A 71,525-nucleotide genomic window follows, 5' to 3' on the forward strand; every position below is an offset into this window, starting at 1 on the left:
GGCGTCGGTGGCCGCGTGGAGCTGTGCAGAGAGAGGCCACAGGCCTGGCTTCAGTCCCTTCTGAGTTGTTGTGGCATGAGGCCGACGGGAGGGCTTTGTGTTTAGTGGTATGACGTATTTAGCATATTGAACCACACAAGTGCTTAATCCATTGTTCTGTAATGTTTGTACATATAAGCAGTATTTTTCTGTGAAACTTCATTTGCTGAAGACATACACTAAGAATTGATGTAGATAATGTACTTTTATGAGATGTAAAAGTGTCTTATCTGTACAGATGTAAATGTTGATTAAAATGCAACTGGGGTAAATATTTTAAGAATTCTTTAGTATATTCTTGGGTGTGGTTATATTACAAAATGGGATGCTGGCAATGAAACACATTTAACACTATTGTATTTTTATTATATGTAATTTAGTAATATGGATATAAATCTTGTAACTTTTAAAATGGTAACGAGCTGTAATCATTTTATAATCTTGTTTTCAATTTTAATGCAAGTGTACTGGTGTTTCCTTGCACAGAGTATTGCTATGTGATGGACGAGTCACAAAGAAAGCTGTGACGCCGGGAATATGCATTTGGTTCTACAACGTCTTTTTTACGTGGATTTGGATTGTTTTCTATGTGAAACAAACCGATTAACCCCCTGTTGTAGTAACTGATCTTTTTCTATTGAAGCAGAATCGTGTAAGATTGCTTGTCTGTGCTTAGGTACACCTTTGAAAAAGACTTAAATCACAGAATGGCGGTACCGTGATAGAACACTGAAGTCGTCTGGGTTAGTGTGCACGAAGACAAAACAGCACTCTTCAAGAGTCCACACTAGACATTTCACAGAATCACACTGAAAAACTGTAACATTCCCGAGTGAAGTGATCAAATTTCTCATGGAATTTTTACTTTTTTGGCCTTATTTTATTATCATTTTCTTATTTCTTTTGATTTAGAGTATTAATACATGGCCAAAATAATTTAGTTACTACCTCATATAAACATTATAATGGTTACTACACATCACAGGAACTTAGTTTGGTGAAAATCATTTTTGATTGGTTTTTTCCAATGAAATGTATCTGTCTTATCGAGATAGGTATCGAGTTGTAGCAGATGCACACTTCTGGCTCTTTTGGTATATGTTCTTTATATTTTGATGTGAGTATGTATACACTAAGAACAAACTAAATTGTGATTTATGCTCTTCATTTATTCTAAGTGATAATGGTTTTAAACATGTTCCTGATTGTACATACTGTAAAATAAACATGTTTTTTAACATGCTGTTGAGTAGTTGATTGTCTTCTGGCTTAACAGCATTAAAGGGAAATGCTTTGTTTTGACTTAAATCTTAAATATCCAATTCTCCCCCCAATAGTCATCATTATTTGATCTGTATTTTTAATGTAATATCCCGCATTTGAAAAAAGGACATCTTTTGTAGATTCTTGTATTCTTGTCAGGAAAATCAAATTCATAATGTTTTAGTTAGAGCAAGAGTTGGCAATTAATATCTTAGCCAAATCTAGCCCACCCCATTTTTGTCAATAAAGTTTTATGAGAACAAGGCACCCCCTATGTATTGACCTGTTGTCTAAAGTTCATATTCAGTATCGGACTTGAGCGGTTTCAGAGGAACATTCTGGCCTGCAGAGCTAAGTGTCTATTGTCAGGCCTTTTACAGAACATAGTTTGGCATGGCCTGAGATAAGACAGCCAAGGAGTGTTGGGGAACGCAGTTCTGGAGGTCAGGAATGGAAAGATGAAGTGGGAAGAACTTGGTTGGGTGACCAAGAGTTGCTGTTTCTATTGATTTTTCCCCAACCTGTTACGGCAACCTTGGATCATTCATTTGAGAGCCATTTCTGTGTCTAGAATCAGAGCAATTGCGGATATTATTTCCCTAATACATTATAAATAACCAACATTAATTTTTTAAAAGATTTATTTATTTATTATGTATACAGTGTTCTGTTTGCATGTATCTCTGCAGGCCAGAAGAGAGCACCAGATCTCAGTACAGATGGTTGTGAGCCACCATGTGGTTGCTGGGAATTGAACTCAGGACCTCTGGAAGAACAGCCAGTGTTCTTAACCTCTGAGCCACCTCTCCAGCCCCCAACATTATTTTTTTAATCCACTTTTATGAGAATAACCACTAACTAGCTGAAAAGCAGACTTGAGGGCAAGCTTTTGAGAAACCAGAGTCTGCTCTTCATGTTGGTGACCAGGGCGGGTGATGTCCTAAACCTCAGCTGGTGTTTACTCCACTTTCCAATACCTATAGGCTTTGTCTTGGGAGTGTTCACCACATTAAACTGCCAAGCACTTAGAAATACTGCCCCTTCCCTAAACATGTATCTAACTGGTTGTTTATTAACCATAAGCTTTCACAAAATATCCTTGGAATCAAACTCTTTAGGAGTAAGGTCCAATAACCTTTGCTTTTATGATATATAAATTATTCTGATGTGCCCCACGGAGTGAGAACTGCTGGTATAGATGAAATTTAAGTCAACATTTCTGAATGTGGCCCAAGGATCACTGGTTTCAGAGAATCATTTAGGTGACAGATCCAAGACTGCAGAAGAGATCCACTCACACAATCTTGTCTTCATCAACATTCAGGATATCTTTCTTCTTAACTGTGTCCTGGTTTTGAAAAAGGCAGTTGTTTGTGGGTGTTTTGACATGTCTGAGTTGTGTTTTAGTAGAGACCACAAAAATGAAGGTTTAGTTGGTTCCATCATGACTAGCACAGAAGGAAAGGGTGGGGTATGGGGGTGGGTAGCCTGTAACCACTGAAAGGAAGGACTTCTAATATCTATTTCAATCTCCAGCTTTGGAGAAAAGACAGAAATCCATCCAGGGAGTGCGTTTGGGTAAAATGAAGATAAATAGCAGAAGTAAAAAGTGGTCAAGCATGCCTGTAACTCCAAAGGAAGGTCACAAGTTCAAGGCCAGACTGTGTAGAGAAGGTGCTCTCATGCATTTCCTCTCTCCCTCTCCCTCCATATATATGTACACACACTCACATAAGAACATACATATACTTTATATGTATGTATGTATATATATATATCATACATACACAAACATATTAACAAAAGACACTTCGATGGTACTTTAGGGAAAGAGAAACTTTTATATAGACAGCTGTAGACCGTGTTGGCAGAGGAAAAGAAACGTTTGATATAGGGTAGTGGAGATGTTAGAGTTTAGACACGCAGAAATGCAGCATGCTCAAGGAACAGTGACGTTGAACGCAGTGGGTTCTATGGACAAAGGACCAGGCACCGCGCTGGAGAACAAGGGTGGGCCAGTGAAGAGTCTCTGTATCAAGAAGTAGCTTGGAGAAACCCGGAGTATGCACATGTCACCCCAATCCTTAGTATTGGGACGTGTAAAGCCGGGGCACTCAGTTCAAGTGTCTTCCTTGGCTGCATAGCAAGTTCCAGGCCAGCCTGGGAAATGTGAGATCTCATCTCACAAAAGGTGGAGAGGAGCCCAGTCATGGTGGCAAAGGCAGGCAAATCCTGAGGCCAGCCTTTTGTACTTTGCAAGTTTGAGGACAACCAGGACTGAATCGAGAGACCCTGTCTCAGAAAAATAAAAATAAAATAGGTGGCAGGCTGGAGATATGGCTCAGTGGATAAAGCGTTTTCTGTGCAAGTGTAAAGACCTGGGTTTGAATCCCTAGAACTCACGTAACACCGGGCCCAACAGAAGTCATTTGTAACCCTAATGCTCTTAGGGCAAGATGGAGAGGCAGGACAATCTCCCTAAATTCACAGGCCAGCCACTCTGTCATACACAAAAGCAAAGACCCTGTCTCAAGGTGAAAAGCAAGGAAGACACCCAAGGCCACACACACACACACACACACACACACACACACACACACACACACACTCACTCACAGGAATCCAGTAAAAATGGAAACAGGCCAACAGGTTTGGCCATAAAGTGACTTGGTACACCTGATGAGAAATGTTTTCCAGCAGAAAGGCAGAAACCATATAAAAGCATGTAGGCGTGAGTTTAGATAACTTAGCGGAATCGTGTGGTTTTGAAAGAGGAGCGAGATGCATGTGGTCCCTGGTTTAATTCTGTTTAAAATGTGATGTTTGAGCATACTTGTGAGAAGATCGGTGGTGAGGTAGAGGAGGAGACACCTGAAGGGAAGTTCTGACGATACGAAGAGAAGCAAAGCACATAGTAGGTGTTTTGTGTGCGTGCCTTGACGTTCGGTTTATAATGTGGGTAAGGACTCAAATTCTCCTTCCAGAGGTTACCACGTTTGCTTCCTTCTACACTGGGGTGACCAACCTTGTCCCTACTCTGAATCCGCCCGGGACTCCAGAGCATCGTTGCTGAGTTAACGAAAAAAGGTGTTCATGAGCCAGCCACGCCTGATGCCTCAGAACCTGACTTCCGAACAGCACAAGGTAAAAGGAGCTAAGAGTGATGGATGACTAACTGAAGGCTGCCCTAGCAGGGAACGAACCGAGCGAGCACTAGGTGGAAACCTTTGTCGGAAGCTGCGCAACCCTGCGCGTCCCGGTTGCCCCGGCGACGCTGCTGTGGCTGAGTCTCTCGGGAGTTCCTGTAGCTGCAGCAGACTGATGGACAGACGGCGCGGGCTGGGGTTGCTCACGCCTATACTCTGCGCCACCCTCGCCACACCGAGTCTGTGCCGTAAGTGCGGGTTCCTTGGCCGGGGATGGTGGAGAGAGCGGGGTCTGCGGGGCTCCGGAGGACGGGAGCGGGCGCACTCCCCCGGGAGAGCCGGCCCCTCGTGGGCCGTGGGGATGCCCGGGAGGGTCACGGGCGGGCACGCCTGTGCATCTCGAGACCGCGTGTGGCCTGGACGCGGGGAAAAGTCAGTGACTGGCTCAGAGGCTTGGAAACGAAACGAGTGCCTCCCGAACTTCCAGGTCTCTTGTGCGCACACCTGAAGCGTGGGGCATAAACAAAACGTTGTGCAGATTCTGTAAACGACGCGGCGAGCTGGTTTCGAGAGTTCTAACGAGATCGACTGTGTTGACCCGAACCCCTCCCTACGCAGGTGTGTGCGTTTTAAATTGTAACTCGGTGAGGCAGATCGCAATGCTCCGTCTGTGGAGTCCATTTTCCCCGTCGAGTTTATTAAACATAAATGCGTCTTTGGTTTCACTGGAAACCGGTGACAGTTAGCAGTGGGCGGCATCCCTGAGTGATCTTCCCTGTCCTTTCTTTCCCTTCAACATTCCTAGAGCCAGGCTTTGGTTTGGTTGATTGGTTTGTTTTTAAGTTTCCTGTTAGATCTTAGATTAGGAAAGTCGGTTTTTCTACCTTGTTTTTTTCCTGCTCATCACTTCCTCCCTGTCTTGATTTGTTTGCCTGTGTATTCCTTGTGCTTCCTTAAGCCCTCGGGACTATAAAGTGAAACAGTCGTGAAAATGATCCTCTAAGTGTTCTTTCCTCCTGTGAACTTTATTCTGTAAATCTTTAACAGTAAGGAAATTCCATGGAAGCTTTCCAATGAATTTAAAATTTTCAGTCAAGTATCACTTACTCCTCTTCCTGTCTGTCTATGCGTCTTTTTGCAGTCGTGGGTGGCCCCCAGCCTGCTCCTGCTCCTGTTTTTGTAGACAGAACTCCATTAACTCAAGAGTCAAATACTTTATGAATTCTGGAGTTAGCATGGAAGGTATACCCCTTCAAGCTGAAGGTGACTGATAACTATGCAAAAACATTTTCCATCAATGGCTGTATCTATCCATTTAATCTTGCCCAAATATTGTGCTAATAATAATCAACATGTACGATGGCTTTTGCTTTTTAAAAGAGAAAAAGGAAGATTAGAAAGTGAAACTCTAATAAGACTTAAAAGCCTTCTGTATGCCAGAGAATAGGGAAGGTATCGATGGAAATCCAGTATGATGAGTAATGTAAGGGGATGTAAGCATCATGTGTGTCCAGAAAAGAGCCCTGCCTTTGGGGACTGGGGCATTTGAGTTGAACTGTGAAAAATGAAGAGATTGGAAATACGATCCTGAAGGGTCAGACATTCCAGGCTGAGAAATAAGAGAGGAGGCTGAAGGTGTTTGGGAAGAATATGAGAGACAAAACAGGAAAGCTAAATCAGGGTGAGGTAGGAAGAATTGTAAATATCATGCTATCGTTTGAAGTTTACTCTGTGGCCTTTAGAGGCCATAATGTACTTTAAAGAAAAAAAAAATGTACTGGGGGATTGAGATCACTCAGTGCCTAGGAATGCTTGCTGTCCCTGCAGAGACCTGAGTCTGGTTCCCAGTTCCCCGGCTGGGCAACTCACAACCACCTTAACCGTTCCAGGGCGGTGGCTCTCAGCCTTCCTAATGCTTCAGCCCTTCAATACAGTTCCTCATGTTGTGGGGACCCCAACTATAAACTTACTTTTGTTGCTACTTCATAGCTGTAATTTTGCTACTGTTATGGACAGTGATGTAAATGTCTGTGTTTTCCAATGGTCCTGGGAGACCCCTGTGAAAAGGGTCGTTCGATGTCCCAAGAGGGATCATGACACACAGGTTGAGAACCACAGTTCTAGGGGACACCCTGCTCTGACCTCTATGGACACCCACACACATGGCGCATGCACACACACACAAATACACAAATCACACATTCACACACACACAAATAAAAACAAATCTTCTTAAAACTTTATTATTGATGTGTGAGCATGCCACAGTGTGTGTGTGCAGAGGTCACAGGATGGCTTTGTGGAGTTAATTCTTCCACCTCTATAGGAACTCAGGGGATTGAACCCACATCCCAAGGCTTGCCTGGCTAGTGCTGTAGGAAGCTGTTGAGGCCTCTTCCTCCTCCTCCTCCTCCTCCTCTTCCTCTTTTTATTTTAACATCACCACAGTACAGATGACCAAAATCAAGAAATTTAAAGTCAATCCACATACGGTGTTTAGATTTTTCCAGTTGCCCTGGTATTGCTCTTTGCAAACCCTTTCCCCCCACTGCAGAAGGGAATTGGGATCTCACACTGCATTTCCTTTCCAGTCTCTGTGAATCTGGAGCAGTGTTTTGACCTTTGTCCTTCCTGACCTTGGCGTTCTCAGGAAGGGTACAGGCTGTTCCATTATGACGATGCCTGCCAAACACCACAACGGAGATGCTGTGTCTCCTAGGTGTCTTGTATTTTCTAGAAACTTTATGTCTCTAGAAGTGGACCATATGTGTGGGTGGGTGTGTCTCTGACTACTCTGACCTAGCTTTACTTTCTTAGATTTGGGATTTTGTTTATTTTGTCTTGTTTCTTCTGTTTTTAATGTGTTTTGTTTGTTGTATTGGGGGGGGGGGTGGAAGGGTCAGTGTTTTGAAATAGGGTCTTGCAACGTAACCCAGGCTAGGCTCCGGTTCTCAATCCTCCTTCCTCGGCCTCCCATGTAAAAGTGGAACCTCGCTATGCCCTATGAGGTCACTGTCTCAGGAGGCCCATTTATTATTCCTTTCATATGGCTATTCAGTTGTCCTGACATCATTTGCTGAAGAGTCTTCTGTCCCCACTGAAGCACCATTATCGAAAGACAATTAGCAAGAGCTATGGCGACTTGAAATTGCCGGGACACTCCCAAACGTACGTTGAAATGTAATTACCGTTGGCCATGTCGGGAGATGGGACCTTCAAGAGGTAATTAGGCCCTGAGGCCTCATGGGTGGGATGCATGCAGTTATTAATCAATGCATGAGTTCAACCCTCCTTTGCTCTTAGCTTCCACCTCCCAGCATTTGACAGAGCAAGAAAATGCCGGTGTCTTCATACTGGACTTCCCAGACTCCAGAACTTTAAGTCAGTACATGTCTATTCATTATGAATTATCCAGTCTCAGGTGTGGTATTAGAGCATCACAAGATAAACTAAAGCAAACATAAAAGGCTACTTCTTGACTCAGTGCTATGTTCCATGGATATATATGTCTTTTTCTTTTTGTTTTGTTTTTCTAGACAGGGTTTCTCTGTGTAACAATCCTGGCTGTCCAGGAACTCATTCTGTAGACCAGGCAGACCTCCAACTCACAGAGATCCTCCTGACTCTGCCTCCCTAATGCTGGGATTAAAGGCGTGCGCCACCACTGCTGTGTTGATAATATGTATTTGTGCCTCACTTGATTTATTATACCTTTATTAAAATAAATTGTAGCATTAGTAAAATTTGAGTGCAGGTGATATAAATCTCCCAGGTTTGTATTTATTGTGGCTATTCAGAATCCTGAGCATTGTCATATAAATTTCAAATTCATCTGATCAACTTCTATTTTTAAAAAAGCCTATTGACAGCCAGGAATGGTAGTTCATGCTTGTAATCATTAGCTGGGCAGCGGAGGCAGGAGGATTGCCACAGTTTGAGGTGGCAGTGGTGGCGGCGGCAGCAGCAGCAGCAGCAGTGGCACACACACACCTTTAATCCCAGCACTAGTCAGGTAGAAGGTAGGCAGGTGGATCTCTGTGAGTTCCAGGGATACGTAATGAGACTTTGACTTAAAAAGAAGGAAAGGAAGAAAAGGAGGGAGGAAGGGAGGGAGGGAGGAAGGAAGGAAGGAAGGAAGGAAGGAAGGAAGGAAGGAAGGAAGGAAGGAAGGAAGAAACAAAGAAAAGAAAAAAGAAAGGAAGAAACAAAGGATGAACCAGTGTGTATTCTGAGTCCTGAGAGAAAGCATCCAGTGTTTCATCATTAAGAATGGCATTGACTGTGTAGGTTTTACACATGTACCTTTGAAATTCCATCCCTTCTATTCTTAATTTGTTGAGATATTTTTCATAAATAGCTATTGAGTTTGTCAAATGTCTTTTCCATATCTACTGAGATAAGCCTGTGAATTTTGTCTTTTCTATTTGTATGATCTTTTTTTTTTTTTACCTTATTGACTTTCAGATATTAAACCAACTTTGCATTTCTGAGGTAAACCCCATGTCATAAAATCCTTTTCATGTGTGTCTGTAGTTGTTTGGGTAGACATGTTGTCGAGTGGTTTCATATGTACAGTGGTTTCTTTGTCTGGTTTCTTACCATGATGATACTGGCCCTGGGGAACAAATTGAGAAAGATTTCTTTCTCTTTAGGAATAGTTAGGAAGAGCTATGAAATATTTGTCTTGTATTCTTTGAATATTTGGGCAAATCCATCCATGAGCCATCTCATCCTGGACTTTTGTTTATAGGTAGATTTGTTTACTCATTCACTTTCTATGTAGTCAGATTTTCTATTTCTTCTTGAGTATTTTTGTCTTTCTAGGCACTTGTCCAACCAGCTTGACCACTTTGGTTCCATAAACTTATTTGTTATGGTCTCTTTAATTTTTAAAGATGCCTGGAGGAGAAACTCGTTTGTTTCTTGGTCCCTCAGGGTGCGTCCGTCTCGCTGATCTTTCGTAGGGCCAGCCTGTGTGGGGGCAGTTTCTGGTGCGGCATCAGCCCTCAGCCAGCTGGCTCTCTTGTGTTGGGTTCTTGATGGTCTGTGGTTTGCAGCAGTGTGCCTGTGATGAAGGGATGGATCTCATTTTACACTACCTGCATCTTTTTCTTCTTGTAATGTATTGAGCTTTTTGAAAGTGTAGACCAATGTTCTTCATTAAATTTAGAAAGACTTAGCCATGATTTTGTCCAAAAAAAAAAAAAATCCTTTTTTGCCTCTGTCTCACTGTTTTTTTAGTTATCTTATTCTTTACGTGCTGATGCTGCTGATTTTGTCCCAGGCATTTCTGAAACTCCCGTCATTTGAAAGTCTGGGGCACTGAAATGGCTCAGCAGATAGAGGAGCTTGCTGCACAAGCCTGGAGACCTGAGTTCAATCCCCGGAACCCACGATGGAAAGACAGAACTGACTCCACAGACCTTGACCGCTGTCCTCTGACCTTCGCCGGCATGCCATAGGGTGAACACACGCATGCGCGCACACACACACACACACACACACACACACACACACACACACACACACAGAGTAATAATTAACTGATTACATTACCAAAGAGCAAACATTGTGGGAGGAGGCTAGATGCCTTAGATGAGGTTAGTCTTGAGAGGAAGATGTGTGACAGTGTCGTTGTCTTTCAAGGATCTCCTGTGTCTTGTAAAATGCCACCTGTGCCTCCACTTATCCCTTTTTCCTTCCCTCTTCAGCCTCCAGTGGATGCCTCTCCTGTCTCTCTTATCTTCTGACCGTATCAATGCGCATGGACTTGATTTTGAGTCTCTCCTGGACCTTTTTGTCCTCTTCGCTCTTCCTTACAGACCACACCCCACTCTCGCCTTTGCTCAGTGCTAACTCTTAGAAAGGGGCTTCAAGAGAGGACTCTCCCAGAGCTGGGCTTTGTGATTCCTTTGTGGAGGGCACGCCTCTCGTCGTGCACGGGATGCTCGCGGTTTGTGTGTGCTTAGTGCGTTATTTACAAAGAGATCACATCGTGCAGCGTCCTTCTCCTTGGTCGCCTCTGCGCTTCCCTCCGCCGCGTGTCTTGGAGAGTCACTGCCGTGTAATGTGGAGTGTGCTTGGGAGCCTCAGATAGGAGCAGGGGTCAGAGAGCAGACTAGGTATCACTTTTAGCATACCCGTGTCAGGATGACCCTGCGTCGTCGTGCAGATGCTCATGGTGCATTGGAGAGTTGGCCGGGAACCCAGGTAAGAGATCGGGAATTACTGCTTCTAGAAACTGATAGACTTAAGGAAACAGGAATTAGATCCATACAGTCCTCTGTGCAATGCCTTCCTCCTCTAAGTAATTCCTGCTGAAATACATTCCAGATTCTTGCATAAGGAAAGGTCATACTGAGAAATTATGTTCAGAAGCTTTTTTTGGGGGGGGGATGGGAGAGATATAGATCTCACTTTGTAGTCCTGACTGGCCTGGACTTGCTCTGTAGACCAGGCTGGCCTGAAACTCCCAGAGATCCACCTGCTTCTACCTCCTGAGTGCTGGGATTAAAGGTGTGCACCACCACCACCACCACCACCACCACCACCACCACCACCACTGCCCGGCTGGAGCTTTATTTGATGGCAGTCAGAAGTTTGGTTGATGTGACAGAGATCTGATCAGCTCGAGCAATGAACCACAAACCCTCTGAACAAAAGAAGGGGATGTAAATAATTCAATCACTAAACAGAATAATGTATCTAGAAGGAAATAAGAAGATAATGCCTAGACTGAAGCCGCACAATTAAAAAACCGGCGCCATGGTGCATACCAGTCATCCCAGCATTTAAGAGGGTGAACCAGAACTAGAAGTTCAGTGTCATCCTCAGCTACGTACTGAGTTTGAGGCCAGCCGAAGATACTGAATATGCAAGGTTCTCCAAAAACAACAACAAAATGCCCAGTTTCATTATTAAACTTAGCATCACCAGGCGGTGGTGGCGCACGTCTTTAATCCCAACACTCGGGAGGCAGAGCCAGGCAGATCTCTGTGAGTTCCAGGCCAGCCTGGTCTACAGAGCGAGATCCAGGAAAGGAGCAAAGCTACACAGAGAAACCCTGTCTCTCGAAAAACCAAATAAATAAATAAATAACAATAAACTTAGCGTCATGTTCACAGAGTTCCCCAGTAGCTGTAGTGCTTATAAATTAGGTGAAATAATCTATGAAATTCTATACTAATAACCTTCCAAGGGTGTTTTATATTCTCTTCTCTTTCCAGACAAAGATATGCATGCTACTTTATTGTAGTTAATGATACTTCTGTAAAGCAATATAGTATAATCAATAAAGTTTCCATGGCCTAATCTGCTTGTGGATTTTCCCTGCTGTTTTTTTTTTTTAAATGGGGTTGATATTTTCCTCCTTTAATGGGGATTTGAATCCACTATTTAAAAAACTAACAAAAATGTTTTCTAAAAACACTATACGAGTAATAATCATTTACCCAGCTAAACGTTATTTCCCATAATATAATTTTGTTCTGCTTTTTTGAGACAGTGTCTCACTGTGTGGTCTATACTGGCCTTTCATTTATAATCTTCCCACCTCAGCATCTCAAGGGCTACTGGTGTGTGTGTGTGTGTGTGTGTGTGTGTGTGTGTGTGTGTGTGTGTGTTCTGAGAGAAAATCTCATGTATCCCAGACTTGCCTGGAGCTCACTATGTAGCTAAGGGCGATCTTGGGCTTTCTGATCATCCCGTCTCTGCCTCTCCCCAGTGCTGGGACTACAAGTAAGCATTACCACGCCATCAAATCCCAGAGCTTCCACCACTCTAGGCAAGCGGTCTACCAACTGAGCCACACAGGCGCCCCCTAGTGTGTCTTTTTATTGTGGCAAGTAAGGGTCCATAGCGTCTCTCTCCATTGAGATAACCTCTGGATGAAAAAGACAATATTAATAATCGCCTGAAGTATATTTATTTGGAACATGAGAAATTTTAGCAGTGGTTAGCTCCTCCACTTAATATTATTACTTCCAAGACCTAAATGAAACAGTTCTTCAAATTGTGTACTGTTACAAAATAGGCCAGAGGTGGAGTAGTGTGGTTTCAGTTGTACCTTGTGGAACCTGAAAGTCTGATTCTGATTCCATACCAGCTCCACCACGCTTCAGTTTCTCATCTACACAGTTGGATAAAATAACACCAGAGTGTTTATACAGACTGTATGGAAGTAGGCAATGCTATCTCAATGATCCCTCCTACAGTTACCATCATTAAATTATGCACACAAGATTTTGCTGGATAAAGGGGTAGAACTTTTTAGGCTAATTTCAAATTTTATAGCATCAATTTCCTACCCTGATTTATGTAATCATCTTGGCCTTATCTCTCATTGAATGTTTAGTCACAATTATAAGCATAAACAATGGGAATGATAATAAAATGAGAGCCAGTATTTTCTTAGAGATCCCTGTGGATATGAAACCCTTGGGGAAGAATTAGAAAAATGTACCTCCTTTCTGATGTATGATTATTATTTTTTTTGGGGGGGGATTTAAAAATGGGTCAGTCACCCCAATACAAATAAAAGCTAAGAACAAGAAATGGCACCTTAACCAGCTGGATGGATCAGGTTAAAAAGGCAACCTGGGTTACAACCTCAGGACTACTTGGTAGGAGAGGACTGGCTGACACACACACACACACACACACACACACACACACACACCCCTCACATCCATACCACATAGACCACTTCCTACACACACATGCACATCTCATATTCATATCACATACACACAATAATACACAATAATAATAATTAATAATGAAGTATAACCCAAACTTTTTGGTTTTGGTTTTGGTTTTGGTTTTTTTCGAGGCAGGGTTTCTTTGTGTAGTTTTGCGCCTTTCCTGGAGCTCGCACTCTAGACCAGGCGGGCCTTGAACTCACAGAGATCCGCTGGTGGCGCTCGCCTTTAACCCAGACCTTTTAAGGAAATGGTGTTCTAAGAAAATCCGCATTGTTCGGCGACCACGGTTTTCTTTCTTCTGTCCACCAGGTGGAGGTGTAGAGCTTTTGTACTCTGCCGTGTTGCGAAATTCTTCCCCCGGCTGGCCGTGCGGTTCCGGTGAGTTAGTTAGGAAGGCAAACACCGAATTCAAGAGTATGAACGTCCCTCCCCTTCCTTCCATGGCGCTTTACAGCCTTGCATTTTAATCATTTCCTCGAGGATAATAAAAGCAATAGATTGAGTAAAGGTTCTTCCCCCAGCTTGTTTCCCGTGACCTGTGGTCAGCACTGAGCCGTCATCAGAAATGACACCCACCATCCCCACCATCCTCCCTACCCCCCCAACCCCCCACCCCGCAGGCCTTGCAGTAGCTGGACGAAGACAGAGCTGTGCTTGCAAAATAGCCCCGAGCGCTTATTTCTACTGCACGAAGAAAGCAAAAACCAGAGGGTGGAAATAAACCGCCGGCATCCCGGGCAATCTGTCCGTATATATGAACTGTGAGAACACTGTGTCCCGCGTAACCCCGTGAGTAAGAGTCGCTCTTGTTTTCTAGGTGCGACGCTGTGCGTCAATCACGACGCTACCTTAAGTCGCTCTCACTAAAATGGAAAAGTATGAAAAACTGGCTAAGATTGGAGAAGGGTCTTACGGGGTTGTCTTCAAGTGCAGAAACAAGGCGTCTGGACAAGTGGTAGCTATCAAGAAATTCGTGGAATCCGAAGACGATCCTGTTGTTAAGAAAATAGCACTGCGAGAAATACGGATGCTGAAGGTAGGTCACGTGCTCCGCATCGGTTGAAAGGGGCACACTAAAGCGACCCAGACTTTTAAAGTCGGATTTCTTTTCCACTGGACTGAAATTCCTGGGGATCAGCAACTTTGGGAAACAGGGTTGGACTTTGGCCTCTTTTGTTTTTTGATGTGTGTGAGCCTAGTGGTTAAAACATGGAAGTACTCGGCATCCCGTCCACCACATCCTGATTGGGAAACATCCACTCTGTCCTAAGTGTCCTGACCCTACTATTTACCAACTGCCCTCCACCTGGCCATCTTCTGGACATTGCCCCCACACACTTTCCCAACCAACCAGCAAAACTACATGAACACGTCCCAGCACAGAGGGGACCCCATGCCCCTGTAGAGATCAACATGGATCCACGCTAAGAATCACCCAGCCATGTACACTGGTTTTTACATTTTTTTCTTTTTTTTAATTTTTATTTCATGTGCATTGGTGTTGAGTCTCCTGGAACTGGAATTACAGACATTTGTGAGCTGCCTGATGGGTGCTGGGAATTGAACCCAGGTCCTCTGGAAGAACAGTCAGTGCTCTTAACCTCTGAGCCATCTCTCCAGCCCCTACATTTTTTTTTCTTTTGTTACCATTGCTTTTACTCTGACGGAAGTCGATGTAGAAGTTTCGTGTGTTCTCAAAAGAAATGTCTCCCTAACCTAAAAAAACCCCTCCATTTTCAGAGCTATAAGACCCAGGTTGAGCTTCTCCAACATGAACGCCGGTGGGAACCCCTGGGGATCCCACTGAAATGCAGAGTCTGGAGGTGGGGGGATTGGGGATGGGTCCTGAAGCACCTCATTTCTTTTTTTTTTTTTTTTTTTCGAGACAGGGTTTCTCTGCGTAGTTTTGCGCCTTTCCTGGAGCTCACTTGGTAGCCCAGGCTGGCCTCGAACTCACAGAGATCCGGCTGCCTCTGCCTCCCGAGTGCTGGGATTAAAGGCGTGCGCCACCACCGCCCGGCGAAGCACCTCATTTCTAACAGGCTCCCTGAGGTGGAGAAGCTACCAGTGTGTGAATGCACATTTGAAGAGCACACAGCCAGGCTTCTGTTTTGTTTTTTGTTTTTTTTTTTTTTTTTTTTTTTTTGTTTTTTTGAGACAGTGTTTCTCTGTGTAGCTTTGTGCCTTTCCTTTCCTGGAACTCCCTTGGCGAACTCGCAGAGATCCTCCTGCCTCTGCCTCCCAAGCGCTGGGATTAAAGGTGTGCGCCACCACCGCCCCAGCTCATTTTCTAAGTATCTTCTGTTACTTTTTAGTGGAATTTCAGCTTGTAAAAGTGAATAATTACATTATTTCTCCTTTTCAAGTATCTTGTGCAGGAGTTCCCGCCCCCCCCCACATCTAATCTATTGCAGTGTTTCATTTAAAACAGAATTTGATTTAAAATGAGTCGCTCTTACCACTTGACCAGCAGGGGGCGCTAGTGACCCAGGCTATTCTGGCGATACTAGGTTTTTGCTTACTTGTTTATCATTTCCGAGTTAAAACTGCCCCGATCTGAGGATGCGCTTTAACGTGCAAATTAGCCACGCGTTGTTCTGTGAGGCATCTGGTGATGGCCCACAACCGCTTTCCCGCGTTTTGCTGTTGCTCCGTGGCTAGCCCCGAACACATCCTTTTTTATTTTGCTCACACTCTGCTCCTGTTTACCTTCCAGCGGCCTCCTTCTCCCTCCACTACCTGTTTCACTTTAGGCAACCACAGAGCGGGCTAAGCCAACGTCACCAGCTAAAGTTGCTGTGGATCGCCACAGGCTTGCCCACAGACAGTTTGCCCGGGGTTAAACTTGGGCACAGCGGCCGGCGGCGTGGAGCTGCAGTGTGTGTGAATCCCTTGTCCACCTGGCAGGAAAACTGTCCCGCTTCCAAACTGTGGTTTTGCTAGAGCACAAAGCAGCCTGACTCTTGCGAAACCACCCCGGCCACTTTTTGACCGTTGCCTCTTTCCGCCAGTGGAGTTGACAGAATGCAAATTGATTTGGGGGCTCTGGACACATTTCTCATGGGTCTCGAGTCCCCAACCATTAAGAAGCAGTTGTCGTCGGGTGATTTTGTTGTTTTGTTTTACACTGTGTGTGTGTGTGTGTGTGTGTGTGTGTGTGTGTGTGTGTGTGTGTGTGTGTTCAGGTGCCCAGTGAGGCCTGAAGAGGGTCTGGGATCCCTTGAAGCTGGAGTTACAGGTGGGGTTGGTTGTGAGCCTTCTAATGTGGATGCTGGAAACTAAACTCTAGCTGTCTGCAAGAGCAGGAAGCACTCTGGACTTATGAGCCATCATTCCAGCGCAGATTTTTTTTTTTTTTTAATGGAGCCACACTTGCAGATAGAGATCTACAGACATGCAATGGAAAGTTCTGAATGTGCCTAAGACTCTACTGAGCCTGCAAAACACTTATTGAACTGCTATAATATACAAAACAGTGTGTGTGTGTGTGTGTGTGTGTGTGTGTGTGTGTGTGTGTGTGTTGGAAAATTGATTTCTCTACTGATAGACAAACAAGGAAAAAGAATTACAGATAGGTGAGGTCATATGTCCTGGTTTGCCCAGGGACGTCCAGGTTTGTAGTTTTTGCCCCAGATTCCTGTGTAGCTAAAGACCCCACCACTCTCGGGCAGTCTTCTGGCATGTACACTAAACTATGTGGGCCCCCTCAGCATAGACAGAGTAGCCATGTGTGCTAGTTTGCCTATAGTTGTTTTTTTGTTTTTGTTTTTGTTTTTGTTTTTCAAAACAGGGTTTCTCTGTGTAGCTTTGTGCCTTTCCTGGAACTCACTTGGTAGCCCAGGCCAGCTTCGAACTCACAGAGATCCGCCTGCCTCTGCCTCCCGAGTGCTGGGATTAAAGGCATGCACCACGACCACCAGGCTGCCTACAGTTGTTCTTGTTTCTACCTGTTATATTGACTTCTATACTAAGATTTTTATATTCACTCTTAGTATAGATTATCTAACTTGATCAGCATTTTAATTTTGGTTTAAACTATTGACCAAAGGGCTGGAGAGATGGCTCAGCAGCTCAGATCACTGACTGCTCTTACAGGGGATGTGGGTTTAGTTCCACAGCCATCTGTAACTCGAGTTCCAGGTGATCTGATGCCTTCTGGCCTCTTTGGGTACCAGGCAAACAAGTAGTGCATGTATATACATACAGGCAAAACACTCATCACATAAAAACACTTTTTTAAAAATGCATGTATATAACATTATATTGCACAGAAAAACAAAAAGGAAAATATCAAAGACTGCTTTCTAAACTATTTCCATGTAGCAATAGAATTCAATATATGTACCTTCTGTATGTACATCAGAGCAAACAGCAGAGTCAAACGGCAGAGCAGAATGCAATGAAAAGAATACCTGAATGCATTAACTTGGAGGGACTCCTGTGATGAGAAGTGTACCAAAAACTTAAGCGCGAGGATCCAGTATTGCTGAGAGCCAACACTAGAAACCGGACTGCATCCAAATCCAGAAACATTTTCATTCCATTCATAGTAAAGGGGGACTGGAGAGATGGGCTCAGATTAAGAATTTACACTGCTTTTGCAGATGACCCAAGCTTGTTTCCCAACATCCACATCAAGTGGTCCACAACTGCCTGTAGCTCTAGCTCCAGGGCATCTGGTGCCCTCTTCTGGACTCTTTGAGCACCTGCACTCGCATGCATGTATATGCTCTCTCTCTCTCTCTCTCACACACACACACACACACACACACACAACAAAAATTAAAATGAAAATAAAACTTTTTTTAGTCCATGATAATGTGTAAGATACGTAGGCACTGATTATGTTATAGCCTTTTGCATAGTATTTCTTTTTCTTCAATTCTTCATTTATGTTACGACTTGTGTGCTCCTAGTTTTCATACACTGCACAGTGGTTTCACGTTAGTGCATTGTTTGCACTTTGCTATCACCAGAGAGTTTTAAACAGTTTGGCTACCATCATTATTGACTTGTTACAAGATCTTAAATGTATCCCATGTTGAGGTTCCTGTGGCTCTGAGAGCAATTTACCTTATGAAACACTGTAACAAAATTCTGTACAAGAGGCTGGAGAGATCGCTTAGCCGGTAAAGCGCTTGCCGTACAAGCATTAAGGACCCCAGTTCAGATCCCAGCCCCCAAGTACGAGACTGTGCTGGGAAGGCAGAGGCAGGAGGACACCTAGGACTTGCTGGGCAGCCAGTCTAGCTGAGTCAGGGTAATTGACACAGCTCAGTGAGAGACCCTGTCTCAAAAATTAAAGGGAGAGGGGATGCAAGATGGCTCAGCAGGTGAAGACGCTTGCTGCCAAGTCTGAAGACCTGAGTTCAATTCCCGGGACTTCCGTGGTAGGAAGAAAGCATCAGTTCCCACAAGCTGTCATCTGCCATCCACGCATGTGACATTGCACATCCACGAGTGTGTACATGCCCATGCACCCAGACGCATATGTTAATTAATTAACTAATTAATTAATAATAAAAAGGTTAAAGGGGAGAAAAATTAAAGAGAACACCTGATGCACACACATGCACACACATATCTGCACCCCACAAATATACAAATACACCAGCACACACAATATAAAAAACAAAAACAAAAACCTTCTGCCCAGAGATAGAATGATCAAAGGGACCTTGTTCTCCTGGTGTCACGGGAGTCTGGGGGGCCAGCTGTGAGTGGAAACATGCAATCACTCGAGTGTGCATTTCAATTCTTTCCGCAGCAGTTGAAACACCCAAACCTTGTGAACCTCATCGAGGTGTTCAGAAGAAAGAGAAAGATGCACCTGGTTTTCGAGTACTGTGACCACACGCTGTTACACGAGCTGGAGAGAAACCCGAACGGGTAAGCGACGGAGACACTGGGGTTCTGAGGCCAGTCAGTCGACGATGGCCAATTTCAAATCCCAGCCCCGGTCCCGTCCCCTCACCCCCACCCCACCCCCACTCACCCGTCCATCCTGATGCATCTGGCTACCATCCTCCAGCCTCATGTAAGGTGTGCTCAAAGGGCCACGGCCGCTCACCTGGATAAAGTGTAACCAGGAGAACAGCTAGGCAGTGAGTCTAAATCCCCTGTAGCGTGAGAGGAAAAGCACACACCGAATCACCTGACCTCAAGGAGGGACCACAATTCAGTTAGAGGAAATCGAATCGTCTAACTCACCAGCAAGTTAAAGTATAGAGGTACATATGGGGCTGGAGAGATGGCCCAGGGGTTAAGAACACTGGCGGTTCTTGCAGAGGACTCAGGTTTAGTTCCCAGCACCCACATGGTGGCTCACAACCATCAGAACTCCAGCTCCAGGGAACCCGATGACCTCTTCTGTCCCTCCCTGCACAATCTACATGTAGGTAAACACACACATGAATTTTTTTTTAAATCTTTAAAAAAGAAAAAAAAGACAGCTGCAAATCTGACTGAAATGATTAAAGGATTTTATTTAAATGAGCATGTATTTTTAGATGAAAATACCTACTATAAATATGTAGACATTGCCTTTTTTTTTGTTTGTTTTTTTGTTTTTTTGTTTTTCAAGACAGGGTTTTTCTCTGTAGCCCTGGCTGTCCTGGAACTCACTCTGTAGACCAGGCTAGCCTCAAATTCACAGAGATCCATCTGCCTCTGCGTCCCAAGTGCTGGGATTAAAGGTGTGCCCAGTGCCTCATCATTTTTTTTTCATAGCACAAAATTCTAATCAGAATGTGCCAATAGGATATTTTTGAAACTTGAAAAAATTAGAACAAACCAAGACATTTTTTTAAGAAGGAAAAGGGAACATGGTAAACAATTTTGTTTTAAAAAAAAAAAAAAAACCCAAAAAGTTCCACAAATAAAGCCAGAAAAGAATTTCATAAACTATTACCACAATTAATAATTTTTCAAAGTAAGTTGGGTACTGTGATATAATAGAGAAGCTGAGACAGGAGGATTACAAGTTCAAGGTGAACCTGAGCAACTTAGTCAAGACCTTGTCTCAAGTGTTTGAAGAAGGGTTAGGGATATAGCTAAGGCCTTGCCGGGCACGTGCAAGGCACAGGGGTTCAATCTGAAGCCCCCTCCAAACAAAACAGGTGTGCAGGCCTCCTCTACCTAGAGAGACTGTAGCTAGGTGGATCATCTGGCAACGTATGTAAGTATTTTTAAAGCTGTTTTCATACTTTGACCAGAGAATTCCACTTAGAGAAATATGTATCAGGGAAATATTCAGATAAGGGCAAAAATACACATACAAATATTCAAACATCATTATACGGAACTGGGACAGACCTAATCTTCCACAGTAAAGAATTAGGGAGCCAAGACACGACTCTCTGTTGGGAAGTCCATACCTACACTTGGATATGTTTATCTTCTCTAATCCCATGTAGAAGGGTAAGAGTGGATTCACATACCTGTCATCTTGGTGCTGGGAAAGTTGAGATGGGAAGATCCCTGAAACTGGCCAGCTACTTTATCCAAATCAGTGAGCTCCAGGTTCAGTGAGAGACCCTGTCTCAAAAATAATAGGGCTAGAGAGATAATAGGCTGAGAGACGACTCAGTCATTAAGAACATGTACGGCTCTTCCAAAGGATTCCCAGCACACACGTCAGGTGGCTCATAACAGCCTGTAACTCCAGTTCCAGAGGATCTGACATCTCCATGGGCATCCACACTTGAGTGCAGATACACACAGACACTGTCTTAGTTAGGGTTTCTATTGCTGTGATGAAATACCATGACCAAAAGCAAGCTGGGAAGGAAAGGGTTTATTCAGCTTATACTTCCACATCACTGGTCATCATTGAAGGAAGTCAAGACAGGAACTCAAGCAGGGCAGGAACCTGGAGGCAGGAGCTGATGCAGAGGCCATGGAGAGGTGGGGTGCTGCTTACTGGCTTGCTCCTCATGGCTTTCTGAAGCTGTTTTCTTATAGAACCCAGGATCACCAGCCCAGGGATGGCACCGCCCACCATGGGCTGGACCCTCCTCCATCACTAATTAAGAAAATGCCTCACAGCTCAATCTCATGGAGGCATTTCCTCAACTGAGGCTCCTTCCTCTCTGATGACTCTAGCATGTGTCAAGTTGACATAAAACCAACCAGTACAGATATGCACACATACAAATTGGATAAAGCCGGCAGTGGTGGTGGTGGCACACACCTTTATTCCCAGCACTCAGGAGGCAGAGCCAGGTGGATCTCTGTGAGTTCGAGGCCAGCCTAGTCTACAAAGTGAGATCCAGGACAGGTGCCAAAACTACACAGAGAAACCCTGTCTTGAAAAAAAAGAAGCAAAAAAAAAAAAAAGAAAAAAGAAAGAGAGAGAGAGAGAGAGAGAGAGAAAGGAAGGAAGAAAGAAAGAAAGAGAGAGAGAGAAAGAAAGAAAGAAAGGAAGAGAAAGAAAGAAAGAAAGAAAGAAAGAAAGAAAGAAAGAAAGAAAGAAAGAAAGAAAGAAAGAAAGAAAGAAAGAAGTAAGTTAATTGAATAAAAAGCCAGGCAGTGGTGGTACATGCCTTTAATCCCAGCACTCAGGAGGCAGAGGCAGGCAGATCTCTGTGAGTTTGAGGCCAGCCTGGGCTACAAAGCGAGTTCCAGGACAGCTAGGGCTGTTACACAGAGAAATTCTGTCCTTGAAAACCCAAAACAAAGCAAAGCAAAAAAAACAAAGCAAGCTATTTTATTTTAAATAAAAAACAAGTCATTTTATTAAAATTTAAGTATAAAATAATGAAAATAAAATAAAGCTTTAAAATAGAATAATTAGGTGGACAGAAGATGCCAGGAAACCAGCCCCGGCCTTCAACACGTGCACAATATGTACACATAGACACGCATGTGCACAGACACACGTGCCTCACACAACACACACAAGTGAACTGCGAGGTCAGCGTCATCTTCAGGTGACCAAGGCTGCAGTTTCTGAGCTGGTGAGCTCAAGTGGCCTGGACGTGATGCCCATTCAGTCTCAAACTGAGCCAACAGATCTTTGCTTTAAGCTTTTCAGTATTGCTCGTAGTATTTGTGTTTACGCTCAACCAAAGTACAGCAGATAAACACGGAGTAGCGACTGATTTCTACGGAGGGTTTTGTTTTCGTTTCAATCGGCGATGTGTTGAAAGCTGCTTGCCGCTTGTGGCAGAACGGCCCTGGCGTGCTCTCCCCGTCTGGACTTGGCACTGTCGATCTGCATCTAAGGTCACTGGGATTCATCCCTGGTGGATGGTGTTCGGCCCGCAGTGGACTCTGCCCCCTTGGACTCTGAGCTAACTGGACAGGGCCACGACATTCCAGTAAGCAATCTTGGCAAATCCTCTCGGACAGCCCCTATCGCATCTGCTTGGCTTCTCATTAACGAGGTTAGCAGTCAGGGTTCTGGCCGTTTCTGAACCCTCACACCCGCCTTGCTTCCCGGTTCCCCTCACCTGGAGTCCCTGGGTGGCTACCCGGTACCCTGTGTCTGTTGATATAGCTGCCTCGTGCCTGTGCCCGTCTCTCCCCAGGGCTGAAGTCATCCCTCTCCCTTTATCTACACGGCCTGGGCTGCTAGATCAGCTCCCTAATTCTCTTCCCCGTAGTCACGTTACTCCCTAGAAATCCACTCTCTCTACTGTATCACTTCTTGCTTGATTCCTTTGGATGACTTTGGATTTAGAGCAAGGCCCGGGTTCTGGAAGGTTCCGTGGAACCCTACAGCTTCTTGCTTCAGCCTGCTCTTTCCCCACACTCCTAGTCTTTGTCTCCCCTTCTATCTTTGGGACCTCTGGTCACTATGCCAGGGTCATGGCTATGGCTACTGGCTTCATCTGACCTCAGACCTTCATCTCCTAAACACAAGTGGATGTGAAGCCCTGGTGTTTTGGTGGTAGCTTTCTCAGAGAATTTAATTGTGTTATTCCATGTTCACACAGGCGAAACAGAAGTTTCCATAACTCTCTTAAGTGTAACTTATGAAAGTAGGAAGTAGCAGAGTGAGATTTGAGCTTGAGCAGTCTGCCACCTCTTAGTGTCCAGGTTGGCTATGGTCACCTTTGCATTTCATTTAAAAAAAAAAAAGTTGTTGTCTAGGTTTGCCTAGGAAAAGGTAGACAAGGATAAAATTATTTAAAAAAAAAAAAACTCAGTGCAGGAAACAAATAGATACTTCCTCTGGAAAAGGATTTATACTGAGAATTAGGTCTCTCATAATATTAATAATCAGGTCTGGAGTCAAAGGTTGCCACCAGATACCTGACTGTCAAGAGCACGCTACTATAATCACGACCCAAAGTAAGGAACTGCTCTGAGGAAAATCGCCCCCTCCGTTCATTTTGCTGAATAGACCAGCCTCACGTGGAAGCACCTTGTCACGAGGGCCAGCCATAATGATGGCCAGAGTTCGAGCCCAGGGATCCAGATGGCAGAAGGAGAGCGCTCACTCCTCCAAGTTGTCTCCATCCCTACTCACATACGTACGCACATGCACACAAAAGAAGAGGCTTAAATTTTAAATACAAAATCAAACCTTTGCGTCTCTGGTTTCTGAAAATAGCAGTCCCATATGCATCAACAGAGTTGGAAAGATGAGCCACACCCCGAGAAAAAGATCTGCAGTCCTGTAACAGAGCGGTGTACACGGAGCAGGTGAATGCTCAGAGTCTGGAGACCAGTGTTGGCAACCTGATGAAATACAGTGGCCCCAGAGAAAAAGAAGATGAAGTAGGAGGGGAGGTATTGGAAAGAAGAGGGAGGGAAGTAAGGGTGGTCAGGGACAGGCTATCTAAGTGATTGTGTGTGTGTGTGTGTGTGTGTGTGTGTGTGTGTGTGTGTGTGAAATCATGTAACAAAAATAAATTATAAAACAACAAAAGCAGCTGGAGATGAGAAGAAAAAGATGAGGAGGAGAAGGAAGAAGGAGGAGGAAGAATAGGGAGAAGAGGAGGAGGAGGGGAAGGGGAAGAAGAAGAAGGAGGAGGAGGAGAAGGAGGAGGAGGAGAAGGAGAAGAAGAAGAAGAAGAAGAAGAAGAAGAAGAAGAAGAAGAAGAAGAAGAAAGAAAGAAAGAAAGAAAGAAAGAAAGAAAGAAAGAAAGAAAGAAAGAAAGAAAGAAAGAAAGAAAGAAAGAAAGAAAGAACGAACCACAGACTGACCAATCCAAACAGGATAAAGGTGAGATGGTGGGGTGGGGGTGGGGAAGTGGCTCAGCCATTTACATAAGCACTTGAAACCCAAGCACGTGGAGCAGTTTCGACCCCTAGAAACCGGTGGAAATACCACAGCCTCCCTGTAATTGCAGCATCAGAAGGCAAAGATGGGATCCCCAGAGCAAGCTGGCTCAGGGAACTCTTGGTTTGATTGAGACTGCCTGCCTCAAGGTAAATCAAAGATGATTCCTGGCATCAGCCTCGGGCCGCCATGTGCTTGTACACACTGAACACACACACACACACCCATGCACATGCAAAAACACGATGCACACTCCACAAACGAATAAAGAAAAGAAGAATAAAAAGACACGAAATGGAAATACACGAAGTGTAGCGCCCAGTAAATCATGTGAATGAACATGTGTTTATTTAATTTGAAGCAGCCTCATGCAGCCAGGCTAACCTCCATCTTGCTACGTAACTGAGAATGACCTTGAACTTTGATCCTCCTGCCTCTACCTCGCAAGTGCTGTGATTACAGGTATGCCTGTCCATGCCTGATTTTATTGGGTTCTTGGGCTCAAAGCTGGGACTTCAGGCATACTAGACAGACCACATTCCCAGTGCCATCCTGTGAAATTACTAATCACTAAAAAATAAGGAACGGACCAAAAATCAAAATGAGATATCATTTTATCCACCAGTAGGCAAGCATCACGTTGGCAAAAACCAAGTGTTGGCACAATGGCTAGGACACGGAGACGTATCTGCACAGATGTTCGGTGGGAGTGTGCTGGGTACATACAGCCTTCCTTGGAGAGGGTAGCTTGGCAGGATGTAAATGTGAAGGCACCATAGGGCAGTGATGTAAGTAATGCAGAGGCACCAAGAATGGAATGTGGTTGCTGTGGCTCACAGAGATGGTGGCATGAAGTCGAATGTCCCCAGACAAAAGCTGCCCAGCCCTTCAGTTCCCTAGTGACAGTGATAGCCAGCCAAGGACACTTGCCAATGCTCCCACGCAGAAGGCTGATTCCTCCAGAGACAGGGAGCTCACAGCCTCCCATTCTTACATGACCTTTATTCTCTCTGGACTCCTCGTGGGGTGTCGACCCCTCCCTCGTACAAGCTGGGCACCCGTTCCACAGCAACCCAGTGCCTGCTTTAGTTTCCAACCGAAAGGTTTAGAGGGACTCTTCCGAGCTTACCATTTTCCTCCAAAAAATGTGCTGCCCCCCGCCAGGACTGTTTTTCCTGCAGGATCAAGATGTAACACCGACCCCAGCCAGCCAACTTCCAGGATGGATCTTAAGAAGAAAGAGGAATCACTTGGCCCCAACCCTGACAATGGGACTGGGACCCACAGGATGTGAGAGCTGACTCCAGCAAGCTATGTTCTGACCTCCACACGAGCACACTGGCCCATGTTCCCTCTCCCTCATTTAACAATTAAAGAAAGAGAGAGAGAGAGAGAGAGAGAGAGAGAGAGAGAGAGAGAGAGAGAGAGAGAAGAGAGAGGAAGGAAGGAAAAAAAGAAAGAAAGAAAGAAAGAAAGAAAGAAAGAAAGAAAGAAAGAAAGAAAGAAAGAAAGAAAGAAAGAAAGAAAGAAAGAAAGAAAGAAAGAAAGAAAAGAACAACTTGGGTAGGTGTGGCGCACGCCTTTAATCCCAGCACTTGGGAGGCAGAGGCTGCTGGATCCTTGTGAATTTGAGGCCAGCCTGGTCTACAGAGTGAGTTCCAGGTCAGCCAAGGCTACACAGTAAGATCCTGTCTCAAAAAGTAAATAAATAAATAGAAATTAAAAAAAAAAAAGAAGAAGAAGAAGCAAGATAGCAAGAAGGTAGTGTTTACGTGTCATCCAATGGAGAGTTGCAGAAATTCCTGGGAGCGTTTCTCCGTAGAACGGTTGGTTCAGCTGTTGTAAGTGGACGTCGAGCATCATCACCCAGATGAGCTCCACCCACAGCTACTGGAACGCGTGTGTACATGTTGGCATTGAAACCTCTGCACACAAAATGTCCCTGAAAGAGGCAGGAGTGGGGTGGGAAGAATAGATGGGTGACCAGGCAGGTGTCAGGGATAAGACATCATGTACACCTTTTAAAATTTGAAAGCAATGAGCATATTTATTCAAGCTAAAAGTCAGGAAGCAAATGAAGAGAAAGAGACAGAGACAGAAAATCAAGAGATGCCTGAATGTACAGCCATCCTAAAATATAGCAATTATTCTGAGGTTGGAAAGTTAGTTAATTTTTCATGCAGTACACATCATTTCATGGATGTTTTCAAACTATAAAATTACATACCTATCATTAAAAAGGCTTTGCTCAGCCGGATGGTGGTGGCGCAGACCTTTAATCCCAGCACTCGAGAGGCAGAGGCAGGTGGATCTCAGTGAGTTTGAGGCCCAGCCTGGTCTACAAAGCAAGTTTCAGGACAGCCAGGGCTGTTACACAGAGAAAAACCCTGTCTAGGAAAAAAAAAAAAAAAAAGGTTCACTTTTTGTTGTTTTCTTTCTGAGACAGAATCTCCCTATTACGTAACTCTGGCTGTCCTCAGACATGGTTTCATTTTTTTTTTTTCAGAGTCTCATTCTGCAGTCCAGGCTGGCCTTGAACTTGTGGTGAGCCTCCAGCCTCGGCTTCCTGGGTGGTGAGATTGCACTACCATTCCTAGCTTTTTGCTTGTTTTTTATGTAGCCCAGGCTGGCTTCAAACTAGTGCTCCTCCTGCCTACGCCTCTTGGGTGTTGAGATGAAAGGGTTGTGCCGTGAGAACAGGCCTGTAAACATGTTTGTTTGTTTGTTTGCTTGCTTGTTTGTAATGGGGAATTGAACTAGGGAAATGGTTCTCTGGGTAAAGCATTTGCTATACAAATGTGAGGAATGGAATTCTCAAAACCCACACGAAACAAGACCCAGTAGTGTGTACCCATAATCCCAATGTTTCCAAGCAAAATGCGAGGTAGAGACAAGAGACTCTCTGGAAGTTCCAGAGCCAGCTAGCCTGGCATATGCAGTGTAGCAATGAACAGACCCTGCCTCAAACCAAGCAGAAGGTGAAGACCGTCACTTTGACTTCTACATGTTCACCATGGCACGTGTGTCCACTCTCACATACATGAACATAGGCAAACACACGTAATTTTTATATATACACAAAGACTTTATAAAAAGCGTGGTTGGAGAGATGGCTCTGTGGTTAAGAGCACAGGCTGCTCTTCCAGAGGACCCAGACTTGATTCCCAGCATTCACATGACTGCTTATAGCCAACCATCTGTAACTCCAGTTCCAGGGCATCCGATACCCTCTTCGGGCCTCCAAGGGCACCAAGCATGCTTGTGGTGCACAAACATACAAGTAGGCAGAAAAAACATGTAGATAATTTTTAAAGCAATCCTAGCCCCCCACCCCCACCCCATGCGCTGTGCTCTTTGACTGTGTTGAGCCCCAGTTTCCAGCCCGGGACCCCATCCCAGGAGTTTTCACGTCTACTTTTGTTCTTTTCCTCCAGCGTTCCTGATGGCGTCGTCAAAAGCGTGCTGTGGCAAACCCTTGAAGCCCTTAACTTCTGCCACAAGCATAACGTAAGTAGCACCTTCCAATATTAGGGAGGTCTCCGTAACAACTCTTCAGATAGAGAGAAAAGAGCGAGCCAGAGGACTAAGATCAGGGCGAACTACACACGGAAGGAAAAACAGTTCACCACTCACGGCCCTGCTCCCATTTCCATGAGACCCAAGCTACAGAGAGCTTGTGAGTTCAAAGTTTGTGCGGGGCTTAGTGTTTCCTTCCACCCCAGAGTTAATGATTCCAAGAATTGTCTGAATTGGGTTAGAATAATTTTCCATCTTTTCTATAGCCTGACCCTTCACGGCACTTGGTTGGGCTTTGTTCGTACTGTAGGGTTTGGGGTGTGTGTGTGTGTGTGTGTGTGTGTGTGTGTGTGTGTGTGTACACATACAGGCGTTCAAGCCAAAGCAAGACATTAATCGTCTTTCCCTGTTGTGTTTTGCCTTATTGCCTTGAGATCAAAAGGCTGCAGGTTTCATTAGGCTAGCCCATCAGCAACCTCTCGGGATCTGCCGGTCTCCACCCACCCCCGGTGCTGGTATTACAGGTGCAGACAACTGTGCCCTGCTTTTTGTTGGGAATCCAGACCCAAGTAGGTCCCGACGCTTACAGAGCAAGCCCTCCAACGCACTGAACTACCTCCCCAGCTTTAGTTTCATCGCTGTTGGTTTTAGATAACCATGTTTGATGTGTAGCGTCACATGCTTCTTACTGTATCAACATCACGAGATGCCGCATGTCTGGTGACCCTGACCTTGGTGATGGTCATCCTGGTTGGTAGGCTCAGGAGTTACTAGTCTGATTGCCCCTCAACCACCCCCCCAACCCCCATTTTCATTTTGCCTGTGAATCTTTCTACCTGATGGTTTCCACATTATTGTCTGGATCCAGAATTCCTGAAGATAAAGAAATGGTCATTTCCCAAGGGTATTATTATCGCTTCTGCGTTGTCCTTGGGATTGCGGCCAAGTATGGTGGTACACACCTGTGATGGTAGTTCTGGGAATGCCAAGGCAGGAGGGTCATGAATTGGAGGAGGACAGCCTAGGTCGTAGCAGGAGACCCTGTCTCAAAAATAACCCGGTACTAATAGTAGTTGGAACTGCATGGAAAGTAGATTACCCTCGTGGACTCTGGCTACTGTAAAATATAGGAAGACAAGTATGGGCTGGGGGTAGAGCGCCTTGGTAGAGCACTTGACTAGCATGCCCGAGACTCTGTGTTCAATCACCATGCTGCAAATAAATAGTCTTTTAAGCCTGGGGATATAGCCCACTGGTAGGATGCGTGGTTGTATGTGCAAAGCAAAAGCACCTGCTAGTTGCAATCCCCTGAACTGAAAAAAAAAAAAATAAGCAAATGAAAATAAGGCAAATGCATGATGACTTCCTTCATGTGTCACTGTTCAGAGTGATGAAGACGTACATGTCTCAGCATCCTCCCTCAGTGAGCAATGTGATCTCGGGTTATCCATGGCTCATATCAATTGGGTGTTTGTGATGCCTACCGTCATTTCTGCACCCATTTTGGGCCAGTGGGAACTCACTCCAATTGGCTCCTGGTGCTTTTGCTAGAATGAGAGATTTTATAAAATATCTCTAGACCTTCTGAGTGGGTACCCAGAGTGCCAAGACACCGATTCGGTGTACCATATGGGCAGTTTTGATGCCAGCAAGACGTCGGCCACGGCAGTCTAGGATCGCTGGAAAAGAAAATTTCAAGATCAGGGAACTGAATGTCTGTACTTAGGGAAGCTCTCTTTAGTTTTACAAAAGCCACTGACGTTTCCATTAGAACAAAGCAAACACCTTCATTTCCTATGGCTGGAAAGGGAGGCTGTTCACAAGCTACATAATCCTAGTCTTCATGCTGCAATTTGTGCCTTCTGATTTTTAGAAAAGACGGTGTTGGATGGAATCAATCTGTTGCTTTCCACCGTACTCCAGGAGACAGAATGTTCACCTAAAGCTGATAATAGAAATAGGCAGTTTTTAATTTTCTTTATGTGTGTGGGTATTTTTGCCTGTGTGTGTCTGTGCACCACGGGCATGCCTAGTGCCTGGAAAGGCCAGAAAAAGGCCTTGGCTCCCCTAGAACTGGAGTTACCGTGGTTGTAGGCCACCACGTGAGTGCTGGGAATTGACCTTGGGTCTTCTGGAAGAGCAACCAGTATTTCTAACCGCGGAGCCATCTCTCCGGCCCTGTTATGGTTTTTGAAGATACAGTTTACCTCGAGTGTTTGTGCTTTTGATCTGTACACCAAGCCCCTCTCTTGAGTACAGATTACTGATGGAGTGTCTGAGGCTGACCCATCTTTTTGCCTCTTCCAGGCTTAGCATGGACCTTTTATATAAAAGGTGCTCAACAAATATCTATTTAGTAACCAGAGAGCTAGGTGGATGGATTATCCAGTCAGCCTTTTTACCTGAGTGTAAGCAAACAATGATTAGAGCTTAACATAATTGGCATTGCATCTCCATTTGGAAGAACATATCCTATACCCCGAGCTTTAAATACCGCAGACTTCTCATGAACAATCTTTAGCCGCTATTAAAAACTGGATCATTTCCAAGTATGATAATCATTGTGGATATGTTCACGATGGGGGTGGTGCATGCCGCAGTGTGCATGTGGAGGCCAGGGAACAGTTCTGTGATGCTGATTCTCCCCCTCCACCATCACATGAATTCCAAGGATGGAACTCAGGTTGCCAGGCATGCAGAGTAAGTTCCTTTACCTGCTGAGCATTCTCACTGGGAGGGTGAGTATAATTTCTAGACAAATTGAACTCCCCCAACTCTTCCAAATATGCTCATTTTCTCATGCTCCTATGTTAGCATCTCAATGTTGTTGAGTTGTTGGTGGTGGTTGTTTTTGTTTTTTTTTTTTTCAACCTCTCAGATCGGCATTATTCAACCTGACCTGTGGTTCATGAATAGCAGTGATTCTTGTTAAAGGCCCCTGGAGTCTCCCATTCTTTACGCTTCTCCATCTCCTATTACAGTTCAAATAGGCACAGTAGAAAGTGAATAAACTCACTGTATTATGTGTGTTCCTTTCTTCCAAAGATCCAGACAGACAGTTTCGATGTGTAACAATTATGGTTTTCATATCTTTGATAATATTTATACTGACATTTAGATAAAGTTTTTCTTTAACTTGACAAGATTCATACATGAAAATTGACAACTTAAATTTTTCTAGGGAAATGAAGGCCATCTTTTTGTTTTTCAAGTGTAAGCAATGAAGCTTTTGTAAGCTACCCATCATCTAAATTAATAGGCACTGTTGACTCATTGTCGTTTTTGATAGCTCGGATAATTAAGCAAATATCATCTTTCAGTGTATTCATCGGGACGTAAAACCCGAAAACATCCTAATCACCAAGCAAGGAATGATCAAGATTTGTGACTTTGGATTCGCACGAATTCTGAGTGAGTACATTTTGTCACCTGCTTCATCATCGAGTCCAGATGACTAGACATCGATGTCATTTGTGTTCTTTCTTAAGCTAATGGGTAGAAGCTAAATGTCTTGTTATTCAAAAAGGGGGGGGGGAATTCTCATGTTAGCCTTTTAGTCAGTTGATAATTTGGCTTTTTTCCATTCAGTTGGAATTTATTGGATGGCATCTTTGCGTGCTTGGCCCCACAGGAGTAGAAAGGAGGCATCGTAAGATGCATTTCTGCTCTGCGGGCACTAATAACCCAAAGAAAACGAGATGAAAGAAAAAGACAAGATGGTTGGCCATAAAGCGCTAGTGAAGGAGCAGATGGTCCCCTGGGGAGAGATAGCAACATGGCTTGAGTGATTGGGAAAGCTCCACAGAGCTGGTGAGGCTGGAAGAGTCAGCTGGAAATTAAAGAGCCACCAGGATTCAGAGAGAGGGCTAAGAGGAAGTACACCATCCCTAGGCAGTGAGGGGCCGGAGGGATCGGGGAGAGGTAGCCATTTCTCCCTCAGTATAGGACTCGGAAGCAGCAGGGACCTGTGTTAGCAACGTGCACTTTCCTGGGGTGGGGTGGGGAGGGTGAGGGGTACGAGCATCCTCTGCATCCCAACGGTACCCAGAGGTGACGGAAGAAGGTTGAAGAAGTTGAAACAAATCTGGCCAAGTGTCCCTGAGGCCACTGTGCTTGGTGGCACAAAACAATGGGGCCCGGATGACAACGCGTCCCTGCCATGGCCGGAAAGAGACACTGGCAAACCGACACGCTCCTAAGCTATGAACTCTGTAATAAGTGCGTTCGTTCCTGGGATGGAAGAGACCGGTTAGCCGTGACGGTCACAGAGCTGTCAGGGACACTAGGACATGCCCAGAGACTGGAGACATGGCTCCATGTAAAGTCCCGCAAGTCTGGGGACTAGAATTGGAATGCCCAGAAGCCACGTAAAAGCTGGACGCGCAGCACGCATTTCTAACCCTACTGTTCCAGGGATGAGATGAGAGGCTAAGATAGGAAAAGCCCCAGAAATTCCCAGGCACGTAGCCTCGAGGAAAACCAGAGGCTGCCTCAAACAAGGAAGGTGAGGGCCAGTCCCTGAGGTTGACCTCTGACCTGCACACTTGTGCTCGCACGTACGCACACAGTACTCAAATACTCATACAGCATACTAGATTTAAAAAGAAAGAAAATGGTGCACGCCTCTGATCCCAGCACTCGGGCAGCAGAGGCAAGCGGATCTCTGTGAGTTCGAGGCCAGCCTGGTCTACAGAGTGAGTTCCAGGACAGGCACCAAAACTATACAGAGAAACCTTGTCCTGAAAAACCAGAAAGAAAGAGAGAGAGAGAGAGAGAGGGAGGGAGGGAGGGAGGGAGGGAGGGAGAGGAGAGAGAGAGAGAGAGAGAGAGAGAGAGAGAGAGAGAGAGAGAGAGAGAAAGAAAGAAAGAAAGAAAGAAAGAAAGAAAGAAAGAAAGAAAGAAAGAAAGAAAGAAAGAAGGAAAGAAAGAAAGAAAGAAAGAAGAAAAATGTTCAAGACACCATAAGCAAAAAAGCTAACCGTATACAGGCAATGTCAGTACAATTACACAGGAAATAAATGTGTAGGACCTGGGCTCAAATGGTAGAGGGCTGGCTTAGCATTCCGGAAGCCCTGCATACACTGGGCATGGAGGAACATTGTTGTAATCCCAGCACTTGAGAAGGTAGAGATGACCTTGAAGGTCATCCTTGACTACTTCGGGAGTTTGAGCCAGCCTGGGCTACACAAGACCTTGTCTAAAAAAAAAAAAAAAAGTTCATATAATTTTCTGAAAGAGCCATGGATAGTCCAGGTTGTTTTCTGTTCTTGCTCCGGGGACTATTGAGTGATGAGCGGCAGCCTCTGGACTGTGAGCTGTCTTTCGTGGTGGTCACGCTGCTGTTTGTCACTGACTAAGGAGAGTCGCCACCCCAGTGTAATAACACATACCTGTAAGTCGTCCAGGGCTTGGCAAGTGAAAGAGGATGATCCAGACTTAGCTACATAATTAAATCTTGTCTCAAGCCGAGAAACGGCGCACGCCTTCAGTCCTGAGTTTAGGAGGTAGAGTGAGTCAGGCAGATCTCTCTATGAGTTTAAGGCCAGCCAGGGCTACATAAGACCCTGCCTCAAACAAACAAAACACATAACTGCCTGGCATGGTGGCTCACCCCTTTAATCCCAGCAATTGGGAGACAGAGACGGGGGATCACAATAAGTAGACCCTGGTCTACTTCGAGAGTTCTAGGACAGATGGGGCTACAAGAAGAGGCCCTTTCTCAAAATGAAAACAAAACAACGAAAACATTTATTTGATGTGTGTGTACCCCACAGAGCACGTGAGGAGGTCACAGAACAACTTGCCAAAGTGGGTTCTCTCCTACTACTGTGTAATTCCCAAGTTTCAAATTCAGGTGGTCGAGGTTGGCGGCAAAGACCTCTACCCATTGGGCTATCTCATCGGGCCCCAGACCTGTTCTTTAAAGGCAGAGGAGTGCCCATCCCCCCATCTCTGCAAGCCACTCTTGTACCAGCTCTTCTTTGTCTGTGGTCCATCTGTGGACTTGGTCCAAGAGCTCGCATGTGACTCTTGTCACCGAAAGGCCCATGGGAACTGTTTCATCCACTCCCCTCCAGCCTCAGAGGGAGAAGAGGTGAGAGTCCCAGGACCTTCCGGCTCACGCAGCATCCTGGGGTTGATTGGATTCCACTCACCTGACAGGGCAGAAGGACATGTCTGACGGGAACGTTTCACCCAGATCTCCATCATCTGTCGGTCATGCAGGAATGACTCACGGGGCAAGGAGTCAAACCAGGGTGTCACCATAGTCCTGAAAAACAGTCACGGGCAGGGAAAGTCAGTGTGAGCAGCCAGCCAGCCAGGAGGCTTCCGTGGTCTCTGTGGCTGCCCCAGTGAACAGCCACAACCCATGATGAGCGTCAAGCAATAGAATGTGGTCACTCCTGGTCCTGGAGGCTCCAGGGGAGGCTCCTTCCTACACCCCAGGCTGTTCTGTTCCTCACCTGGAAACCACTGCCTTCAGCATCTGCTCTAACTCACATGTCTGTCTGTCTGTCTGTCTGTCTGTCTGTCTGTCTCTGTGTCCCTGTAGGGCCACCTTGCAATAATGCCAGTCCTTGGACTGGAGTTATGGCTCGGATGGTTAAATGTTTGCTGTACAATCCTGAGGACCTGAGTCCAATCCCCAGGATCCACGTTAAATGTGTGTGTGTGTGTGTGTGTGTGTGTGTGTGTGTGTGTGTGTGTGTGTGTGTTATATTGTGTGCTTGTTTATAATCTTGGTGCCGGGGAGGCAAAGGCAAGCAGATCCCCGAGGCTCTGCTGGCCGGCCAGCCTACACACAGATTAGGAAATTCCAGGTAAAAGTGAGCGTCTGTCTCGAATCAAGGTAAGGGTTAGGGACGTGGCTGGGATGCTCAAGTGCCCTACCTAGCACACATGAAGTGCTACATAAACAGGTATGCGGCTCACCTCTCATCTCTATACTTGAAGGTAGAGGCAGGGGCATTAGGAGTTCAAAGACAACATGGGATACACGAGACACTGTCTTTAAAAAAGTACTAACCAGGCCCGACCCTGCTTAGTTTCCGAGATCGGGCATGTTCAGGGTGTGAGTTCGAGGCCAGCCTGGGCTACAGAGTGAGTTCCAGGAAAGGTGCAAAGCTACACAGAGAAACCCTGTCTCGAAAAACCAAAAAAAAAAAGGGGGGGGGTGAGTAGGTGTGGGGAACAAGGACCTGAGGAATGATACCTAAGGGGAATCTTTGGCTACATACATGCACGTAAATTCTCTCTCTCTCCACACATATACATACATACACACCAGTCCCTGAATTTAAGACCTACCTCACTGTAACTCAGTAACGTCTGAAAAGACCCTATTTCCACACAAAGTCAAATTCACAGGTATCACAAACTGGGACTTCAAACCTATGTTGGTTTTTTTGTTTGTTTGTTTGTTTGTTTGTTTGTTTTGGAGGACACCGTTTAGTGAAAACCAAGCACCGTGCTGATGATAAATAGAAACAAGTGAGATCTGGCTTGGATTCAGGTGACAGGACAGGAATTCTCACACCTGTCCGGGACGGTTCTCCCATGTTCTCCAGCTAGGGCGCACTCAGTGTTCACTGGGGCCCTGGCCCAGGGAGTGTCTTCTCCGGGCTGAGAGCCACAGAAGCCCTCTGAATGAGCTGCCATACCAGCCGCTCCGGGGAGTGTGGGTCAGAGGCATTCAGGCCAGAATAGACGACATCATCTGATCTGCCTGATGCTCTCCCTCGCAGTTCCAGGAGACGCCTACACGGACTACGTTGCCACCAGGTGGTACCGAGCCCCTGAACTTCTCGTGGGAGACACGAAGTATGGTTCCTCCGTGGACATGTGGGCCGTCGGCTGTGTTTTTGCGGAGCTCCTGACGGGTCAGCCGCTCTGGCCAGGAAAATCAGACGTGGACCAACTTTATTTGATCATCAGGACACTGGGTATGAACTGCATTCTGTGGTCCACGTGTGCCTTCTAGCACCCATGCGATAGATAACGCCACGAGAGCAGGAAGCACATTGCTTCTCAGAGGCTCTGCGGGGAAGGTCTCTGGTCTCTCGGCTGTCGCCGAAGTCCAGTCCTGGCTGAACACACGGGCCAGCCGTGAGTCTGCAGAGGACTTGCCAAGGAAATCCAGTAAGTCTCATATGATTTCCTGATCAGGGCAGCCAACATTTAAAGTGATATTAACGTAATTCATCAGTACAGCACCTTACAAGTTAGGAATTCTCAGTTTTAAGAAAAAACCTTGTGGTCTGGACAGACGGCTCAGGGGTTAGTTAAGAGCTCATACTGCTCTTGCAGAGGACCCAGGTTTGGTTCCCAGCCCCTGTCTCAGGTGGCTCATAACTGCCTGTAACTCCAGCTCCAGGGGCTTCAGCACCTCTGGCCCTGCATTCATGTGCGGAACACCTACCCCCACCCCTAATCCCCAGACATACATATAAGGAAAATAAAGCAACTCCTTTTTTCCATATTAATCTTTTATCATTTTCTTAATAGGTTTTTAATTGAAATAGAATTATGTCACATTTCCCCCTCCCTTTTCTCCCCCCAACCCTTCCCATGCTCCCCCACGCCCAAGGTGACAGCCTCTTTTTCTTTGATTATTATTGTTATATATATATATACATGTATATGTATGTGAATATATGCACATTTATATATGTGTACATACATATAAAACCTACTGAGTCCATTTTTATTATTTGTGTGTATATGGCTTTGTGGCTGACCAGCCTGCCACCAGTAAGGGAGCTCATCCCCGGAAGAGCCTAATTTCCCTTCTCTCAGGAGTCGTGAGCTGCCCATAGTTCGGAGCGGGACCCCGTGAAAATCCCCCTTCCACATTGGTGCATCTGTGGACACTGCTATTGTTTGTTCCAGTCTTGCCATGTCTAGGAAGGACTCTTTCTCTAGAGACTTCCTGGGGCTCTGGCTCTTACCCTCTTCCCACCCCTTCTCCTTGATGTTGCCTGAACCACAGATGTAGGAGCGGCAATGTAGATGTTTCCATGGTAGTGGACTCCCCATGGCCTGTGGGTCTCTGCATTGTGTCCAGCTGTGGTTTTCTGTGATGGTCTCTATTTGCTATAAAGAGGGGCCTTTCGGGTGAGGGGTTGTGGCTGCACTTACCTGTGGGTGTAAGTATAAGATTTGGAATGCAGTAAAGACTTATTGCTGGTCTAGACAAGTGGCTGTAGTGTATTCTTTTCCAAAGCCCATGACCTCACTAGGCCAGGGAAGCTGGTTAGGTTTCCAGTGTCGGATGTGACTTCCTCCCTCTGAATGGGCCTTACGTGCAGTTAGACAGCTGTTGCTTGTCACCAACATGTGGGTACCGCTACTGCACATTTACGAATATCTTGTATGCTGGTAATTGTCCTGGTTAGAGGTGTTGTGGCTGGTTAGGACTAGTTAACTGCTTCTCTCCCTTGGCAGCTTGTACAGTACTTTACATGAGTGAAGTATAAATAATAAAATAAAATAAAATAAACCTGCTAAGGAATTTATATCTGGGGGGGACGGTGTTTTAGATTTTTAGTTTTGTTTTATTTTATTGGATTTTTTTTTTTTCCGAGACAGGGTTTCTCTGTGTAGCCCTGGTTGTCCTGGAACTCACACTATAGACCAGGCTGGCCTCAAATTCACAGAGATCCACCTATCTCTGCCACCCAAGTGCTGGGTTAAGATTTGTTTTATTTTGGCCAGGTGTGATGACACATGCCTTTAATCCCAGCACTCGGGAGGCAGAGGCAGACAGATCTCTGTGAGTTCGAGGCCAGCCTGGTGAGTGCCAGGACAGCCAAGGCTATGTAGAGAGACCCTATCTTAAAAAAAACAAAAATCAAAAACAAAAGGGTTGTTTTATTTTTATTTGTGTGTGTGCACACACGTGCACGTGCATGCACATGCACATGCTCACACTCACAGATATAGAGATGCTCACAGAGACAGAAGAGGCTGCAGAACACCCCTGGAGCTGGAGTGACAGACAGTTGTGAATCTGACCAGTGTTGCTTCTGGGAACTGGACTTGAGTCCTGTAGAAGAGCAGCCAGTGCTCTTAACTGCTGAGCCATCTCTCCAGCCCCAAGTTACATCACTTTTAATTTTACCTATTTTATAAGTGAAACTAAGGTTCCGGAAGCCTCCATGGTTAGCCTGAAGTCATACACCCCCATAAGGTGGAGAATAGAAATAAGATTGGAGAGGTTGGGGTGTGTGTGTGTGTGTGTAAGATGCTGGAGGTGGAACCAGGGTCTCTCAAACATGCTAAGCAAGCCCTCTCCCACCGAGCCCACTTGAAAGCTTGACTCATGAGCTTTGTGTTATTCTCGACAGTCAGAAGTTGCAGTCTCCCGTGGTTGGAAGGGGATCTGACCCAGTGTAGACTACAGAGCCACCCCAGGAGGCTGGATGCAAAGCCATTAATCAATCCCTCATTCCACAGGATGAATACGCCGATTCTTTCCCAGAACTGCTCTGGGCTTTTGCTGGGCAGCTCTTTGCTTTTCTCTCCTCATTCTCCTGGGGAACACGGAAGTGTGGGGCAGAGCATCACTGCGGGTCACCCCTTCTATGTGTGTGTGTGTCTGCTCGGCTCCCCAACTCTTTACACAGACCTGCTTTGACTCCCATTTGTATGACCAGCTAAGGAACCTCTCTCAGCCTCATTTCCTCACCGATCTGGTGGAAATAAAAACCGGCAGTTCTCAGGCTGGGCACGCAGCTCAGTGGTAGGGTGTGCTTGTCAAGCATGCATCCATCCCTAGGTTTGAACTGCAGCCCTGCATGCATCAGGCATGGTGGCCCATGCTTGTGACCCCAGAATTTGGGAAGCAGAGGCAGGAATGTGAAGAGTTCAAGGTCATGCTTGGCTACCTAGTTTGAGGCCAGCCTGGAATAGACAAGCTCCTGATAGCATAGAGAAGCTATCAATTCCGTCCAGCCAGTGTTAGGAAAGGAGATGAAAACCCCAGCCACACTCTCTCACTCAGTCTTACAGGGAGGTGTTTGACAAGGAGGATTGTGTGGAGAGTGGTCCTCGCCAGAGCACAGGGGCCTTTGCACGGGTTCACACTGCCGTGTCTGCAGGGAACACTCGGGCACAGTGTTTCCTTAACACTTCCCATCCTAGGAGATTTTTACGATACTTTATGATTTTCTAGCCCGAGTTATCGTGAGCTGTGTGGTTTGTGTTTTACAGGAAAACTCATCCCAAGACATCAGTCTATCTTTAAAAGTAACCAGTTTTTCCGTGGCATCAGCATACCTGAACCAGAAGACATGGTAAACAGCTCTGGGCTGGATTGTTTATTGTCTGTATTGTTTGTGTAAGCAGATGCGTGTTCCACACGGGTGCTTTGGGGGCTGCTGTTTTCCACACAAAACACGGATGCAAAATCGAAGTAAGTCCGTTTAAAAGGCATAAGCCACGCACAGTGGGACACAACGAAATTCCTAACTATTGGAGATGCTTGATCATTGGAACTCAAGAGCTTGAGGCCAGCCAGCCTGGGCAGTTCTGAGGCCCTGCCTCAAAAACTAGTTCTAAAAATCCAGGCATCATAGCATGGCTATAATCCTAACACTCAGGTCGATTAGCACAAGTTTGATGCCATATGTCAAATTCTGGAACAAGGCAGCCAGAGCTATATAGTAAATCTCTCTGTCTCTGTCTGTCTCTCTGTCTCTGTCTCTCTGTCTCTCTCAGGGACAGAGAGATGCTCAGAGGCTAAGAGCACTTGCTATATAAACAATGAGGACCCAGCACCGATGCAAAAAAAAGGGGTGTGGCTGTGCCAGCAGTGGGAACAGGGGACGCTTGGACACTGGGGCTTGCTGACTGCCAGCCCGACTTAAAAACAGTTCCAGGGTCAGTGATAGACCCTAACTCAAGGAAGAAGGGCAGACGATAGAGAAGGACATGGAGTGTCGTCCTCTGCTCTCCCCACGCACTTATGTGGTGTACCTACCCCCCACCACCACATAATACCAAATACCAAAATAATAATTAATAAAGGTGATGAAGGAAAGTAACCGTTTGCCTGACCTAACTCTTCCACAACTCATGGACAATTAAATTTAAATCATGCGCAGTATCACACAACACCTTGATGTTTTTGGTCAAACACTTAAAGTTAACTTTCCCTGAAATAATTACTTCCTCACAAATAAATAATACTTCAGACAATTTTCTTTATTTTGAAGGTATGTCCTCTCAAGTATTTCCCATCTTATAGGACAAAGCTGAGAACAACAGAAATAAATAAAAAATAAAAACATTTTCCAAGTCAGGCTCAGTGCGCCTATAATCCTAGCACCTGGGAGGCAGTAGCTGCAGGATTATGAGTTCAAGTCCAGCCTGAAACATAGAGGAGACTCTGGGCTACCCACTACCCTCCATAAAAAATAAAAATGAAAAATAAAAAAATAAATAAAAAATAAACACCTTTGTTTCAGAATTTGCGTTTCCTCCTGGAAGTTCATTCTACAAAATCTACTGTACCCTTGCAGTTCTTGATCCATGGACATGTCTGCTCCTAGTCTAGCATGGTCTAGCTCCCTCTATCAGGTCACCTAAGCTCAGGGTTCTGACCCCCCCAAACACCGTGTTGATCTTGGTGTTGTGACACAAGCCTGTAATCCCAGCTCTGGGGAAGCAAGAGGCAGGAGGATGCCACAAGTTGAAGGTCAGCCTGGTCTACATGGTGAGTTTCAGGCCAACCAGGAAGACAGAGAGAGGGAGATTCTGTCTCAGGCCAATACCAACACAAACCATCTCCGTACTGTCTGCCCATTCATCCAGTGGAGGGAAAGACAGAACCTTCAGGAGAGGCATGACCACACACCACCAGGCTGCAGCCAGGGACGCTCAAACATGAGAAACCCGAGAAGCAGAATGGTGCCATGTGCCATGTGATTCAAGTCCATGATGCCATGTGATGCCTCCATTTACCAAAGATTTTCTTTTTAATTTTTTTTTTAATTTTTTGCTATACATAGTTTGTAAGATTTTTCACAAATACAATACAAGGTTAAAGGTTAACTTACAAAGATAAAAGTTTTTTTTTTTTTTAAAAAAAAGAGGGCTGGACAGATGGCTCAGCAGTGAAGGCATGTGTCTCACTTGAGTGCGAGGAAGAGAGTTTGGAGGCCCCCAGGTCCAGATAAAGGCTGGCTAGTCCTGGTGTCCTGCCGATAGTTCTCACCTCAGAAAGTGATTCCTAAGCCAGCGGGCTAGAGAGCCCAGCCATATTGATAAGCCCCGGGTTTGAGAGACCCTGCCTCAGCGAAAAGGTGGAGGACAGTAGGGGACGACTCTTGACCTCTCAACCTTTGCCTCCATGGACACACACATGCACATTCCCCCCTCCACATGCACACACACACATGAAAAAATGGAAAAAGAAAAAGTCACACAAGAATTACTCATGTCACATGTCTACTGTAAAGAATTAGATAACAGCAAATTCACCCCGCTGCTGTCCGGTTTGAAAGGCAGAATGTTGCTATCAACTTTGCGATTTTTCCATTCTCACACCCCGGCTGTTCTGAGAAGCTTCACCTCCCATCGATTGCTGTAGTATTTCTCAGTATGTTCTCAAGAATGCTCAGAGCACCCTCGTTCACATGCCAGGCCCCAACAGCCAACTACTGCGGCAGGATCTCCCGTGGGGTGTTTCATATTTGAAGCGTCCCTGTTCCCTTCCCTCCCAGGACTACTAACACCAAGAGTAATCCACTGCAAAATTAAGAAAGCCACCCTAGTTTTAGATCTCTGAACCTTCATACTGCACTACAAAATTATGTAAAAGCGTCTCTAAAAAAACTTAAAAAGGGTCCTCAAACATATTAAGGGCTTTCTCCCAAGTGTTTTGTTAGACACACCCTGTGGGCGGGGAGATGAATGTTTGCCCAGCATGCACGGGCTGTGAATTTAGCTCCCCGAGACTATGAAATACACACACACACATACATGTACATATTCATTACTTTGTGGTTATGTAACACTGAATCTCTTTGTTTTCCAGGAAACCCTTGAAGAAAAATTCTCGAATGTTCAGCCTGTGGCTTTAAATTTCATGAAGGTATGTGGGAATTAACTATGATTACTGAACCTGGTCATTCTGCACAGAGGTGGGGGAGGGGGGGCTGTGTGGAACACATTGCCCAAGTCGGGAATAATCATTTTAAATGTGAGGAGGAGGAAGAGGAGGAGGAGGAGAAGGAGGGTGATAAAGGCATGGGCATAGGCCTGACGACCTGAGTTCAATTCCTGGAACCCACATAAAGATGGAGAGCACTAACTTCACAGAGATATCCTCTGACCCCACCCCCACCCCGACACGTGTGCCTGCACACACACACACACACACACACACACACACACACACACACACACCCTCTCACAAACAACTTTTAAATTATTTTTTAGAACGAAACAAACCCCACGTTGAACTCTGCCGTTTGTTTCTCAAATCCCGACTTCAGACCTTTTACCAGGTTTGAAGCTGGCTGAGAGGAGTCCTTCTAAGGACTTGTCCGTTTTTAACAGAAACTGTTATTTGAGGAGATGAGGACTCAGGAGCCCTGTCTCCATCAAATCAATATCAGTGCTCAAAAGAATAACCCAGCGCCCAGCAGTGGTGGCACACACCTTTAATCCCAGCACTCGGGAGGCAGAGGCAGGCAGATCTGTGAGTTCGAGGCCAGCCTGGTCTACAGAGTGAGTTCCAGGACAGCCAGGGCTCCACAGAGAAACCCTGTCGTGGAAAAAAAAAAAAATTACTCAAGCAAGACATTGTTCTTGGTCTGAAGCTCCAGCGCATCTCAGGATGGCAGCCTCGTCTTAGATTCTGAAAATGCTCTTTGAATAAACAATGTGTTTAGGGGACTCCATTTCCATGGATTGAAAACCCCACGTAAGAATGTGAATGATATCAGGATGAAAGCGTGATGAATCTGAAAGTGTGGCGGTTAGCTATGATCGCCAACATGATACAGCCTAGAATCACCCAGGGAAGGGGACTCGATGAGGGATTTTCTAGAGTAGGTTGGCCTATGGGCACGTCTGTGGTGGGGGATTATCTTGATTAAATTAGCTGAGGTGGGAAAACCTGCCCACCGTGGGTGGACCCATCCCCTGGGCAGGGGATCCTGGGTTGGGTAAGAGTGGAGAAAGTGAGCTGGGCACTAGCAGAGAGCATTAATTCACCACTTCCTGTTCTTACGGATGTAATACATACTAGCAGCTCCACGTTCCTTGATTTTCTCTTTTTATTTCTTCGATGGCACCAAAACCAATATCTAACATATAAAACACACTTATTACCTATAATTGAAATAAACTAAATAGATGAATACTATTTATTAATAAACCCACATTTTTCAATTCACCAGAGGCTGATGATTGTGTTTGCTTAGTCTTTCTATCTTTGAGCTGATCTTTACCTTTGTGTGTGTGTGTGTGTGTGTGTACATGCCACAACACATATGTGGGGGCCACAGGACAACTTGTGGAAGTTGGTTCTTTCTCCCACTGTGTGGGTTCCTGAGATAGACCCCTGTCACTCTTGGCAGCAAGCACCTTTACCCTCTGAGATATCTCACTCCCCCGCAACATAAGACAAGCTAAGGTATCGTGTAGCCCAGGCTGGCCCCAAACCTCCCTCTCCCGCTTCGGCAGGTGAGGGTAGGACCTGGAACTTGAATTTCTAGCGTGTTCCTGGTGACGCTGATGCCTCCAGACTGGACAAACAACTTCCACTCACGGTGAAAAGATGTCACAGATGAGAGACAGCCCCTGATGGGGGGGGGCTCCCAGTCTTCTCTTAGAAGTCCCAGTGGGAGGTCAGGGAGGGGCCTCCGTGGAGAAGCATTGGCTGTGCAAATGTGAGGACCTGAGTTTGGATCCCCTGAACATAAATGTCAGCGTGCATGGCGGCCTGCCTGTGAGCCCAGCTCCCAAAAGGTAGAGAAGGGGCACTCCGTAGCTGTCTAGGTAGCTAGAGTAGCTGTACTGGCCAGCTTAACGGATAAGGTGGAGAATGATCAAGAGCAACTCCCACCATCAACCTCAGGCCTCCACAGGCACACATGAGCAGGCTTATCTGCACATACATGTATGCCCCTACACATGCACGAGCACACACGCATGCACACATACACACACATGCATGAACACATAGACACACATGCATGCACACACACACATGAACGTCTGAGTGCCGAGAGCATGTCTAGCTGTGATGGAGTTCCAAGGACTCAGCCAGGTATGGTGGCACATGCCTGTAATCCCAGCACTTGGAAAATGGAGACAGGATCAGGAGTTTAACATCACCTTGGTTATATTGCAAGTTCAAGGACAATTTGAGCTACATGATACTCTCTCAAAAAAAAAAAAAAAACTACAACAAACAAGGACTCAATAATTTGATGGTTTATTTATTATTTATTTATTTTCTGGGGGGAGGTGTTTCTGGGTTTTTGTTTGTTTGTTTGTTTGTTTGGTATTTTTGGTGACAGAGGTTCTCGTGGCACAGGCACAGGCTGACCTCAAACTCACGTAGTCGAGGATGATCTTGAACTCCTGATCCTCTCGCCCCCTGAATGCTAAGGTTACAGGCATCCGGTTCATGTTGCTCTGGAGCTCAAACCCAGAACCGCACGTGTGCTCGGCCAGTGCCCTGCCGCCGGCATCCAGCCTGCCGCTTGCCTCCTTAAACCATTTACCTGTTTGTCCATGGGAGTTTGGGATGCCCAGTCACCCCGTCAGCCATCTCTGACACCGACTTCGCTTTGTCTCCCCTCCCGAAGGGCTGTCTGAAGATGAACCCAGACGACAGGCTGACCTGCGCCCAGCTGCTGGACAGCGCCTACTTCGACTCATTTCGAGAGGAGCAAATGAAAAGGAAAGCCCGCAGGAGGCGTCAGCAGGTACCTCGGTTGTTCACCATGTGAAGCAGTCTAGAAACACCCTATCTCCCCCTTTTTCTCCTTTTCAAAGTGAGGCGAGAGGAGCGCCCAGGCTTGGGTTACGGCTGCTCTGACTTAGTTGTTTATCTCAGTAAATATCGGTGATTGCTGGAATAGACATACAACCGCAAAGGACCCAGCTTGTCCCGCAGATCTCATTCTGACCATACATTCCTACAGTTGGGCCTGTCCGTAGGTTTCGCAGGTCAGTCTCAAGTTGGTGGGCTCACATGACCCTCCTGCCTCGGCCTCCCAAGTGGCTGAGAGTCGAGGTGAATAGCACCGTGCTCAGATTGCACTTGAATCAGACATTGCATCCTTTCTGTTACATTGGCGGGATGGATATACAATACAGCCTGCCAGATGGCGTACCTAAACCCTAACAAGGGCACCCTGATCACAACCGCCATTGTGAATTTTGCCATCACTGGGACAGGATCCCAACCCTTTCAGTAGCCTCTAGATCAGTGTTTCTCAACCTGTGAACTGTGACCTCTTCGGAGATTGAACAACCCTTTCATAAGGGTCACCTAAGACCACCAGAAAACACAATTTTGACATTATGATTCACAACAGTAGTAAAATGACAGTTATGAAGTAGCAATGAAAATAATCTTATGGTGGGGGGGGCGGGTCACCACAACATGAGGAACTGTATGAAAGGGTCGCAGCATTAGGAAGGGTGAGAACCACTGGTCTAGAGGATCATCTTTTGCCCAGGAGAGCCACCAAGACAGCCTTTTCTAGGCTTTTCCTAGAAGCCAGGGACAAATTTTTCCAGATCCAAAGGAAGAAGCCGGGCTGGGGGATAGCTCAGTGACGGAGCCCTCGCCTAGCAGCCAAGCTATCGATCATAAAATGGGCAAGTATGACGGAACAAGACGGCAGACTCCCATGAGACACATCGATGCGGCAGAAAATTTCAAAGTTAAAACAAACTTCATGATAGTAGGCTTGTCTTGAAATTTTTTTTCTCCTCATCAGCACCAAAAATAAGTAATATGTAACATAAAAGGTACTTATTATCATTAAAAAAACTAAATAGATGTTATTTATTAATAAATCCACTTGGTAATTTTATCAGTGGCTAACGATGGATACATTTTGTATTTGATTAATCTCCCATCTTTGATCTAATTTTCAGTTGTTTATTTGCTTATTTCCATGTAAACAAAATTGCTAGGTATCCAAATTTTTATTGCACAGATCCTTTTACTTTTCACTACCAATTGCTTGCAAGCCCTTTATACTTAAATAACAAATAGATCAGGGCTTGGGGTTTAAGATATGGCTCAGTGGTTACAAACACTTGTTCCTCTGACAGAGGACACTAGTTCAGTTCCCAGCACCCACCCCGTGGTTCCCAACATTCTGTAACTCCGGTGCCAGGGGCTCTGATGCCCTCCTCTGACCTCCACAAGTACCAGGTAAACCTGCGGCACACATACATACATGCAGGCAAAATACTCATACACATTCAAATAAAGTCAGTCTTTAGAATTTTAATAAAGATTAGGGCTTGTTGGTGAGGCTGAGACAATGATCTGAAATACAATATGAATGTATAGGAAACGCCCTGCTGCCTTGAGAACTTCTCACCCCCCACCCCCCACCCCACCGTTATCGTGGGAAAAGCTGCGTTATTATTCCCCCACCCCACCTCTGGGTACCCCAGTTGAATTGTTGCTTGGGAGTCGACCCTTGTACTAGCCTTAAAGGGGTTTGGGGGCGCTCACTCTTTAAACTCATAGAAGTACTAGCCTTGCCTTCAAGTGTGTCCCACCAGTACCGACCAGGAACTTGACAGACTGCAGTGGTTCTCAACCTTGCTAACGCTGTGACCCTTTAACATAGTCCCTCATGTTGTGGTGACCTCCCCCCCCCAACCATAAGAGTATTTTCATCGCCACTTCGTAACTGTAATGTTGCTACTGTTATGGATCGTAATGAAAATATCTGTGTTTTCTGATGGTCTTAGGCGACCCCTGTGAAAGGGTCACTTGACTCCAAAGTGGTAGCCACCCCCAGGTTGAAAACCACTGTTACGGAGGATTTCCAAAGGCCCACTGTCGACCAAAGAGTAAGAAACAGAAGCGCGGCAGGCGTTAGGTAATCTCACTTACCAGCATCACGTGTGGTGTTGGTGGGCTTCCTTGGTAAACTGTATCCCCTCTGCCCACACATGGTGGGCCCCATAACATACCCACTGTAAGACCTTACCCAGCCCATGCAGATCCCCAGAGAGCAAAGCAAAGAGGAGGGGAAGACAAGGAATCTGAGCCAGGCAATGAAGCTGCATCCCCATATGTGCGTAAACGGGGGTGGGGGTGGGGCGTGGGAGGACACGCTCGGTACTTGTAATTCCAGAACTTGGGAGACAGAGGCAAGAGGGTCAGCAATCCATGGTCCACGCTCTTTGTCTTGGCTGCATAGGAAGTTTGAGCTACTGAGATCCAGCCATAAGAAAGAAGAGAGGTGGCGGAGAGAGGGATGGGGAGTGGAAGGGTGGACAGAGAGGATAGACAGATGGACTGGCTGGTCATGGTCATGCATACCCATAACACCAGCATCCAGCATTCTGTAGGTAGGGGTGAGAGACGAATGAAAGTTTAAGGCTAGCCTGGCATAACACTTCGAGATCCTGTCTCCAAAATTAAAAAAAAAAAAAAAAAAAAAAAAAAAAAAGGAGTTTGGAGATTTGGAGATTTTCCTGAGTGGTAGAGCCTTGAGTTTGTTACACATTCTCTAGGATCCTAGTGGAGAGGATCCCCATAAAAGACCAGCCCCCCACACACACAAAAAAAAAGAGGAGAACTTTAAAAAGACAAGTGCTGGGAAAGAGCAATGCCCTTTAAGACAGTGGTCACTCCTGCATGAGGTCCGATCCCCGGAGGAGATCAGGCCACGCCTCCCCCTGAAGCTCTCCCTGGGACGGAGAGTTAGGAAGCTGTACCGTGCTGTGTTTTTTATAGCCTGTAATTTATGGTCCTAACCGGGACCTGGCTCACCCGTGCTCTCTCGAGTATGCGATGCCGAACTGAATCCCGTGGAGTACAACGTCCCAGAACCCCCTAAAAGCATCGAAACACCTGACACCGCTTTGTTCTAGGGATTGCTTGGGAGACTTCGTCTGAAGGGAGCTCTGCACCCCTTTCCTGACGGCGATCTCTTTTCCTCCCTGTCTCTCACATCCTCACTCTTGAGTCTGGCACCTTGGGCCACTCGGCTGTCCTGGCGCGGCTATTTTCTTCATGAAGTCCTTTCCAGGTTTTTATTCGGAAGCCTCTCTTTCCCTTGGAGACCTCATCGTATTTGCCTCTCACACATATTATACCCTTGCTGTCTCATGTCTCCCCCTCAACCTCAAGGTCCCAATCGTGGTCTCGAGACCCTTTCTCCTCATAAACGTCACTCCTAAAGGGTTCTTTCATGTCGGCTTCCTATCCCGGATGGACTGCTGCCATTCTGTTATTCTATTACAGAAGGGAGACAGGTAAAACTCAAGGGTCTTTTCCCTCCCGTGGCTTCGCCTCAGGAGGTCAACTGTGTACCTAGACTAAGACGCTGGGTCTCTGCATGGTAAGCAACCACTTAAGACCAGTGTCAGCAGATAGAGGGGGAGGCCCCCTTTTTAAAAACATGATCCAGGGATTCTTGCGGAATAGCTGGTGAAAATCTTGTAAACCTGGACTGCATGCTCAGAGAAGTACCATATTGAAGTAGGCATAGTACAAACCATGAGAACCCTGAAAATAGCTCACAGAACCAAATTTTCCATGCAAGTATCAGAGGAGCACAATTTTTGGAAAAGGGAGCAAGCATAATTTTAAAATTGGTGAGTTTTGCCATCTTTGTGCTGTGTGTGTGTGTGTTCATTGTTATTGTTGTTTACCTTAACTCTTTTAGCCCAAATGGCACCCGTAGAAATGGTTTTCAATTTGCTTTCTCATTTTTTTTGTCTTGTTCTGCTATCAGAATCAACTGTTACCTCTTATACCTGGAAGCTACATCTCCCCCACACCTGATGGAAGAAAACAAGCCCTCCAGTTAAAATTTGACCATCTCCCTAACATTTAGGGAACCTGTTCCTCCCGGTGCGCTCACTTAATATGTAGGTATTTTTGTACGAGATAGGAATCCTCGGTGTTCCCAATGCGAACGAGCAGTGTGAAAATGAAGGTGCCCCCGAGAACCGATTCGCTCTGAGGATTCTGATTCCTTTTCCCTGTGCCTTCTCCACGCCAACTCCGTCTCCTAGAACAGTCTCTTTAAATGCCGTAATGCCAAAATGGCACACACACGGAGGAAAAGCTTTCAATTCCATCAGAGTTGTGCTTCTTAGACACTGCGACTCGGGGCTTCCGCTTCGATTTAGGGGAAGATTTCCATGCGTCATCTCTCTTCAGCTGACTGTGTAACATCCTGAGCAGAAGCAGATCTGCTGGCTGCTGTCGACAGAGGGGACGACATTGAGCTTCCACACTGGAAGGTCTTCTCAGTGGAGCCCAGTCTTCTTTATTCTGCATTTACATTGCTGTAGCATGGTGATCGTGAAAGGTGGTCTAGGTTTACCTATTGACTCCAGGGAACACTCTGCTGTCTTTTTCTCATGAGGCATTGATAATTCTGCTTTTACAGCAAGTTAGAGAAAATCCCATACACAACCCATAGCAGACAGACTACAAGGAATCACCCACCACATGACAGTAATGTCCCGGAATCACTGGCTCCCACTCTAAGGCTGTCCCTGGGGTACCATGCTTTCTTTTTCTTTTTCTTCTTTTTTAATCTACTGGGGGTGGGGGTGGGGAGTGGGGGAGGACCTTATGTGAAAGTCAGAGGCCTCACCGGAGGCCAGCCTGGTCTATATAGCAAGACCATGTCTTAACACCCACTCTCTGAAAGTTGACTGAGCCCAATCCCTGCTGCTGCTGGACATATAAAATATGTACAATTCATACGTATGTAGAAAGCCATTGTTGTCATTTGTTGAAATAGCTAAAGATCTTGCTAGTAGGGCCTGGAGAGATGGCTCAGAGGTTAAGAGCACCGACCGCTCTTCCAGAGGTCCCAAGTTCAATTCCCAGCAACCACATGGTGGCTCACAACCATCTATAATGGGACCTGATGCTCTCTTCTGGCATGCAGGCATGTGTGCAGATAGAGCACTCATATCAAAAAAAATAAATTAAAAAAAAAAAAAAAAAAAGAAAAGAAATTCAAAGTCACTGTCCTTGGCTCCCTGTAGAGTTCAAGACTATGCTGGGCTAGCATTTTCCCCATTTTTATTTATTTATTTTTCTATTATCAGCTTGATACAGTATAAATTCTTGTCCTAATAGTGAAATGTTTGATTGAGGCTTGGCTGGGCTAGCATTTTCCAGGCATGGTGGTGGTGCATGCTTGTATCAAGGGGAAGAAAGGGAGATTCCAAGTTCAAGGCCAGCCAAGGCGGCACAGTGAGGCTGTCTCCAACAAAACAAAAGCAAACTAATTAGAATTGTTAATGGCAGCCTCTGACTGTGTCTCTAAATCACTACTCTGAAGAATGCTTAGTGTTTACTGATTGTTTTAGAGTGTGTTTGTGTGGAAGCCTGCCTATTTCAGATGCTTGAAACTGTAACTATTGTTAATTAGCATTTAATAATTAGCATAATAGTAGAGTTTACTACAAAGCAGTTTTGACTGAATTATGTTAAAGGCATAATATCATGGCGTTCAAAATGTTCAACTGAAGATATTTAGAAAAGCTGCAAAAGGATTAAGCACTTCAGTGACTGTATATTTGTGTATTTAACTTAACTTGACTGCTCTTTAATTTATTTTAATAAAAGCCAGAAACAGTTCTGTGTCCTAATTTCTATTCAAATCAATGATCGCCTAATGCTTCATACTCAAGTCAGAAAAACCGTCGCCTCTGTCTGTGAATTCCACCACGTGCTTTCTGACAGGCTGCAATGTCTGAGCGGCTGACTGTTCTTGTGGGAATTTGGACAGATGGGAACCTAACCAAATCTCTTCCAGCCTGACCAGTCCCGAGAACATTCTAGGCAACTTTACCAGAAGGCTGCAAGAGTCTTGCCATTCCAATCCATCAGCATGTTTCTCCGCCCCTTTGATAGTCCTGCAGAATGCAGCGTGGTCTTGTGTCTCCGGTGTGAGCCTGCAGAGTGCTTGGTGTGGGCTTCCAAAGGGGAGGAGGATTCCAGACCAAACACAGACCAAGGATCGAAGGAGAGAAAAGCGATCCTCGTGAGTGAGGTCACTGTTGGAATATGCTGCGCTTCCTTCCACTCCAACTAATCTTTCCGCTTCCACTGTCTGTGGGGCGTGTGTGTGTGTGTGTGTGTGTGTGTGTGTGTGTGTGTGTGTGTGCACGTACACACCTGTGTGTGGTGCACTCACCCAGTGGGCACGCATGGAGATCAGAGGTAGGATGTATTCTTCAGTCCTTTCTCTACCTCACTCTTAAGCATTTATTTTTGTTTGTTTGTTTGTTCCATCAAGAAGTGAAGTCCCCTTCATCCCCCTTACCTTACATCCAGGATGGCTTTGTGACCTCCTGAGTCACAGACTGGACAGAGCCCTTAAAGGCCTGGCAGCTCTATTTCTTCTCTCTGAGAAGACAACCTAACATGCCTGAGGCCCTGAGTTCAAACCACAGCATTGAAGAAAAAAAAAAAAGTATTGTATGAAACAATTTAAAAAATTGTATTATATGCTTTGTAATCTAAGATTCCCAGTCTCTGGTGGGCTCTGCTGGGTAACATCCGGGCAGCACAGACTCTCTGCCCCTTGCTCACTACTCACAGATTGGGTGGGTTTTGTTGTCGGGCTTTGTTGTCGGCCTGTGGTCGCTGCTGCTGTTTTGTGTTGAGGTGGGCTATCTTGTTGCCCAGCCTGGGCTTGAGCTTGCTGTGTAGACAAGGCTAGCCGGGAACTCCTGACCCTCGTGCCTCCCCCTCCTCACCCAATCCACCAGTGCTGGGCTCACCACACCAGCTCTTTTGAAGTCTTTATGGATTGAAATTGAGCAAAACCAAAACCAATTCTGCCCTACTCAATGGCTAGCCTAAAAGAGTTCAAAACAAGACAAAAGCCTCCCACATTCTGCTTTAAATATTCTACGAGACCCTACCTCAAAAAACAAAAAAGTTTAAAAATATGCTAAAATATGCCTAAAACAAACTTTGTGTGCTTGAAATATTTCCTAATGCTAGCCTGGGCCCTGGGCCCTCTTTCCTTCCAAACAAATGCGTTGGAGGACCGATCATGCGGCTAATTGCTGTGCTCCTCACTGACTTCACCGTAGGCGATGAGCAATCAAACGAGATGGCTTTCAGGATCTATCGCGGTTGGGTGCATTGTGAAATGATACACACAGCTCCTTCTCAGGTCTGTCGTAGATGGAATGCAAGGTGAGGACAGAGAAGCGTGCCCTAGTCAGGGTGCATGCTCGGCCAGCATCGCAGAAAGCGAGTCCCGTGTTCTCTAGCCTCTCAGCCTCCTGCAAGAGTCCTCTGCTCTTTCCTGTCTGCGGCAAACGAGCTAAGTTCTGTGGTGTAGAATCCTGGGTGGGCTTGCTTTACACACTCACACACACACACACACACACACACACACACACACACGCCCAAACCCAGCTTTCATTTTTGAGCAAACGAAAGCTATCTAGTAGGTATGAGGTGGGTTTTGCAGTTTGACTCTGGGCCGGGCGGCTTGCTTGGTGTTACACACTGAAGTTCTTACGCCACAGACAATGGCAGAGCAGAAATAGACCCACTCGATGCCACTCTGAAGTGGAAGAATGCCACTCCTGCCCGGTAAGGGCATACCAGGCCCTCTGATGAAGAAGAGCGTTCATGGTGGAGAGAACGGATCTTTAAGTCCAAGTTGGAACGAAGCTTGAGTTTCCTGCTTGCGATGTTCCCAGGGAATAAAGGAAGTCCTGGAATCATAGAGGCGATGATTTCTCTGACAAATTTTCCCCCCAAATATTTTTCCTCAGGCTCCTATCTCAAGAAATAATCAAATAAATGCTTAATGAGTGTTTTATATAACCATCCTTTAATATTGTTTTGCAGCTTGACTAAGCATTTTACAAGTTTGCTATGATGAGAAGATTAAAAATAGTACTGGCTTTTCTTCTCCCCAAAATAATATAATCTATTCATGGGCAATCTGGAAAATACAAATAAACCAAAATTTACAGAAAGAAAGAAAGAAAGAAAGAAAGAAAGAAAGAAAGAAAGAAAGAAAGAAAGAAAGAAAGAAAGGAAAGAAAGAAAGAAAGAAAAAACTCGTGACCTCAGCAACTAGAGATAATAACCTGGCTGTTTAGATTCTACACATGTACATTTTAATCATTTTTTGTACACACACACACACACACACACACACACACACACACACACGTGTGTGTAAAATTGCCATGGCCATAGCTTTTGTGACTGTCCCTTGTCAACTAGACATGCTGTGAATAGTTACACCTTTTGATTACATGTTCATAATGGGGGCTAGGGAGTTGGCTTTGTGGTAAAGAGCACTTTTTGCTCTCGCAGAGGACTTGGGTTCAATTCCCAGGCACCCCATATGAAGTCTCACAACCATCCGAAACCCCATTTCCAGGGGATCCAATAGACATGCACGTGATGTGCATACATGCAGGCCAGTAAAACATTCATATACATAAAAATAAACAAATTTAAATATTTAAATGAGCATTCATCACTTTATACAGGCTTTCGGTTGTTGCTGGTCTTTGCTTTTAAAATCGATGCTTTGGGTATCTGCATGGCTAGATCTTTGCACGCATCTACTGAACGAGATTTCCATCTGGAGAAACAGCTCCAGATGGAACCGCTGGGTCAGCAAGTCTGCAGCCCTGTTCCTGCTTACGGTACATGTTGCCAAGACACTCCTCAGAAAGGCTTTTGCAAGTTCTCTTTCCAGCCGTGGTATGAGGTAGCGGTCATTTTCCACACTTGCAGCAGGGTCACGTGGCATTAATCTGGGAAATCTCTGTTTTTGTGTGACTGGAGAAATGGCAAGGCTCTGTTATAGACACTTAAACCACATTGGTGACCAAGGAGAACAAAATAAGAACTGACCATATTACAAACCACCTGTTTTTGTTGTTGTTGGAGCTTTTTTAGTTTTGTTTTTTAATTTTTTTTTTTTAAGATTTACTTATTATTTATACAATGTTCTGCCTGCGTGGATGCCTGCCGGCCAGAAGAGAACACCAAATCTCATTATGAATGGTTGTGAGCCACCATGTGGTTGCTGGGAATTGAACCCAGGTCCTCTGGAAGAGCAGCCAGTGCTCTTAACCTCTGAGCCATCTCTCCAGCCCCCCAACTACCTGTTTTTTCTCTCCATCTCTTCATGTGTATACAGATGTGCACACAGTTTCTTAATTTGCTAAAATTATGTAAGAGGTGATGGTTAATCGTATAAAAGATGACTGTGTCCTGGAACAATTTACAGCAAATCATCTAATGAATTCTTCACAGCCCTATATCAAAATAGTGTTCTTAATATTTATTATCAATTTCGGTTTCGTTTGCCTTTTCAGATAGGATCTCATATAGCCCAGGCTGGCCTCAAACTTGTTATGTAGCAGAGGATGACCCTGAACTTGCCGCCTGTACCTTCTGAAGTGATAGAATTACTGGTGTGTGGCAGCATCCTCAGTTTCTGGGGTGCTGGGGATCAGACCCAGGGCTTCATCCATGCTTGTTAAGCGCTATCGACTGAGCAATGGTCCTCGCTCTTTTTGTCTTAAATCCGTTTGTAAGTTAGCATACAATGTGATGGCTTCCACTGGGGCGTTGTTACACTTATGCACTTCCCTTTATGTCCTCACCTGACTCCTCCCCCAAGCCCCCCCCCCCGTGTCTAGCCGGTCTTCCTCCCCCAAATACCAATCCACCCCCATTCTGTTTCAATGACGCATGCATTTCATCGCCCTCTCTCTTCTCCACACTCCCTCCATTTTTAAGGATTCCATCCTTGCTCTCCCTGTCTCTTTCTGCCTTCATGGCCACTGTCGCTCATCCCTCCATCGACAGACATCTATGCTGATCCTATTTAATGATTGTGAATAGCGTGATAATAACACTGATAACAGAGTATCCAGATTTTAAGGTTTTTATCACATTTTGTGTGTGTGTGTGTGTGTGTGTGTGTGTGTGTGTGTGTGTGTGTGTGTACAGGCATCCTCAGATACCATAGCACATATGTAGAGGTCAGAAGACAAGTCACAGGACTTAGTTCTTTCCTTCTACTGTGTAGGTCTGGGACATTGAACTCAGAGTGCTGGGATTAAAGGCATGCGCCACCACTGCCCGGCTCATACCCATATTTTTAAAGAGCAAAATCGAGATGAGAAGTCAAACACCTGGCCCTGGGCAGTAGAGCTGATGTGCCACTGAGTTCATGTTTGAGTGCCTGTTCGCAAAGCCCCTCTTCTAAGGTCTGTCAGGAGCTTCAAGATGGATCTCTGTTCACCCTCTATTGTCGAGGAAGACCAGCTTCCCTAATGGCAAAACATATATTCCACAGAGGACACAGTGTGTTTAATGAAAAACGTGCTGTATTTACAAATAATTAGATAAATAAATGGGCTGGGTGGAGAGAGGAGAGGGAAGAAGCTTTCCCATTAAGAAATTTCAAATAAAATATGTGGACCCTCTCCTCTCTAAGGGCTGGGTATCAGCCCCCTTCCCCTTTGAGGAGGGGATGGGCTCAGCGACTCTCCGAAGCACAGACCGTGAGAATGAGGAAACAGTGACTTTAAAGTGGAGGGACCTGGAGGCTCCACTGGAGACACATCATCCAGGTGTCACCGTTGAGAAATCACGATCTCCTATCTTTGATCTGCTGTGACAGGAGGGAGGCTTGGACTCTGGTCTCAGTCCCGTAACCTGTGGCGTCAGTCTACCTGTGAGAACAGAGCATCAGATGAACGCAGACCGTGGGAGAGCTGCTGAACACCCAGCCGGTCTCCTCAGAACTGTCAAGAGTAGGAGCGAGGGAACTGGGTCAAAGGTTAAGAGCATGTTGTTGGTCAGGGGGCTTGAGTTCGATTCCCGGCGCCCACAGTGGTGGGTCACAAATGCCTTGGCATCTGTAAGTACTGCACATATATACTCAGGCACGCGCTCGGGCACATCGTCCTGCTTGGGTATCTTGTCGACTTGACACAAGCTAGAGTTATCTGGGAAGAGGAGCCTCAGTGGAGAAAATGCCTCTATCGTATTGCCTGTATGCAAGTCTGAAGGGAATTTTCTTGATTAATGATTAACGGGAGCAACTGAGGGAATAGGAGGGTCTCACCCCTGGGCAGGTGATCCTGAGTTATACTTGAAAAGCCGACTGAGTAAGCCATGAGTGAAGAAAACATTAAACAGTATTCCCCCTGCCCCATGGCTTCTGCTTCAGTTCTTGCCCCCAGGTTCCAGCCCTGACGTCCCTTAGTATGGAGTATGGAGTTGTAAGATGAAATAAACCCTTTCTTCCCAAGTTGCTTTTGGTCATGGTATTTTATCACAGCAATAGAAACCCCATCCCAATAATAGACACACATAAAACAAATTTAAAAAAAAACAAACCTATCAAGGTTATTGGAGCTGAGAATATATATAGCTCAGTGTATAAACCAGGTGTGGTGGTCCACGCCTGTAATGTCGGCACTCCAGAAGCTGGAGGCAAGAGGGTCAGGAGTTCAAGGTCATCCTCGGCACCCTATTAAGTTGGAGACTAGCCTGGGTTACCGGAGGCCCTCTGTCAAGAGTGAGTGTCCTCTGAGCCAAGCATTTAGCTGCACCCCCTTGGGGAAGATGGGCTTGTTGTCACTTTACACCCCTGCCTGTAGTGGCGGAGGAGGGCAGGAGATTCTGAGTATCCAGCTGTCCTGTGCCATCTGGTCCTGCTGCAGGTGGCCTTGGGGGAGGGGCAAAAGACAGTAAAGAGGAAGATCAGAATAGTGGAGCTCCATCTAGGCAGCTGTGGGGAAGCCCCCCAGCCTGCTGCAGAAGGCTTTCGGGTGCAGCTGTTTGGGGAAGGAGCGCCCACACCGCTGTAACCTCTCACTTCGTCGGTCTCCCCGAGTGAACGATTTGTTTGTTAGGTTGCCTGTTCCAGTACGGTCACTCCCATGATGAAAGAAAACAAGGGTGGTGTAGCTTCAGCCGGTTTTTAAGACTCCCTGGACCTAACCCCGTCTCTGCCCTCCCCTGACACTGCTTCCCAGCCGCCATCTGGCGCCGGCAGAAAGGAAACTCAGATGGGACACGCGAAACGATCTCCCAGGAAAGCCTGTTCCTGGGACTCCAGCTAGGATCGTCTTTATATAGTTTCTGCAGGACTGAAAGGACCCTGGCATTGGCGAGTCCATGCCTGCAACGTGTCTCTTTCTCATTAATTGTTGGCAAGCAACGGAGATGTGCTGTGGGCCAGCCGTGCTCAGCGTGGAAAAGAAAAGGGCATCCAATCAGCAGAACGTAATAACCCTGCCTGTTGTCTTCGTGCTGGCCGTTTCTCCGGTATCTCCTTGGATCATGAGCCAGACCACTTCTCTGGTTACTAAGGCCAAGTCACTAGGACAAAGAGCCCCGTAGCTGGATCGTGGCAGGGATTTGTAAGAGCAAACGGCAACCTTGCGTCGAACTATGTGTAGTCCGACGCATTTGAAAGAGGCCAGTCAACAGATTTACAGGCTGGCGAAGCTCTCCAGTCCTCTGTCATCTGCTAGGTAATTTATTTTCAATTAATAGCTTCATGAACACCTATGCACACTGTTAAATATTCTACAAATCTTCCACAAGTATGATCTCAAAGTTGCTAAATAAGGGACACATGAAAGGGATAATCATAGTAGACCTCCATATATTTTTACTGAACAGTCTCAAAGAAGTAAGTATAAAAAGCCAAGGGCAGCCAGGCGGTAGTGGCGCACGCCTTTAATCCCAGCACTCGGGAGGCAGAGCAGGGGATCTCTGTGAGTTCGAGGCAGCTGGCTACCAAGTGAGTTCAGGAAAGGTGCAAAGCTACACAGAGAAACCCTGTCTCGAAAAAACCAAAACAAACAAACAAACAAAAAAAGCCAAGGGCAGAGCAGTGTGCATAAAATGTCACCATACACATGAAAGAAAACATTGGCAGATACAGATATTAAAGTAGGTAATGATATAGATGTGGGTTGTTTTCATTTTGGTAGGATAAAAATACAACATAATACATATTTTTCTTTTGTGTGTTTAGTGTATGTGCATGTATGTATGTGGATGGAGGCCAGAGGGCAACCCTGGGTATCTTCCCCAAAAGTTCTTCACTTTTGAAGTGTGTGTGTGTGTGTGTGTGTGTGTGTGTGTGTGTGTGTAAATAGTGTTTCTTCCTGAACCCTGAACTCATGGATTGGCTAGACTGACTGGCCTTTGACCTCCAGGGATCGGTCTATCGTTGCCTGCTTACTCTAGGCTTACAGAGCCATCTACACCCACGTGTGTTTGTTTGTTTGTTTTTCCTCACATGGGTGCTGGGATTCAGGTCCCGGCATGGAGGGCACTTTTCTGACCCACCCATTTCCACAGACTCTCACTTTCTTTTTTGATTTCATGATGTGAAGGGAGAATGTGGGAGTCCTTAAGCTCCAAGACAGGATTCCCTCTCTTTTCTTCCTTTCTTCGTTCCACATGTACTGACTGTGGGGGTGTCTGGGGGGGAGGGATGGCGGCTTAAATGTAGAGGTCAGAGGACAACCCAGCGGGAGTCATTCCTCTCCGTCCATAATGTGGGTTCAGAGAATCAAGGTGAGGTGGTCAGGCTTGGTGGTAACCGTACTGGCTGAACCTTCTTTCCCTTCTAGAGACTTCCAAAGTTTGGACTTGGTTAATGGGTGTTTTGCAAGATTAGGTAGCACAATGACTCAGAGGTCTTTGCCGCTTACAGCAGCAGATGTTCGTGTCCTGCTCCTTTCAGAGGTCAGTTGCTGTGACCTAGATGCCTCAGCTCTCCTCCAGGCTGCTGTGATCCAGGCTGCAGGTGGGGCACAGGTCTGAGTGACTTTATCAGGGACTGAGGCTAAAGTGAAGGCCCCGACAGGGGATAGTCCCTTCTTGAGTCAGAGGTCACAGGGACAAAAGGCCCAGTGGAGACTTCACATTGCCTCTAGAATGTTGTGCTCAGCTGTGGTACGCGGTCACATCTACTCACAGCTAATCTGTTTTTCTGGTGCAAACTGAAGAGCCAAGCCCAAAAACCAAGGCAGCTCCTCTTCACTGTAGGGTCTACGGGAAGGAGTGATTGGATGTCTTTCTTGCGTCTTTGTAGGACATAGCCATCCAGAAAGCCAATGCCATAAATTCGATTTCACAACACTATGAGTTTTTATCAACTTGATACAAACTGGAGTCATCCGAGAAGAGGGAACCTCAATCGAGGTAATGCCCACATCAGATTAGCCTATACCTAAGCCTGTGGAGAATTTTCTTGCTTGAGGATGGATGTGGAAGGGCCCAGCCCACTATGGGCGGTGCCATCCCTAGCCAGGCGGTCCTGGGGTGTATATGAAAGCAAACCAAGCAAGCCAGGAGGAACAACCCTGTCTCCATCGTCTCTGCTTCAGTTCCTGCCTCAAGTGCCTGCCCTGACTACCCTTCATGGTGGGCTACAACTATAAGCTGAAATAAATTCTTTCCTCCCCAAGTTGCTTTTGGTCTTGGGGTTTATCAGAACACTAGAAAACAGACTACAGCAATTAGAAGGGAGGCAGAGGCAGACAGTAGCGATGGCATAAAATGAAACTTTCAAACTTGACTTTTGGCTTACAGAGAAAAACCTCCTTTAATGCCCAACCACAGGGGACCTTTTCACTCCCAACTTACCCCATGTAGCTTCTCTTCTCTTTCCTCCCCACATCCCTATCTCACCTCCTCAGTTCTTTACTCCCTCCAGTTCTTGGAATTTTGGGGATTGGTGTTCTGGAACTTGGGCAGGAAGTTGGCGACCCGACAGAAGATTAAACATGCCTAGTTTCTGGTTCCATTATCTTTGCTTACACAACCACCCCAAACCTGAGGCCAAAAGCAGCAGCCATGACATTATCTCCCACGGTTCTCGGGGTTTATGGGGGGGGCCCTCAGCAGCATGAGTCTTTGTGCTTGCTGGCTCCTCAGACCCATGGGGCTGCCCTCAGATAGTCGGGGCCTGAGCAGCCAAGATGGCATCACCCCTGTCTCTTTTCAAAGATGGAGTATGGTTGAGTCACTTGGTTAGTGAGTTCCCACCTCTCTCTCTGTGTGTGTGTGTGTGTGTGTGTGTTGTGTGTGTGTGTGCACGTGTGAGTGCAGGTGCTGGAAGAAGCTGGAAGAGGGCATTGGGTCCCCTGGAGCTAGAGTTATAGCAGTTGTGATCCACCTGAAGTGGGTACTGGGAACTCAACCTGGGTCCTCTGCAAGAGCAGCCAGTGCTCTTCACCGCTGAGTCCTTCTCGGCAGCCTCTGTGAATGACGTCCTATGTTCTAGAGACTGGAATTAAGCTGAAAGGGGGAAAGAGGCATGGGCTTTAAACTTTTTTTTTTCTTTTTTAAGATTTATTTTTATTTTATGTGTGTGAGTGTTTCACCTGCATGAATGTACATGCACCACGTGCATGCCTGGTGTTTGAAGAGGCCAAACCCCTTGCAAATGGAGTCACTGGGGCTTATGAACCTCCGTGCAGGTGCTGGGAACCGAACCCAGGTCCTCCTCTGCAAGAGCAGCAAATTCTTTTCATCATGGAGCATCTCTCCAGCCCTCCTTGAGCGTCTTATAAGCACTCCATCTTCATCCCTACATATACATTAACCACTAGGCACCACTGCATTTGGGATTAAGGTTCAACACAGGAATCCCAGGAGACAAACATCCAGACCTTGGCATCAGGAGGCCAAAGGTTTCCTGCTGTTTATCTTGAGGCAAAGTCCTTACTGGAATCCTCCAATTTGCAGAAGAGTTATCTTTGTAACGAAGAGATAAGCATTCCAAACAAACTGACATTTAAGTAACAATAAGGGACTTTTAATAATTTAAAAGCTTAAATCTTTTGGAAAACAAACCAGAGTTAACAAAGGGTAACACAGTAACTGTCCCCTAAAAGAATCTTATACTTTGGGGGATTTTTCTTGGAAATCCATGCTCAGAAAGGGTTATAGATAGTTACTTAAAAACCTCAACAATATAATCATGTCTCAAAACAAAAACATCACAGTTCTGCACTGTGGCAGAGGCAGGAGGATCTGTGTGAATTCAAGGCCAGCCTGGTCTACAGAGCTAGTTCTAGGACAGCCAGGGTTACACAGAGAACCCTGTCTGAAAAACAAACAAAAACCACTAGGAAACAGAATTTTCCAACACATGTTGAATATGTCTTGTTAAAGGTTTAAGAATCAATCAGCTTCCATCAACTGGCAAGAATTAATTAGCTAGTCTTAGAGAAAAAATAATTTTTTTAACTAAATTTCAACAAAACACACAATTGTTAGGCTTAAAATGAGTATTGTGATTTAATAATCTTATTCAATAATAACATTCATAGGAGTTATTCTTGATTTTTTTTTTTTTTCTTGAAATAGGGTTTCATTCTGTAGCTTTGGCTGACCTGGAACTCATAGTAATGCTCCTGCTCTGCCTCCAGAGTGCTAGGATAGGTCCGTGACACCACACCAGCCTTAACCCTCCCTCCCTCCAGCCCTTCCTTCTTCCCGTCCTTCTCTGGTGCTTTTAAGCTGTGTAACCTTTATAACAGTGGTCCTCTACCTTCCTAACGCTGCGGCCCCTTCATACTGTTCCTCATGTTGTGGGGACCCCCAACCATGAAATTATTTTCATTGCTACTTCATAACTGTAATTCTGCTACTGTTATGAATCATAATGTAAATATCTTATTTGCAGGAGATCTGATATCTGTGAAAGGGTCGTTCCACCCCAAAGGGTCATGACCCACAGGTTGAGAACCTTTGCTTTACAAGCATGTGTTTTTTCAAGGTGTGTGTGTACGTGTACGTGTGTATGTGCATGTGTGTGTGTGTGTGCAGGTGTGTGTACAGGTGTGTCACAGCCCCAGGATGTTTTTTACATGTAGGTGCATTTTACCCATAGTGGCCCTGTCTCCAGGGCTCATATGTGGCCAATGGCCTCTGTACAGACTACACAGCACAGCTCTAGGGAGTTAAGCTTTTATTGGGATTGATCTCCTTGTTTCCAATGTCATTCCTAACATGGGTTATTTCATCCTGGACTAGTGTATTGAAAACAAACAGTCATAGACTCTTTCCCCAACAATCTTTCAAAACAACAGGTCAGGAAGACACTGTCTACCAGGATCTGAGTTCTGCCTGCTTCTGTTGGAAATGGTCTGGAGATGTTGGGGTTTTTGCATCCAAAATCCCTTCTCGGTTTCTTCCCTGGACGTAGTCTGAAGGAATTTTGAAGCAGGTGAAATAAGCCCCACCTACCTTCCAGTTGCTAAGACCTTGGGAAGTAGTTTTTAACCAGAATTGTGCTCTTCCACCCAGCTTCGGCTACCACCTCTCAGACACAAGAGTCAACTTCACGACAGCGCTTCAAACTGTTGTGAGCCCTGAAGTCAAGAGCTGGCCACCCAGAAGGCCATGCCATGCCTACCCTGCCATCATTCCCTCTCACTGCCTCCTCGGCTACCACACATGCTGAAGAAGTTGCTAACTAACGCAAGAGAATCTAAGTAAGGATAGTCCTCGGGAGTCCCGTCTCTTCCTCAAGAGCAAGCATTACTCTGTTTGCCTCCTTCCTTTTGGTTGGAATGGGAGTAACTGGGTTAACCTTGGAAGGTACCTGTTAAGGGTCCCTCTGCCGAGGATGTAGCTCAGTGGTGGTGTGCTTGCCTAGCATGTGTAAGTCCTTCAATTCCGCCATCAGTGCTACAAACAAACATCAAATACACCCTGAATGTTCGTGGAGCATAGATGCCCACTAGTCAGTCTAGAACTCCTACCTCGGACTGTTTCAGGACAGAGAAGAAAACATCTGCGAAGCTTGAACGACTAGATTTGGGAGTCTGGGTGGGATAGGTGTTCTTACTCCAATTACTTTAGGTATTCACCCTGGAGCACTGTTTCCTGAGGTGTACTGCTACGGCTTTTTGAGCGCTCCTAATACCAAGCCAGACTCCAACGAGTCATTCTAGAAAAGCTGGAGATAAAGGAAGGAAATCCCTCAGAGGCAGCGTATTAGCATGGAAGTGTCGCGTTATCTCTCCAGTGCTCACCTGCATCATCTGCCCAGGGCTCCAGCCTGGAAGGAAACACCCGGGCTATTGTTTATCTGATGTAAGGATGGCTGTTCTTTGCTTTCTGTCTCCGTGATAAACACCAAAAAAAAAGCAACTTAAGAGGAAAGGGTTTATTTCAGTTTACGCTTCCGGGTCAGAGTCCATCATTAAGGGAAATCATAGCAGGAACTGAAAAAAAAAATCAGGAAAGAATGAATGCTGCTCATTCTCTGGTTTTTGCTCAGCCAGCTTTCTTATATTAGCCAAGAACCACCTGCCCAGGGATGGTGCTGCTACCATGGTGGGCTGGACCTTCTTCCATCAATTAGCAATCAAGACAATGCCCCACAGACATGCCATGGGTCAATCTGAGCTGAGCCATCCCTCCCTTGAGACCCGGTCAGCTAACTCGAGGCTATATCAAGTTGACAGCTGCAGCCAAGTAGGACAACGGCCAGTAGTGGAAGTGTTAATTTCCTTTACAGGAATCCTGTGTGCCTGTGCCGTCCTGAAGTTGGACCGCACAGCTTTGCCTATTGCTAGGCAAGAGCTCTACCTAATCAAACCAAGTAATTTTCTTCTTTAGTGTGTGTGTTGGGGGAAGGGCATGTGTGTGTGTGTGTGTGTGTGTGTGTGTGTGTGTGTGTGTGGCTGTACCACAGCACACACGTGGAGGTCAGAGGACAACTTGCAGAAGCTGGTTCTCTCCTTCCCCCACATGGGTCCCAGGATTGAACTCAGGCCATCAGGCTTGGTAGCGAGGATCTTTATCTGCAATCTACCTTGCCAGCCCAGGGAATTTTATTTTTACACAGAATGGTAGAAACAAATGACGAAAATATTTCCAACATCTGAGTTACTCAGTTGTAACAGATGGCCATGCAGAGCAGCTGCTGGCTTAGAATAAGCCAAGTCCTTCTCAGGCTTTCTCTACTGAGTGTTTAAAAACTAAGGGGCCAGGTATGGTGGCGCACACCTTTAGTCCCAGCACTTGGGAGGCAGAGGCAGGCGGATCTCTGTGAGTTCAAGACCAGCCTGGGATGCAGAGTGAGTTATAAGACGGGCTTCAAAGCTACACAGAGAAACCCTGTCTGGGTGAGGGGAGGGTGGAATCTGGGGGGCGGGGGGGGGGGGGAGGAGAGGGGAGTGGTGGGGTGTGGTATAGGACTAGACAGACATCTCCTAAGGGCTAGTCTCACATCATACTTACTACACACTACATCATGACTGTTTCCTCTTCCTGCGTTCTGAAAATGATTATTCTCACTTGGGGTATAAAATGTACTCAGAGTGACTAATGGTCAACTATTCTAGTGTCATTTCTGTTTTTGAGGTAAAACACCGATCACAAGAAACTTGGGGGAGGAAAGGGTTTATTCAGCTCACAATTCCGGGTTATAGGCCATCATGGAGGGAAGTCAAGAACTTGGAAGGCAGGCATGGCTCCGTCGTTCCAGGCTGCATTACCTCTGGCCAAAGAACTGACTCCACAGCCAAAGAAACCCAGATCAGGAATCACAGCAGACGGTGCTCGAAGCCCAGCTTCTACTCAGCCAGCTTTTCTGTACAGGTCAGGACCACCTCTGGGGATGGCACCACCACAGTGTGCGACAGTGTGCTGGGCCCTCCCCCATGAATTAACAGTTGAGACAAAATCTCCCAGACAAGCCCATGGGGCGGATCTTACCTAGGCACTTCCTCAGCTGACTCTAGGCGGTGTCCAGTTGACAGTGAAAACTAACCAGGTCACTGCTGCATAATCCTCACGTTTTGCACATATGTATGTGACGTGTGTGGATATATGCGTTTTGTATAGGTGTGTGCGTGTGCACAGGTGTGCTCTCCCGTACCTACGTACGTACGTATGTGTATAAATGGCAGGCGTCGCTGTGGGGGTATCTCTCTCAATCTCTTTCTACAGGGTTTTTGGAGACAGGGGTGTCTCACTGAACCTGGGGTTCACTTGGTTTCTCAGGTGGGTTCTGGGGACCTGAACCCATGTCCTCACGCCTGCCAGGCAGGGACTTCACTCACTGAGCCGCCTTCCCAGCCGGATCCTCACATTACGTGTCCTCATTGTGCTGTGTGGGTCAGCCCTACCTAAACTGCCTGCCGGGCTAACACCCCGAGTGGATTAAGATTATATTCCAAATAGATTTAAAAATTAGGAAATCTGAATACTTGACTTTCTCTCTGGTGCTGGGGATTATTAGTCAAGTACATGCAGGGCCTTGCATGGGCTAGGTGAGCCCTCAGCCACAGAGCTATATCCCCAGCTGTAATTTTACTTTCTCTCCCTCTCTTCCTTCCTCCCTCTCTCCCTCCCTCCTCTCTCCTCCTTCACTCCCTCCCTCTCTCTCTTCTCTTCTCCTCCTTCCTCTTTTACATAATTTTTTTTTTTTTTTTTTGGTTTTTCGAGACAGGGTTTCTCTGTGTAGCTTTGCGCCTTTCCTGGGACTCACTTGGTAGCCCAGGCTGGCCTCGAACTCACAGAGATCCGCCTGGCTCTGCCTCCCGAGTGCTGGGATTAAAGGCGTGCGCTGCCACCACCGCCCGGCTTCTTTTACATAATTGAAGGGGAATACTATTAGAAAGAAATAATGGCTTTTGAATTTAATTCATTTTTGTTGTTTTGAGAGAGCCCCCCACTGCGCGGCCCTCCGGCCCTCCAGTCACCTCCCAAGAACTGGGATTATGGATATGGTGGCTCATAATGAAATATCATTAAAAACAAAGTGAACACGAGCTTTGACGGCGTTCTGCTGAGAGAGGTCAGATACAACAGAAAATAACAATACGGTTCGATTTGTGTGCTGCATAGACTATCCACATTCCTGGAGAGAGTAGCACAGTGATTGCCAGAGACTGGGAGGTGTGTGGCGGGAAGAAAGGTATTGTTTGATAAGGACAGTTTTAGTTCTGGGGATGGACAATGGGGATAGTGACACAACCCTGTGAAAGTACCTAATTCTACTCCCTCCATTTGGTGCATGCCTATGATGCTAGCATTTGGGAGACGGAAACAGCAACCAGTGTGAGCTACACAGTGAAATCAAGGCTATCCTGGGCTATATTTTGAGACACCACCACCACCACCCCATCTCAAACACAATAAAATAAAATAAAACAAAACCTCAAGGAAAATAAAGCTAAAAACGCTTTTTTAAAATGGAAGCAAGCATGGTAGTGTTTGGTAACATCATACAGTACATGGAGGCTGAGGTGGGAAGACTGAATTCTGCATCGAGCCTGGGCTACACAGTGAGCTCCCATCCTAAAAATCCAAACCCAACAAAATGGTAAAATGGCAATTTTTTATGTGTTTAGTCATAATTTTAAAAAGACAAAAAAAAAAATAAGGCATGTTGACAAATTTGTAACCCCAGTATTCACTTGGTGAGTTAAAGCAAATTCAAGGCCAACAAGGACTACAGAGTGAGACCCTGACAGATGGACAGACAGACAGACAGACAGACACACACACACACATACACACACACACCCCAAAAACAAACAAACACAAAACAAACAAAAAATTTAAAAATTTAAAGAAAAAAAGGAACTCTTGATAGCTACAAACATGCACACGGGTGAAAGGTTTGCCTGTTGTAGAAACCAGGGTGAGTGAAAAGTGGGAACACAAAGGTCTGCTGAAGTTCACTTACATAAGTTCAAAAAGATAACCTACTGCTCAATAAAATTCTAGGAAGCCATTGGTTTAGAATGTCTGAACCGGCCCCCGCTAAAGTGGAATTGGAGTCAAGCTGAAGTTCCCTCACCAAACCCTAACTAATTTGTTGGGCTTTCCCAGAAATCAGGAGAAAGAAATAGTAGCCAAACCCCCAAACAGGCCAGTTTTAGCACGTTAAGGAAGTGCCCTCCGGGTTAACGCTGAAGGAAGGTACCTTCGAAATGACCATCCCCTCCTTTTCCGTTTCTGCTTCCTTCGGTCCCTTTTTTGCCTTTAGAGACCACTTCCTCTGCTTAGCACATTAAAAGTTTTCTTTTAAGTGTATTCATTTATTATGTGTATATGTGTGTACCTACAGGAATTTCTGTGCGCCGAGTGCATGCAACCAAATATGAGCCTCTTGGTGTTTGTGTGTGGGTCTTGGGAACTGATCCCAGGTCCTCTGTAAGAGCTCAGAATTGCTAAGCCATCTCTCCAACCTTACTCTGAAAACCTTGTGTTTTATTTATTTATTTACTAACTATTTATTTATTTATTTATTTATTTATTTATTTATTTATTTATTTAAGAGAGTCTTGCGATGTAGCCCAGGCTGGCTTTGAACTCATAATCTTCCTGGATGCCTGGATTAAAGGTGTGCACTATCACATCTGGTTTGGGACTTTTTTTTTTTTTTTTTTTTCTGTCAATAGGGTGGAAATGGGCTAGGGAGATGAGAAAAGACAATCACCAAGAAACCTAACGTTTTTGTTTTGTGTTTCTTTTCCTTCTTATTCTTGAGACAGAGGCTAACATAAGAACTGGCTTAAAACTCTCTGCGAAGCTGAGGAAGACCTTCAACTTTGGATCCTCCACCCCTCAGCTCTCCGGGGCTGGGATTAGAGGCGTGCACACTCCGCCCAGTTTATTCGGTACTGGGGATCAAACCCAAGGGCTTCCTGTGTGGTAGGCAAGGGCTTTATTAGCCAAACAACATCCTTGACGTGTCCTTTAGTCTTTTGACACTCTCAGCCCTCTACTGATAGACATCAGAACAGTGGTTTCCTGGAGTTGTGTTGGGGTGAGTGAGATTAATTGGAGGTGAGTACAAAGGAACCCTCTTAAGTGACAAAAATGCTTTCTGTCTTGCCTGCAGAGGTGAATACACTTAGCATGCACAATTGTCAAAACCCCTAGGATTAGACAGCTAAGTATCTAAGCATTGTTCCGTGTAAAGTGTCAACTAAAAATAAAAGTCACAACACAAACTAGAGGAAAAAAATTAAGACAATTTAAAATCAGCTCTGTGAGTGTGGTGTGTATGTGTATGTGAGCGTTTGTGCACAGAGGCCATCTGGTCCCCTCTCCTGTCATTTCCTTCTGTCCCCTCCCTACACCAGCACCGAGGTTGTAAGTATGAGACCAGGCTTGGCTGGTGACATGGGTGCTAGGACCATGTAACTCAGGTCCTCATGGTTTCACAAAGAGCACCAAGCTTGTATCTCTAGCACAGTTAAAAACTTTTTGTTGTTGTTGTTTTTTTGTTTTTTGGAGACAATGTTTCTCTGTATAGTTTTGTGCCTTTCCTGGAACTCGCTCTGTAGACCAGGCTGGCCTCGAACTCACAGAGATCCGCCTGCCTCTGCCTCCCGAGTTTTATTTATGTATAAAGTGTTCTGCCTGCATGTATGCCTGCAGGCCAGAGAGGGCACCAGATCTCATTGCAGATGGTTGTGAGCCACCATGTGGTACTGGGAATTGAACTCAGAACCTCTGGAAGAGCAGCCAGTGCTCTTAACCTCTGAGTCATTTCTCCAGCCCCAAGTTAAAAACATTTTTATTAATATCAAATAAAATTTGACTGGGGCTGGAGAGATGGCACAGCAGTTGGGAGCACTGACTGCTCTTCCAGAGGACCCAGGTTCAATTCCCAGCACCCACGTGGTGGCTCACAACCATCTGTAACTCCAGTTCCAGGGGACCCAGCACCCTCACACTGATGCACATGCAGGCAAAACAGCAATGCGCAGAAAATAAAAATAAATCAATTATTTTTTAAAGATCTCTTCCTTCAGAAACATCTTCAAAATTTTTATTTAAAAAAAATAAAATAAAACATTGGAGCAACACGGTCTGTGAGTCGAGCCACTATGAGTCGAGCACAGTATGCTATCCATGAATAATCCGGTATGGGCATATCTATGTATAACGGAGGCTGAGAACAGCGATCGTCCTGGTTTAAAGTTAAGCCAGGGCTACATAGAGAGTGCCAGGTCCCTGTCTCAGACGCACTAAAATAACAGTGACTAAAAATTTAAAAACAAAGGTGTGAAACATTACCAAGCAAAATGATACCGAGACAGCAGGATGTGGTGGCTTTTTACGTGCAGTGTGTTTTCAGCCTTGGAGTCTTGAGGGGAGCCGGCAGCTCAAATTCAAGGCCAGTCTGGGCTAAGTGGTGAATTTCAGGTCAGTCAGGCCCGCAGTGCAAAACTGTGTCTCAAACAAGAAAACAAAGCAGAATTCAAGGGGCTGAAGGGGCGTCTTGGCTGTTAAGTGCACGCACTGGTGTGACGGAGGACCTCAGCTGGATTCCCTGCACCCACTTCCGGTGGCTCACAGCATCCTGCAACCCCACCCCACCCCCCCACCCCACCCCCACCCCCACCCCGCCGGGGAATCCAGTGCTGCTAACCTCCATGGACTTGTGCACTCCGGGGTGCATGTACCCACACACAGACCGACACACGTACACAGAATTTTTTTTTTTAATTTATATTATCTATAAAATAGAATTCAGGTTTCCCGGAGAAGTGGAGTTCCGCTCCTCTCAGAGCAAGCCAACGTGAAAACCCACAAGTTCTTTCAAAACCTTAAAATAGTTTTTCAGGGCTGGTACGCATCTCAACGATACAGCTGCCGGCGTTAGCATATGGAAGCTGCAGGGCTCACTTCTCTGCTGAACTGAAAATAACCATACAATAAAATAATAGTTTTGGTTGCTTCTTGCTTTTATTGCGTTATTTTGCTAACATGTATGAGGACAGAAACAAACAGAATGTCGGGGTTTGGTGGCACACACTTAAAATCCCAGCACTGGGGAAGTGGAGGCAGGGGGATGAGGAGTTCGTCACACTCAGCTACTAGTCCAGTGTATTTGCGGCCAGGCCAGGAGACAGGAGACACTGTCTCAAAAAGCCAAAGAAAAAAAGAGAAATCTCGCGTACCCTAGTTTTGCTTGGTGGCATTCTGCTTCGTTTTGTGAAGGTTTAATTTCAAGAAAAACAAATTTGGTCATGAAAATACCCTGCTTCGTCCCCGCCCCCCCCCCCACCATGAAAAGGGCCCAAACAATGGATTACATCATCAATGCAAACTAAAATGTAAATCCCAACTGAACTTTCTGGGAACCACACCCAACTTCCCCGGTAGCGGGGTGAGCTTGGGAAACCGGGCCAGGACTGCCTGGAGGGAGGGGAAGATGGATGGGAGAGTGAGTGCCCCCCCCCCCCCCGCCCCTGTGAGCTGGGTCCTTCTCTGTACGAGGCTCTGTTTTAGGGCCATTACTGTGAGAGTTTAGAAGGGGGATCTGAAGGAAGGACAGAACATTCCCTGCCTCCTTACCCACCCAATACAAAGCTGTATCTCAGCGAAACTGCCCGACGACAGGTTCCAGGAAGGACAGCATGGAGGAAGTCGCCAAGACAGTCACCTCCTAAGAACTCCAGCACCTCCTTCTCCTCCCCAGCAGGTGGCCAGGCTTTTGCAAGACTCGGCTAACCAGACAGTGGAAGGCATGTGTTTAAACTCGGGCATGGACCTATTGTTTCACACAATTGCTTTTTGGTTGTTGTTTGGTTTTTGTTGTTGTTTTGTTTTTTCATTCCCTATTTTCTGGGGTTGGAAGAAGTTTGGCGAAAGTTCCATCTACGGAAGAAGTTCAGGCTGGAAGCCAACTCCCTGGGAGTTTGAACCATCATCACCCTGGGACCAACGGCCGGGACTGAAAATGAGGAATCTTTGAAGAAGAGGGTTGTGGTCATGCAAATTTTGTCTAGTTCTCTGACTGGAAAGAGAATCCCATCTGGCTGACTTCTCTTTTTCTTTACTTTCTTGCGTGAACTATATGTAGGACGTAAGCTACAGTCAACAGAACAGTAGATTACATTGCTTTAATGTTGCAGGTATGATTGATATGACATATGTTAAATACTGGCCTCTAGGAGAAGCCATGTAGTGGACAGTTTATGTACATGGTGAGGTTACAAAAGGTTTTTGTTTTAACTTTACATGTATGGTGTTTTGCCTACATGTATGTATATGTACCACATTGGTGTCTACTGTCCAGGGAAGCCAGAAGTGGGCATCAGTTCCCCTGGAACTGTAGATGATTGGGAACTGCCACCCGAGTGCTGGAAATGGAACCTGGGTCCTCTAGAAGAGTAGCCAGTGTTCTTAGCCACTGAGTCACCACTCCAGCACCATTATAAAATACTTTACTAAATCTGGGATGGTAAAACAAGTGTGGGAGAAAACAGCCAGTTTAAAAAATACAAATGAAGGGCTGGGCGTTGGTGGCGCACGCCTTTAATCCCAGCACTCGGGAGGCAGAGCCAGGTGGATCTCTGTGAGTTCGAGGCCAGCCTGGGCTACCAAGTGAGCTCCAGGAAAGGCGCAAAGCTACA

At 45.8% G+C, this 71,525-nt stretch overlaps 2 protein-coding genes across 6 annotated transcripts in view; both read left to right on the forward strand.

The window, feature by feature from the left end:
* The window catches only part of Map4k3 (mitogen-activated protein kinase kinase kinase kinase 3), a 168,085-nt gene extending 166,803 nt beyond the window's left edge, over positions 1-1,282 (forward strand). For all 4 annotated transcript variants that reach the window (XM_028855218.2, XM_028855220.2, XM_028855217.2 and 1 more), the window contains one exon: positions 1-1,282. This exon is cut by the window's left edge and continues 138 nt beyond it. The gene's annotated coding sequence lies outside the window, so the exon portion shown is untranslated.
* A 2,651-nt stretch (positions 1,283-3,933) lies between these two features.
* Cdkl4 (cyclin dependent kinase like 4) lies at positions 3,934-49,670 on the forward strand. 2 transcript variants are annotated; one of them, XM_028855223.2, is made up of 10 exons: positions 3,934-4,696; positions 13,968-14,186; positions 18,918-19,039; positions 27,815-27,887; positions 31,217-31,307; positions 35,642-35,839; positions 39,108-39,190; positions 41,935-41,991; positions 44,720-44,839; positions 48,854-49,670. In XM_028855223.2, the coding sequence occupies exons 2-10, from the start codon at positions 14,019-14,021 to the stop codon at positions 48,953-48,955; spliced, it is 1,014 nt and encodes a 337-aa protein (XP_028711056.1). In that variant the 5' UTR covers positions 3,934-4,696; positions 13,968-14,018; the 3' UTR covers positions 48,956-49,670. The 2 variants fall into 2 exon arrangements, with proteins under 2 accessions (XP_028711056.1, XP_037053911.1); XM_037198016.1 differs by lacking the exon at positions 3,934-4,696 and adding an exon at positions 13,414-13,528.
* The last annotated feature ends 21,855 nt before the right edge of the window (positions 49,671-71,525 follow it).

The sequence above is a fragment of the Peromyscus leucopus genome, chromosome 22 (assembly GCF_004664715.2).
Source record: "Peromyscus leucopus breed LL Stock chromosome 22, UCI_PerLeu_2.1, whole genome shotgun sequence".
NCBI classification, from domain to species: Eukaryota; Metazoa; Chordata; class Mammalia; order Rodentia; family Cricetidae; genus Peromyscus; species Peromyscus leucopus.

Bases quoted from the DNA above. Each gene is read 5' to 3' on its own strand.
- Cdkl4 (XM_028855223.2), top strand. From the start codon at position 14,019: ATGGAAAAGTATGAAAAACTGGCTAAGATTGGAGAAGGGTCTTACGGG. The intron at 19,040-27,814 runs GTAAGCGACGGA...CTTTTCCTCCAG, and splicing joins CTGGAGAGAAACCCGAACGG to CGTTCCTGATGGCGTCGTCA. The intron at 27,888-31,216 runs GTAAGTAGCACC...ATCATCTTTCAG, and splicing joins ACTTCTGCCACAAGCATAAC to TGTATTCATCGGGACGTAAA.